Here is a 72,089-nt window from a genome sequence, read left to right as displayed (position 1 = left end):
TGCTAATCTTTCGGTTTTGCAAGAAGAACATCGACAGCCATTTGATTTTCCCTTTGATTTGTATTGGTCTTGGTTGTGATTGTTTATGTAGGGAGTGTTTATGCTTAGACCCTAGGGTTTTAGGAGCTCAGTTTGGGGGTTTACCTGTCTGTTATCGTCGGATCAGGGAAGCCCAATGTTAATAGTGGATAACTCAGTTTGGTTGTCGGACCAAAGTAAGAATGTGGTTCAGTTTAATTTGAGATCAATTAGTTTTCATCATAGTGATGCCTTATTTTTGGTGCTGGATTAGAGCACCAATGTTTGGCCGAGAAGCTTTGGGACCAATTGATTCTGCGGATATTCGTTCACCTTGATTGTTGTGGGGAAGTACATCTTAGTGGATAGCTCAATTTGGTTTTAGGAGCTCAGTTTGGGGGTTTACCTGTCTGTTATTGTCTGATCAGGGAAGCCCCAATGTTAATAGTGGATAGCTTAGTTTCGTTGTCGGACCAAAGTAAGAATGTGGTTCAGTTTAATTTGAGATCAATTAGTTTTCATCATAGTGATGCCTTATTTTTGGTGCGGGATTAGAGCACCAATGTTTGGCCGAGAAGCTTTGGGACCAATTGATTCTGCAGATATTCGTTCACCTTGATTGTTGTGGGGAAGTGCATCTTAGAGTAGAAGCGAGAGCTGATTTCGAGGATGAAATCTAATTTAAGTGGGGGAGAAGTGTAACATTCCATTTAAAATAAAATAAGAAAATAAATAAGATAAACAAGTAAATAAATAATAAACCCTAAAAACTCTGAGATGTATTTTATATGTTATTTTAGCCCTAAGCTGTATAAAATTAGCGGGGTGTACACATTGGGGTGTTAAAAGCTATATTTTTGGATAGTGAAGATTAAATTGAAACATATGGCCTTGGATTGAAAGGATTCTTGGAAGCAAGGGGCTATAGGGTAAATTAGGGACTTAATTTGAAAGCGTTTTGGGATGGAGGGACTGGAAGCGTCAAATGGCATGAAGTTTAAGTTGGGGAGAAGGACTTAAGCCCGTCACCCTCCTTGCATCTCACTCACCCAAAAAAACCTAACCCTACAACACACTCTTTCAGCCACCATCCTTATACCCCCCTCACTTCCAACCGTCGTCGTCACACTTATTTTCATCGCAAACCACTAAGAGAGCCGAACACTACCGTTGTTGTTGTCAATGATAGCGAAGATCGACAAAGTGTGGCCACCATGAACTCTTCCTCTCTGGTAATGGCATCATCCCTTCCAACTCCCAACGCTCTTCTGCTTCTTCATCCCGCCGTCGCCATCGCCGCTCCGACGGTTGTCCCGTTGCTAAATCCTTCTGTCAGTCGTATACCACCGTGAGTGAGTGGCTGCGTGGTGTTCACTTTTGCATGTTTGTGTGTGTGTGTGTTTATATTTTTCTACTATAAAACCCTCTTCTCTTCTCCACTTATTCTCTAAGATGCAACCATTCGTCGGACTGTCGCCCTAACGACCTCCGACCACCGCCTGTCATCGCGAGGGTGGCGGTGTTGTGTGTGTTTTTTGTGTGTGTTTCATTCTTGGTTGATGAGTGTGTGTGTGTGTGTGTGTGTGTTTCAGTTATGAGGTGTGTGTCTGAATTTTTGACTGGCCGGAAAAGGAGAAGAACCACCATGGCAGCCAACCATGGTGGTTGCCGCTGTGTTGCTATTTTTTTCCACCTTCTGCCGCCACCAGCCGCCGTGTTAGGTGGTTGTGTCCATGAGTTAATATGTGTACATGTGTGTTTTTGCATAAAGTAATTTATTGGGTGCTTGTTGTCGGATTTTGACTCGAAAACCACCATCACCGTCGTGAGGTGGTGGCTGCCGTCGTGGACCGCCGCCGACCACCACTGCTCAAGGTGGCAGTGGGTGGTGCCCGATTTATAAACACATATATATTTATTTAATTAACTAATTATGTAACTTAGGAGTTGGAAACCCTAATTAGGGTTTTGAAAACCCTAATGACAAGAAACCCTAGTCTTGGAGTTAGTCGGGGCCCGCATTAAAACTATTAATTAAACTTAAAATAATAATTAGTAATCCTCTACAATTAACTTAATGCAATATTGGAATGAATGGATTAAGTCATTAAAGGGTTAAGTGTGGAACACTAACCCTAGGTATCATTTTATGTGAAAAAACCCTAGAATCAGGAAGCTCTATTTTGGACAATGACCAGGCACGTATTTGGCCTATTGATTGGATTATTATTAAACCCGAGAATGACTAAGTCAAACCATAATCAGTCATACCCTTAACTGATTAAGTCCTTAATGGGTTATGTGTTCTCACTTAACCCTAGTCGTTATTTTATGTGAACCTCTAATTGTCATTTCATGTGAGGTGGTCACTATTGCAAGTGACTATGCCCTGTGATCGGGTATTGACTCAAGCATCTTCCTATAGTTAATTGGAAATGAGTCAAAGTTGGTAGAGTTATTTGTTGCTACAGTGATTATCTATGCGCATATCGAGGTGATTCTCCTCACTGTTCTATGGGTCGAAGGTACTAATGTCGGCCCTTTGGTTTTTTGTATTATAGGAAGACCAGGGGTGGCCCTTGGCAATCCGTATGCAAGGCCAGATTTTGAACTCTGGCAATTAATTGGTTGGTAATGGTAGAATTATATGCTAGTTGTCTTTATGATGCTTGCATGGAAGACCAAGAGGTGGCTCCTGGCACGTATCTATAAGACCTAGGGTTATGGCCTCGGGGCTAGCAAGGAAAACCACATGGCGGCTCGTGGCATAATGGTAAGACTATGGTTGGCACATAGCACTACAATTGATTATGTTTTGTGTGGTTTGTATGGCTCATAATTATATATGTTATGTAAGGCTCGTTTGATATGTATGGTATGTGGTATTTGGGGAACTCACTAAGCTTCGTGCTTACAAGTTGTGGTTTTCGTTTCAGGTATTTCCAGTTCGGAAGCGTAGCGTCCAGCACATACACCTGTGTTTTCTGCAATATGTGATTTTGGGATTTAACTCTGATAATTGTGTTACTTAGAAATGTTTTTAAATGTTTGGATCAGGTTAAATCTATGTTTTGAATATAATAAAAATGAAAATTTTTTATCCTTGATTTTTTGGATGTTACAGAATTATTCGTGATAAATTTCATGAAGTAATTCTCTAAGCGTGGGTTAATCCAATACTTTAATCTCCATTTCTAAGTACTCATGAACGTTGTAGCAACACTATTATTATATCTACAACTCCTTAGACAATCTACAATTCAATTCATGACAGTCTTAATTTACTACTTACTTCCAAAAGTATGAACGATTGTGGAGTTTTGAATAATCGAATTATTCGGGAAATAAAACATGCAAAAATGAAACACAAGAATAAACAATTGATAAAATTAGTAAACAAACTCATAAATAATTCTCTATTATTTAATCACCAAATTTCAATTACATTTACTTTGTTACAAGTTTCAAAATAATTGTCTAACTACTAAAACTAATAGCATCTCTCAGACCTATGCTTCTGGCATGCTAAATGTGTTTAGCCCTACCCAGACCCTTCGTGAGTGGATCTGCAGGATTCTCTTCTAATGATATTCTCTTTACAATAAGATGACCTTCTTCTACTCTATGTATGATGACATGGTACTTTATGTTGATATGTCATAATCTTCCATGATCTATTGGTTCCTTTGTCAAGGCAACCGCCCCCTCATTATCATTTAAAAGTTCCATCGACTCCTTAATGGTTGGAACAACTCCAAGATCTCCAATGAAGTTCTTCAACCAAATTGTTTTATTTGATGTTTCGCTTGCCGCTATGTACTCTAATTCACAGGTAGAATTAGCCATTGTCTCTTGCTTGGAACTTTTCTAAGTAATTACTCCTCCATTTAAGATAAACACCCAGCCAGATTGAGAACGAAAGTTTTCTATATTTGTTTGAAAGTTGGCATCACTATACCTAGTTACTCTCAACGTATCACTGCCACCAAGTACTAGGACCCAGTCCTTAGTCCTTCGTAGATACTTGAGAATATTCTTAACTACTATCCAATGAGCTTTACCTGAATTTCCCTAATAACAACTGACACATCAGGGTGACTACATGGCATAGCATACATGATAGATCCAACGACAGAGGCGTATGGAATCGTACTTATTTCTACTATTTCTACATTGGTACTTAGACTCTAAGTCTTACTCAGTTTGGTATTACTCTGAATGGGCAGTTCTCCTTTCTTGGATTTTCCACACTAAAACGTTTTAGCACCTTTTCCAAATATGTATTTTGACTAAGTCCAAGTAGTCTTTTACTTCTGTCTCTTACAATTCTTATCCCCAAAATATAGACAGCCTCACCTAGGTTATTCATAGCGAAACACTTTCCAAGCCAAGACATAACCTCTTGCAAAGTTGGAATGTCGTTTCCTATAAGAAGTATGTCATCAACATACAATACTAGGAAGGTAACTATGTTGGATTAGTGTCTAAGTCCATAACTATTTTGGTATGTACTTGGCCCGATTGTGCATGGTCCTTTTGGGTTGCCTTCACACTGGTGACTAGACAGGATGATTGTTGAGGAGAGAGGCTGGTTTATTGTTTAGAATAATAAATTAGGGTATAAATATGATTTGTTAATATATTATATGAATCATATATTAATTTGGAATCATATTATTAATTAGTATTTAATCAGGAATTAATTTAGAATTAATTTTGGGATTAAAGGAACTGACTGAAAGTGTAGGGGCTATTTTGTAATTATTCATTAGTTGAGGCTTTGGGCCATTGGATCACCTTTATTAAGGCTTGAACGAAAATCCTAGAAGGATCTAGGAGTTTTCGTCCAAGGGCTTAAGGAAAGGAGTCTATGGACTTGATTAGGCCCTAAGCTAAGGGATTAGGGTTTACACCTTGAAACCCTAGTTAGCCTTAAGTATAAATAGTACCCTAAGGCACTAAGATTTCGTCCAAGCCTTGGGAAACCCTAAAAGGGATGAAATCTAGGGCAAGATACCTTTTTCTCCTCTCTCCCATATTCATCCTTTCACCTAGTGTGTTTGTGAGCCATTAGAGGTACTACACTTGTGGTACTTGCTTAAGGAAATTCAAGGAACTAGTTGTTATTACTATATAACAACAAAAGGTATGTATTCTATTCTTCTATGTGGATTTCGAAAATAGTACTAGCATGCCAGGTTTCTTTTTGTGTTCATAAAGTTGTATAACTAATAGTGAAAACATAGATCCAACTCTAGGGTTGCATGCACACATAGGATTGTTTTGTATTAAACCCATCAGTGGTATCAGAGCCATTGGTTTTTGTTTTCAATTAGCTTTATTCAAATGTATGAACTTGGCATATTAGGGTTTATGGCTATTAAACCCTGGAGGCTTGATTTTCGAAATTAGGGTTTCTAAACCCTAGATTTCGAAATTTTTGGTAAGATTTCCTAAACCTTTTTTTCTTTGGCCCCAAGATTTCGATTTTAGGGTTGTCTAACCCTAGAATTTCGAAATTGCCACTTTCCCCATGATTAGATCCTAAATTTTAGGGATTTTGATATTGCCATATCTTGTAATTATCCTTTAAATGTTTAAATTTGGTAATTAAATATTTTGAATATCACATCCCATAATTTCGAATTCTAGGGGATTTAAGGGATTAGGTTAAATTAATTGTTTAATTTAAAAGATATCCTTACCAAAGTAAAAGATAATTGTCAAATTAATTAGATAATCATTTCCTTATGTGATAAACTTGATTTATTTGAATTATTTGATAGATTATCTTGCAAGAAATTGAATTAGGTCATATTTAGATAATTACTAATTAATTGGTTAATTATTATTATTTGTAATTTGATCTAGAATGTTCTTGCTTATGTTTTGAAAAGTTTCAAAACTTGCCCTCAAGTTTTGGAATTTAAATTGTTTGATTAAAATGTTTAATTTTGAAAAAAGTCTAAATTCTAAAACCCTAATTTTGAAAACTTCAAATTACACCCTTATGGTTTTATTAAATTAAATAAGTGTATAATTAAAAGAGAGTTAATAAATCCATAATGATATGGTTTATATTTAAGTAAATTAAAAGTGTAATTTATAAAATTAAACCACCTAGTATTTTAAAAGTGTAAAATACACCTTTATACTATGTATAACATTAAAAGCCTAATATTATATATGTATAACTTAAATGCTAGTCTTACCATTAGTAGGCCTCATTCACAAAGCCGATCTATAAGGCGGGTATAAGGTTATGGCCTATAAAATGGCCGTTTAATGGGTGTCCACTCTCACCCACCGCTTCCTTGATTGGTGGAGGGTCGTTAGCCGAACGGGTAGGATAGGGCAAACCCTTTCCATTAAAAGTATAATGAAGTATAAAGTAACTAAATGTTTTTACAAAATTCCCAATCTTAGTTACTTTAGGCAAAAGTGAATTGATGCAATTCCATGAAATTACACTTTGTGCCCTTGCAAAGACGTTAGTGGAGCGTGTGTGGTTAACAGGCACGCTAAATGGTTCTAAGCAAAGGTAGAAAAGGGTGACTCATTGTTTGTTATAGTTCGGTGGAGCGTGTGTGGTTAACCAGCACATCAAATAGGTGATTGTAACATTGAGGGCACCATGTAAGTTTGCATGCTTATTCACACCCTGTTTTGTGATCCTCGGCATCCCAGTCACAAATCGAGGGGCATATCAAGATTTAAACATGGCATTGAAAAGTTCAATGAATCTCAAAAGATCTAGGAATTTTCAATAGATTTAAAACTTAAATTTCTTTTTCGTTTTTCATGGTGGAAATTAGTGAATCGTCATTCACTTACCTTCAAATATTCGGCAACTAGAATACGGCATCCCTCTTCTAGTTTGTAGAGTATTGTGTTGGATCCTAGCCTCGATGTTTCATTTGGGTGTCACATCAAGAATTCTAATCAACTTAACTTGAATTTTCTCCCATTTTGTAGATGTCTAGTTATGACAATCATGGTCTTACAAAATCCCATGGAACAAGCTTTCCAAACAAAGATGATATTCCGTGATATGATCGAGGAACAAGAGATCATGCTTCACTTCCTCCACCTCCTCCAATTATTCTCCCTAACCCACAAGTTCGAAGCCTTGAAAAGTTCAAACTCACTCAAGCCCTTTTGGCAAGTAAACATGAAGATGGGAAACCTGTGTGTGCACACGTCTTAGAGATGAAGTCACACATCGATAGGTTAAGGATGTTGGGTGTCGAGATTTCAGGCAAGTTGACTGTTGATTGGGTTCTTCAGTCACTTCCTGAATCATATAGTGAGTTCGTTAGAGAGTACTATATGATGCATCACGACGTGACCCTCATTGATCTCACCTATTTGCTTATAGCTGCTAAATCAGCAATGATTTGGCATGCTGGTCAAGGAAATTTGTCTGGTGAGTCAAACTCCCAAACTGCAATGGGCACTGGCAACATCAGAAGTCTAGAAAGAACTAAGTCTATGATTGTTCGATGTGCTATGCCAAAGGAGTCCATTTTCTTTTATTGCCAAGAGAAGGGGCATTGGAGACGAAACTGCCCTAACTACCTGAGAGATCTAAGAGATGGGAGAGTCAAAACGTATGGCTCTAATTTAGGTAAAATCCATTAACTAACTCTTTTAAGTTCCTATTCTAGATTCTTGATACATGATGTGATAAGATTACATTTTGATGTTTTGTTGGATCGAAGAAAAGAAAGGAAGATTAAGGGAAGAAGAGAGCTGAATCTAATCGTGAAGAAATGGATTTAGATCGCATTGCTTGAAGATTAGATTCTTAAGCTACTACTTGGAGTTAGAATAAATTGCTAAGAAATATGTATTAACATAGTTTTTCAATTGAATTGCATTGTAAGGACAAATTTTTCCGCAATAAAATAAATTTTGATTTATATTATTTATTTATCCTTGCAATGGCGTGTATGAAAAATTGATGTTTGTAAGTTTCTATTATTAGCAATAATGGATTTAATTCTTAATTATGTTATTTGTGGAAAGGTCAAGAATTTACCAAATAGGGAAAGTTTCTCATCGTCCAAGTTTCAATTGGACAGAGACTTGGAATCATGCAACTTGATTGCATGATGAATGAGAAATTTTATATTTGGAAGTTAGACTAATTCGTTGACAAAGTGTCAAGTGAAGAACTAGGAGATCGAGTACATAAGGTTGTGTGTTGATCAAGTCCACCACAAGAGTAACAAAGATATTCATCATGATTTACTAAGGTTAAGTAAATTTGATTATACTTATAAGATTAAGTGTAATTCTCAGTTGATTGAAAGAGTTTCAATAAATAGCAGAACGAATAAGAATAATCAAGTAGGCAGAAAGATAAAAGTTTCTCTATTCTAAGAAGAAGGGAGAGTACCTTTTATTATGTTTTATGATAGGTCTTAATGATTAAGAACCATATCTCAATTGATCCTCTTAATGAGTCTTAGTACAATTGTATGTCTAAGAAGAGGAATCGAGAATTGTGGAAATGGTTAAATCAAGAAGTCAATCATACTTCGTTCCAATATCAAGTCTTAGAGTTATACTCCAAGATTGTGAATTGAGTAACAAAGAAGGTTTATAACACTCAAAAAATGTGGAATTTGGAAAAGTTTTCGTATTCTTGCACATTTGAAATTTGTATGTTGTGTTGTCTTGGATAAGACAAAGACCAACTAGGACCAATTATGTGAAGTGTTTTTTCTTGATAAAAACTACACTAACTCTTGAATATTTATTTTGTCAAGGAATGTTTCTTGACAAGAGAATCTTATATGTCAAGGAGTCAATGGGAGTCTTAATCAAGAATAAACCTTATCGATCATCACTAGCACACGACTTGAGGTTTACAACCTATCATGTTGACATTATTTTGTTTCTGTGCCATTCTAATTGAGTTAATTATGTATGTGAGTTCTATGAGTTCTCATTTGAATGCATAAAAGGCAAGCACCTTGATCAATGAAAAGTACATTGATAGGAAAGGATGAGCTGCTTAACTACTTGGAAGACATGGTGGGCACTCGTGTTACCATAAGGCAAAAAATCAAGATTGAGAAAGTTCAGTCCATATGAGTTTGGATTTGTCGCAAACTTTGGTTTTGACAAATTCTCATGGATAGGAACACATACACCATTAAAATCTAAGTGTCATAAGATTCCCTCCTACATGAAAATGAATGTGAGGAAATGCTTTCACTAAGAGAAATTTTAATAAGATAGTGATTGTGACAATTGTATTCTCGAATTCGATTATGGTTACGGTATCCCTTTCCATGATTCGAATTGTGAGATTTGGCAATTAGTCTGAATTGTTTGGACACACATATGAGCTATCTAAGGCAAAGGTGTATAAGTTTGAGAAGCTTAGATAAAGTATTATCAAAGCATTAGGTATTAGAATATGAACTTAAGAAATTCAATAGGCATTTTTTTCTCAAAGTTAAGCTGTTTTCTGAATACATGTCAAAGCTAGTGGGAGCATAAGTGTTATGCTTATATGATAATAATCATCATGATAGTGGGAGCATAAATGTTATGCTTGTATGATTATTTTGGCAACTATTGCAAGTTAGCAATATTAATTATAGAAAACAAGAGTTATACTTTGCAAAGTCGTAAGGGTTGAAAAGTTGTTTTGCTATAATTAAGGGAGAGAATATTATGCTTCATTTCAAATCTAAAGGCTTAGGTTGTGGAATGTTAAGAAATTTAGTCAAGAATACATAGTGTGTTCTTAAATTTCGATTATGATTACGGTATCCCTCTTCATAGTTCGAATTGTAAGAACGAAACACAAAAAATATTATGGCAGAAGATTGATAAAGTATCATATCTTTATGTAAGACATTATTCATCGTGTTCTATACGCTTCGGGTATAGGATTGATTGCCAGTGCTATTATATTTGACCATTCTAAAATTTTCCAAATGTCTAGCGCATTTAGAGGGAAAAAGGACAAGAATCGGTTTTCACTAAGATAATTAAACAACTATCAAAGGACGATCCATAGCTCGCTGAGGATTGGTCGCTTGTGAGTAGTTAGAAGTATGATATTGGATGGATCATATCGACATTATTATGAATAGATAAGATTATATTAAGAATGAGTTGTCGTATGGCAAATATGGAAATGTTTCCATATTGGGAGTTGGATATTGAGAGTCTATGTCTAGATTAGAAAATTTTATGCAAAAGGATGTTCAAAGGAATGTACTTTGAGTAAGAGACATCATATCTATAGAATTGTTTCTGATAGAGATTGGCCAAGTCTTGATGATTTTGAGCTATGACTTTACGAAAGGATCATTGCATAAAATGTTAGAATCTAGCATATTCTATAAGTGGCAAGAATTTGATATTCTTACACTTGTGATAAGGATTGGGAGTTGTGAAATGAGTATGATTGGAAATGTGTTCATTTGATCTATTTCACAAAGTAAGGACCATAAGTAAACATTGTGTGCACGCTAAGAGCATGGGACAAGTGTAGTAATAATTCAAGTAATAAGTTAATTAACCGAAACAACAAATAATGAGTAATCGATATGGTGATAAATAAAAGGTGTTTTATTTATACTCAAAGGTTTGGGACCATATAGGATTAGTAATATTCTTGTGTTTCACTTTGCGTGTTTTGACTTCCTGAATAATTAATTATTTCAGAATAATCAAATTATTCGAATGGTCCACAGTCGTTCATATGTTGGAAGTACGTATGAATGAAGACTGTCATGAATTGGTTTGTAGATTGTCTAAAGTGTATTAGACATAGCAAAGGTTTGCTGCAATGTTCGTGAGTGCTTATGAATATGATTTTAAGCATTGGATTAAACCCACGCTCACTTGGATCACTTCATGGATTTTATCACGAGTGATTGGTGAGACGATAGCATCTTATATTCTTGAAACCGAGATGTGTGAGTTGTATCTTGCGAGTCGGTTACACATTGATAATATGTAAACGCACCAGTAACTTGGTGTTATAAAACATATTGTTGTGTGTGATTCGGTAAGTGAGTGCAAGCAAGCATTGAATCAAAGTTTATCCGTTCCTTTTATCCAAAGTAGGATGAAAGCGATATATGTGGGCCCCTCGATGATTTAGTGATGACACCCTAAGCGCTTGGCCAAGCCGAGACTAATTTGATGTGTTCAATTGTAGTTTCTTGTCAGTCATCATAAATCGGAAATCGGGAAACAACATATAGACAGAGAGAATGATTTAAATCCATGTCTCATTCTATACGATATCTAGAATGGAGGATTATATGATCCCTTATCTAAAGGACATACTTCTGAAAAGATCAGAGTTAACAGCGGCTTTTGAAAGCTACAATTGCTAATCAGGATCTGAGGTTATACGCAGAATAGCTAATAGACTTATCCAAGTGGGAGACTATTGGATTAGTGTCTAAGTCCATAACTATTTTGGTATGTACTTGGCCCGATTGTGCATGGTCCTTTTGGGTTGCCTTCACACTGGTGACTAGACAGGATGATTGTTAAGGAAAGAGGCTAGTTTATTGTTAAGAATAATAAATTAGGGTATAAATATGATTTGTTAGTATATTATATGAATAATATATTAATTTGGAATCATATTATTAATTAGTATTTAATCAGGAATTAATTTAGAATTAATTTTGGGATTAAAGGAACTGACTGAAAGTGCAGGGGCTATTTTGTAATTATTCAATAGTTGAGGCTTTGGGCCATTGGATCACCTTTATTAAGGCTTGAACGAAAATCCTAGAAGTATCTAGGAGTCTTCGTCCAAGGGCTTAAGGAAAGGAGTCAATGGACTTGCTTAGGCCCTAAGCTAAGGGATTAGGGTTTACACCTTGAAACCCTAGTTAGCCTTAAGTATAAATAGCACCCTAAGGCACTAAGATTTCGTCCAAGCCTTGGGAAACCCTAAAAGGGATGAAATCTAGGGCAAGATATCCTTCTCTCCTCTCTCCCATATTCATCCTTTCACCTAGTGTGTTTGTGAGCCATTAGAGGTATTACACTTGTGGTACTTGCTTTCAAGAGCTAAGGAAATTCAAGGAACTAGTTGTTATTACTATATAACAACAAAAGGTATGTATTCTATTCTTCTATGTGGATTTCGAAAATAGTACTAGCATGCCAGGTTTCTTTTTGTGTTCATAAAGTTGTATAACTAATAGTGAAAACATAGATCCAACTCTAGGGTTGCATGTACACATAGGATTGTTTGTATTAAACCCATCAAACTATACTCCCACTAGTTTTAACATATACATAGGACTCATCTTCACTTCTATAGAAACCAGACTCCTTGACTTTCTTGTTGAAACAAAGATTCCATCTATGAGATGATTGTTTCAATCCATATATTGATTTCTCAAGCTTACACACTCTATTAGGAAAATTTGCATCAAAAAAACCCTCTGGCTAACTCATCTAATAGATTTTATCTTAGCCACTGGTGAAAAGATATCATGATAGTTAATCCATGGGGTTTGAGTAAAGCCTTTTGTAACCAGTCGTGATTTGAGTATGTACACATTACCATCCATGTCGGTCTTCTTCTTGAAGATCCATTGGCAACCAACTGTCTTCCAACCAGGTTGTTGATCAACCAAATTCCAAACTCGGTTATCATACATGGACTTGATCTCGCTCTCCATTACCTCTTTCCATTTGGCTACCTCAGGGCCTATCATTTCTTCCTTGTAGTTAGTAGGTTCATCCAAATATACCAGTGTACTATCAATGATAAATGTATCACCATTTGTAGTTATATGGAAACCATAAATCTGAGGCGGCACGCTAACTTTACTGGAACGTAGAATAGGTAATGAATTGTCAATTGATTCAACTAGAATCTCTTCCTCTAGTTGATTCTTAGCGTCTTCAGATGTTTCTTCATCAGTTGACTATTGAATCTCTTCAAGGTCAATGGTGCTCCTACTGTCCTCTTTGCATATGAACTCTCTCTCTCTCTCTCTCTCACTCACGAAAGTCTCCTCTTTGTGCTACAAAGACCACATTCCCACTAGGTCTGTAAAAAAAATATTTAAAGGAATTCTGTGGGTAGCCGATGAAAATACATCTCTCACTTCAAGGTTCAAGCTTGTCCTGAGTCTCTCATCTAATGAGAAATTCACAACCCCAAACGTTAATATGTGATAAAGAGGGAACTTTTCCTATCCACATCTCGTGAGGTTTTTTAGCAACCTTCTTAGTTGGGACAAGATTAAGAATATAGGTGACAGTCTCCAAGGCATACCCCAAGATTAAAATTGGAAGAGAAGCTCGAATCATCATGGAATAAACCATGTCCAACAAGGTTCGATTGCGCCTCTTATCTACACCATTAATTTGTGGTGTCCTAGGATGGGTCAATTGTGAATCTATTCCACATTCCTTTAGGTAGTCCTAGAACTCCATACTAAGATACTCTCCACCTCTATCCGATCGGAGCATCTTTATCATCATGCCCAATTGATTCTCGACTTCATGTTTAAACTCTTTGAACTTTTCAAAGGTTTTTGATTTATGCATGATTAGGTAAATATAGCATACCTACTATAATTATTTGTAAATGTTACTTAAAATCTATTTGCATCCCTTGTTGTGGATCTGAAGGGTCCACATACATCTGTGTGTATGAGGTCCAACAAACCTTCACCTTTTTCATAAGATCTAGTGAAAGGTGATTTTGTCATCTTACCTAAAAGATAAGATTTGCATGCATCATTTGACCTTAGTTCAAATTATTCCAAAACTCCATCCTTGTGGAGTTAGCAATGCATTTCTTGTTAATGTATCCAAGACGATAATGCCACAAGCATTCTTTGTCTATTCCATTAGACGGATCAATTTGAAATACACTATTGCCTAAATTTTCTACATACCATCACAAGGTGAACATTCAAAATAAAAAAACACCATTTTTATAAGCAGAAATAGAACCATTCGAATCACTAAATGAATATCTAAACCATTGTGTGAACAATGCATCAAAAGAGATAATATTTCTTGTCAATTCTGATGAGTGGAAACAATTTATTAAACCTAAACTAACACAATTACTAAGCACTAGACCAAAAACTCTAATCTTGGTAACAGGATACAATCGCCTATTTCCTTTGATCAGGTTCATTCTACTGTGCTCCACCTCCTCACTTCTTCTTATCCCCTGCAAATCATAACAAATGATAAATCCACATCCTGTATCAAGGGCCCAAATAACAATAAGATGATGAATTATTAGATGAAATAATGTATATAGCTATAGAAGTTGGCTTCACCTTGTCATCTTTGATATCTTGCAGATACTTCGAGCAGCTTCGTTTCCAACCCCCCTTGTCATTGCAGTAAAAATAGATAGCTTCTTTGAGATCAGAAGAGGGTGGATGATCAGAACTGGACTTTCCTTTGGGGCCACTACTGGATGACCCTGTATGAGACTTTCCTTTCTAGTTTTTTTGGGAGGACCTTTTCTCTTTTTACCATTTCCTTATCCAATGGCTAGGAAGGTAATACTAGTACGATTAGGTTTTGAGTTCTTACCCTTCATTCCTACATTAGCAGTCTGCAGTAGGTTTTGAAATTGAGCCAAGGTGGTCTCATTGTTGTTCAAATGATAGTTCAAGATGAATTGATCACAACAACTTGGTAAGGAGGTTAGGACTATGTCAATAGCCAACTCCTCATCAAAACTCACATTTATCCCAATAAGGCGATCCACGTATCGTTGCATTCTCTGCATCTGACTATTAACAGATTCTCCCTCTTTCATCTTCCTTGCTATGAGGGACTTGACCACTTCATACTTTTCTTGACAGGCTCACTTATGGTACTTTTCCATAAGGTCCTTGTTCATCTCATAAGGCCAATATTCCTCATAGAATCTTTGAAGATCAGGAGTCATGGTGGCTACCATGATGCAAGCAACTTTTTTTGCCTCATCGTAGTGCTTCTTGTAGGAGGCTCTTTCTTCAGGAGTGTCCTTCTCTTTGCCAATCTCGTTAAATTATTTTTTTAGAACATATTATGTGTTCTCAAATCAAAGGGCCATTTTGATATTTCTCATCCAATCACTGTAATTGGAACCATACAATATGACTTTTGAGCATATGAAAAGAAAGGAGAAGTTGTGGTGGTTAGAGGAGGAGGAGGAACCAAAAGCATCAGTTGGACTAGACATCTGTAAAAGGAAGATAGTTCAAATTAAATAAGAGTAATCCTTAAAATAATAACCCAAAGTAAAATATTAAATCTAGGGTCCAAGTATATAATTCACAACCTAGAAAAGTGATGTCGTAATCTAGTTGTAAAATTTATAAAGGTATGTAAATGACGATTTACCAATTCCACCAAAAGAAAACGAAATTTGAAAGAAATTAAGTTAAGTGTTCCTAGATCTTTGAGACTCATTGAAACTATTCAATGACATGTTTAATCTTAGATTATGCTCTTTTATTTGTGACTAGGATGTAGAGGATCACAAACAAGATGTGAATAACCATGCAAATATGCTTGGTAACCTCATTATCATTTATCACCTTAATTTATGTGTTGGTAAACAACACACGCTCCAACAACAATGATAATTTATGGGATATCCATTACAACTCTTTATTAGTCCCTATTAGTATGTTGGTTAACCACATACGCTCCACTAACGACTTATAAAGTGTAATGTGCAATTTCATGGGTTAGCATACAAATTCATATTTTTGTAAAGTAACTACGATTAGGATTTTTAGTAAAAGGTTTAGTTACTTTTAATAGAATTATACTTTTAATGAGAATTAATTTGTTCAGCTAACAACCCTCCACCATACAAGAGAGCGGTGGGTAAGAGTTTATACACAATGTCGGTCATTTTATAGGCCGCTTCCTTAAACTCCCCTTATAGTATGGCTTCGTGAATGAGGCGTACTAGCAATTTGACTTACTTATTCTCATATATAGTAATACTTAAGTTTTTAACTTTACATATGGTATAAGGTGTATTTTAAACTTTTCAAAATACTAGGGTTCATATTTTAAAATTTGAAATTAATATTTAATTAATTAAAATTAAAATTAATTAATAATGATTTAATTATTAACAATTAACTAAATTAAATCAATTAAGGATTGTCTAATTAAATTAATCAAATAATTTAATCCTAATCATTACCCTTTAAATTTTGAAAATTAGGGTAAAGGATTCCAATTTTATAATTATCCTTTTTAAACAAATTAAACTAACAATGATCAAATATGTAAACCCTATAAGCCTACCATTTTCGAAATTTCTTGAGGAGGAAGGCGAGAGTTTCAAAACCCTAACCCTTAATTTCGAAATCCAAGGGGGTGGAGGCTAGGACTTCCAAAACCCTATCCCTAGTTGAAATTTTGCCTTCTTAGGGTTTAATTTCAATAAACCCTAATTTGATCTATTTTTCTATTATAGTTATTCAACAGAAGACAAACCAAATGCTCTAATACCACTGATGAGTGTTATGCATAACAAACAAACTCAAAAACTCTTAAGTGTGCATGCAACCTAAAACAAGAACTATGTTTTCTTTATTGAACCTATAACTAAGAACATTAAAGAGAAACCTGCAAACCCTAGATAATTTTCAAAATTAACATTAGAAGGTTTTAGGATTACATACCTTTTAATTATTATAGTAAACAACTCTAGTTCTTCTTGAATATCTCTTGGAAGCAAGCACCACAAGTGTCGTGCCTCTAATGGAATCATACCCAAACTAGAAAGAGAATGAATTAGCAGAGAGAAGAGAATTTCATCCAAGGCTTGCGGAAGGAAGGCATGAGATGAAATCAAGGACAAGGAGGCTCCTTATATCGTTAAGGAAACTTGGTGACAAAGCTTGGGTTCAAAGAATTATCCATAGATCCTTTGCTTGGTGACCAAGTAGCCCAAAACCCCTTGTCCAAGGGATCTTGGACGAAATCTCCTAGGGTTTCCCTAGAGATTTTCGTCCATCTCTTCCTAGAAGTTCTAGAGCCTTCTTTTCTTAACTATTAATAAATAACAGAACATGTAACATCCCGGAGTATCAAGAGTAAAGTTGAAGGGCTAAAGGAGTAAATTGGGAAGGGGAACTCGGCGAGTCCATGGGGGGACTCGGCGAGTCAGTGAATGGACTCGGCGAGTAGGCGCTGAGTGGAGAAAACCCTAAATCCGGAGGATGAGCCCTATTAAAAGGACATTATACCCTCTCCCCATCCTCTTTACCCCCTGTAGATATCCAGAAAGCCCTGAGGCGTGATTGAGAGGGATTAGAGTGCAATTAAAGCTTGGAGAAGTGGTTGTTGAAGAAATCTTGAAGGAGAAGAGACTTGAATCAAAGGGCTTTGCAAGGATCCGGATTAATCTTCTCTTGGAGCTTCCTTTTGAGGTATTATTTCATTGTTTGAGCTACTATTATCTAGATTCATCATTCTTGGAGGTGTTAGAGATCATATCCTTTGGTGTATTGGAGTTTAGAGGTTAGATCTGAGGTTGCTACCTTAGATCTGGAATGGAGAAGGGTTAGAATGCATAAAAGTCCCTGTTTTTGAGTGATTGGTGGAGCTATCTTGTCCCAAGCCCAAACCCTAGAGTGAAAATGCCTAGATCTCCTTGGATTCACGTAACGTTTGCCACTTTACGTGATGGATGGCCTTAGGAAGGGTAGATCTATGGTTTGGATCATCTGCATGGCTTGGAAAGCCTCGGTATGGATTCAGACCCAGTGGTACTCGGCGAGTCACATGGGTAGACTCGGCGAGTTGCTTGAAGATAGGCTGGAACTCGGCGAGTTGGAAGAACAACTCGGTGAGTTGGATGAAGATGGCCTGGAACTCGGCGAGTTGGAATAACAACTCGACGAGTAGCTTGAAGATAGCCTTAGACTCGACGAGTCTGTTCTTGGACCCGGCGAGTCTTGTTGAAGAGTCCCAATCTTTTCTGGTTGAGCCGAGAATCGGTGAGTCAAGGGATGACTCGGTGAGTTGTGTGCAAGTGGACTCAGAGTTGTTGGACTCGGCGAGTCTCGGGGTGACTCGGCGAGTTGGGTCGTGGATTGAAGGAAAATTCTGAGCATGGGGACTTGGCGAGTCATTGGGTTGACTCGGCGAGTAGAGTCAGTCAGGGGTTGACTTTGACTCTGACCAAGGGTTGACCAGTTGCTTTCCAGGGGCATTCGTGAGATCCTGCATGATGAGGTTGCTGCGTTGTTCCGGTCCGGGTTGTCGGAACTGTTTGGGTCGATCAAGACCGCCATGGTTGAGTATTTTGATGAGCGCTATGCAGCTCTCACAGAGACGGCTGCCGCGGCGGCAACAGCGGTTGTAGCAGCGGCATGAGGAGGAGCTGGTCGGGGTTTTCAGTATCGGGACTTCGATAATACGAAGCCTCCCACCTTTGATGGAGTTCAGGACCCGATTGTTGCTATGAGATGGTTATCGGACGTGGAGGGGTGGTTCTTCATGTGTTCATGCCCTGCTGATCAGAGGGTGAGGTGTGCTCTGAACCTGTTGAGGCTCGGGGCAAAGGATTGGTGGAGATTGACCACAAGGTCATATTCGGATGCGCAGAGGGCTGCGGTTTCATGGGATCAGTTCAGAGAGATGTTCAGCACTCGTTATGTTCTGCAGGTTGAGAGGGAGAGATTGGCTCAGGAATTCCTTGAGCTAAAGCAGGATTCGGATTCGGTGACGGAGATCACCAGGATGTTCACTAAGAGGGCAATGTTCTGCCCTGAGTTCGCTTCGGAGCAGGCTCAGATGTCTCGATATCTGAGCATGCTCAAGAGGGATATCAGACAGTTTGTGTCTACGCAGAGGTGCGAGACCTTGTTGGAGTTGCAGGAGGCCGCCAGGCGGCGTGAGTTAGAGATTGAGTTGTAGTTACGTGAGCTGAGGCAGGATCCGGTGCAATCGCAGTCGGCGCCGAAACGGTCTAAGACCGTTGATTCTAGGGTGGGAGATCAAAGCAGCCACGCTTGTGGGAAGTGTGGGAGGAGTCACACCGGAGTTTGTAGGTCCGGTGGTGCATGTCACAAGTGCGGAAAGGAGAGGAACTATGCGAGGGATTGTCGGCAGTCAGCGTCGGTTTGGGATTTGAGGATTTGTTATCATTGTCATCAAGTTGGACATTTAAGGGTCAACTGTCCACAGCTCGCTGCAGGACCGGTGCAGGCTCCAGCACCGGCCAATTTAAGGATCACGGGTGGAGGTCAGGGTGGAGCGGAGCCCCCAAGGGCTCAGGGTCGTGCTTTTCAGCTTACAGCAGAGGAGGTCAGAGCAGTGTCGGATGCAGCTGTGGGTATGTTTCTTTTTTGATGTCTGGTTATCTTGTGTGTATTGTGGATTATTGTTTATCTACTGGTTTCATTGTGTGGTTTTCGGTGTGGTATTCGTTGTTCTTTGAGGGTTATAGTATGGTTATGGGTTAGTAATAAGAATTTCGTTGGTTATCATTCATGAGGGTTATTAGTAGAAATCTGGCCTTGGTCTAAATGTCGGGTAGCATCTGCTTTCTGAGGAGTGGTTAGCTGCAGATTGAGTTTCCTTCGAGCGGGATGATCAGTGTGGAAATGTGATTTTTGTGAAGGTTTCTAGTGCTAGTGGGAATCAGTCCGCGTGTAAGTGTTGGTTTTGTGTAGGGTTGTTTTGGGAGGTCGGTGATAGCGACCGGTGGTTGATAGTCAGTGCCCTAAGTGGGGGAGAATTGGAAAATTCTCCGGAAGATCGATGAGCATGTGAGGTTGTTTAGCTGTTTGGGATTCAGTAGTGTTCTGTCAGCCAAGAGCGTAGGCTGGTATGAGTAAGTGACAGGCATGCGGGGCGGAATACAGACCTAGGGCATTTGATTGTGGAGGGCCTGGGATTAGGCCGAGATTGAGTATGTATGATGGAGATAGAGTTCGGAACCCCTAGAGGGCTAGAACAGTATTCATGGGAGGGTTTCCCAGAGGGGTAACGCTGAATGATGAATGCTAGTTGAGCGGCCCGGATAGACTGAAGGCCGGTAGGCGTACCAGTCAGGCCGAAGGCTCGGAGAACGGTCCAGCCAGGCTGAAGGCCCTGGAGGGCGGTCCAGATTGGCTGAAGGCCTGGTAAGGCGGTCCAGTCATGCTGAAGACTCTGCAGGTATTGATAGATCGGTTTGAGGAAATGGATTGTGTATGTGCAGTGTGTTAGCATTGGAAGGTCTGGCCCCGGGTATTGATCTCGATTAGTGGAGATGGTGCATGGACTCGAGGGTCCTTGCGAGTAGATTCAGAGCATGTGTGTTGCATGGATAGCGGTTATGCTATAAGGGAGTGGTGTAGCATCGGGTGAGCACCGTGGCACTTTTCGTAGTGGCGAGGCGGCCAAGTAGATTTCCTTGGTAAGGAAAGAGAAGAGCAATGTAGTGCCGAGAGGGAGCGTAAGTTCACGGAAGTGAAAGCGACAGCGCAGAGATGTGATTGGAGTGATCCAATTAGGGTCTTTTGAGCAGCATGATTGCGGCAGGGGTATGAGATCACATCCGGATGGGATGTCTGCTGAGGTTGTGGAAGGATTTCCGCGGGGGTAGAGCCAAGAGGCTCAGAAGGGGTGCAGGGATGGGGTCTTAGATTCCCAGTTGGATTCTGATCAAAGAATTGTGTATGTAGTGGCGATTCATCCTGGGGGATGTTTGGAAGTGTCGTCAGTGTGACGGTTTTTCCTAACCCGAGGGTGTTAGAGCTAGTGCAACATGTGCATGCGGTTGTAAGAAGAGGACTCATGGGAGTTGCTCTGAGGCTTAGGAGTGTGTCTTCCTGTCAGCATGGAATGGATAGGGTTGGACTCGGATCGGGAATCCGGTGGTTCATGGTTATTTCTAGCTCATATGGTTCGAGCGATTGTTTTGATTTGGAGCAGTGATGCATGATGGATAGTACTCAGTTGTTAAGTGTGGTTATCAGAGGGTGAAGCCGGTGGTCGGCTTGAGACGGTGGTCAGGACACCGTAAGAAAGGAGAAAGTGAGTTCGAGTTTCGATGGTTGTGCCTTGAGGAACCTGGTCTGGTTAATGCCAGGTGGCGCGTTGCGGGAGTATTTCTAGAGTTGAGTTGTCGCAGGCTTCGAGGACGAAGCCTAATTTAAGTGGAAGAGAATTGTAACATCCCGGAATATCAAGAGTAAAGTTGAAGGGCTAAAGGAGTAAATTGGGAAGGGGAACTCGGCGAGTCCATGGGGGGGACTCGGCGAGTAGGGTCGCGACTTTGGTCACGTGTTAAGTGGCCGACTCGGCGAGTCAGCGGATGGACTCGGCGAGTAGGCGCTGAGTGAAGAAAACCCTAAATCCGGAGGATGAGCCCTATTAAAAGGACATTATACCCTCTCCCCAGCCTCTTTACCTCCTGTAGAAGTCCAGAAAGCCCTGAGGCGTGATTGTGAGGGATTAGAGTGCAATTGAAGTTTGGAGAAGTGGTTGTTGAAGAAATCTTGAAGGAGAAGAGACTTGAATCAAAGGGCTTTGCAAGGATCCGGATTAATCTTCTCTTGGAGCTTCCTTTTGAGGTATTATTTCATTGTTTGAGCTGCTATTATCTAGATTCATCATTCTTAGAGGTGTTAGAGATCATATACTTTGGTGTATTGGAGTTTAGAGGTTAGATCTGAGGTTGCTACCTCAGATCTGGAATGGAGAAGGGTTAGAATGCATAAAAGTCCCTGTTTTTGAGTGATTGGTGGAGCTATCTTGTCCCAAGCCCAAACCCTAGAGTGAAAATGCCTAGATCTCCTTGGATTCACGTAAAGTTTGCCACTTTACATGATGGATGGCCTTAGGAAGGGTAGATCTATGCTTTGGATCATCTGCATGGCTTGGAAAGCCTCGGTATGGATTCAGACCCGGTGGTACTCGGCGAGTCACATGGGTAGACTCGGCGAGTTGCTTGAAGATAGGCTGGAACTCGGCGAGTTGGATGAAGATGGCCTGGAACTCGGCGAGTTGGAAGAACAACTCGGCGAGTAGGTTGAAGATAGCCTTAGACTCGACGAGTATGTTCTTGGACTCGGCGAGTCTTGTTGAAGAGTCCCAATCTTTTCTGGTTGAGCCGAGAATCGGTGAGTCAAGGGATGACTCGGTGAGTTGTGTGCAAGTGGACTCAGAGTTGTTGGACTCGGCGAGTCTTGGGGTGACTCGGCGAGTTGGGTCGTGGATTGAAGGAAAATTCTGAGCATGGGGACTCGGCGAGTCATCGGGTTGACTCGGCGAGTAGAGTCAGTCAGGGGTTGACTTTGACTCTGACCAAGGGTTGACCAGTTGCTTTCCAGGGGCATTTTGGTAATTGTTGGATATTGTTTTGAGTTAAGTGCTTTGGTGGTTGTCCAGTGGAGGAGATCGTATAAGTGATCGGAGCAGCTTGGGTTATCTGTTCATTCGGCAGTTTCGAGGTGAGTTATCCTCACTATATCGACAGGGTCTAAGGCACCAAGGCCGGCCCTTTATTGGATTGAGATCCGGGTATTTGTTGTTATGTTATTGCTTTGATATGTTTGCATCCTGGTAGCTAGGATGATATATGTTAGAGACTTGGTTAGGGTTGGTTCCCCGATATGTAGAGTGATGCTATGCTAGTGACCGGTTAGGTCGGTATCCTGGTTAGGATGATGATATGTTATGCGATCTATTTGATCGGCTTGTTGACTGTGAATTCTTATATGATTGTATGTTTATGTGCACATGGTTGTTTGGACTGGAGTTGGGGTGAGGCGGGTCCTGCTTTGTGTTGTAGGCCAAGATACCTAGGGCGGACCGGTTGTCCCGAAGGCTCAGAGAGCGGTCCGGATAGGCTGTAGGCCCCAAGAGGGCGGACCAGACGTGTCGAGGCTCGGAGAGTGGACCAGGCCGACTGAAGGCCCGGTGCGGGCGGACCAGTCATACTGTAGACTCGGAGAGTGGACCAGGTGGATTGAAGGCCCGGTGCGGGCGGACCAATCACACTGCAGACTCGATGTATATGGCTAGATTCGGAGGGTGGACCAGGTGGACTGTTGGCCGGTGCGGCGGACCAGTCACCCAGTAGACCCGAAGTGCATGGTTGTTCTGTGATCGGATATAATATGGCATGTTATGCGTGTATGTATATGTGGTAGATATTTTAGGGATATCTCACTAAGCTCTCGGGCTTACAGTTGTGGTTTAATGTTTTTCAGGTTCTTCAGGAGACCGTGGCAAGGCGAAGGCGTGATCGTACCGCTCCTCATGTTTATGTTGTGATGTGATTCTAGGAATACTCTAAATAAATTGTATTGAAAACCTTTTTGTAATAATTTAATGAAATCAGGTTGTTTTTGAAAAATTTAAATTGGTTGGAATTTTTCGGTCGTTACAGAACAGTTCCTGTACTTTTAATTAATCCATTTAATCTCAAAATTACAATTAATTTCTAATTAATTATTAAATAAATAATATGATTTCTAATTAATATATTATTTTCATAACACATTAATAAACTATCTACTTAATTTATTATTCAGATGATAATTTAATCTATCTCTCTAGTATCATCCTGTCCAATTGCTAGGTTTGTGAGGGTAACTCAAAACGACTGTGCTACTATCAATTCAATAATATACCAATTTTAGTTATGGGCTTGGACACCCGATCCAATAGTTATGCACTCATGTTTGTGCATTTACTAAAACAACATTCAAAATAATTCATTATAATATTTCTCAAAGTACAATGTTGTAATAGGATGTGATACAAGAAATTGATATTAAAATTAGTCTCTTACCGAGTTATGCCTGGTTCTCGAAGTCTTTGCCAATTAAACTCATAAGTAGTTTTACGCTCATAATTTCAATGTGATTGTTCGAAACAAACTCATTCATACTCCAAAACTGAAAAAAAAAATAAACAAATTACATAAATATATACAAACAAAATAGAACGTTGATATTAAAATATATTCAAAACACTTACTGTTATTTCAAATTTATGTTAAATGGTCTAAAAAAAATAGAAGCATATGTTTAATAACAATAAAACCATATGCTCAAACTTTCTCTTTATTTGTTACACTCTATTAATTCACAATTAATTATTTCAAACACCATAAAATAAATTGATAAAAAAAACAGAAATATAGGCCATACCATTGCATGCATCCATGTTATTTATTTAAGGAAAATCATTCAATAATAGTGGCAAGGGGGTAGTTTTTGATATTACAAGAGTATATTAAAGAATCAAGAATATAGGCAATTCTGGTCTCACAACAAAGGATAAAAAGTGGCGATGTTTCCTACAAAACAAAAATTGTAAAACAATTAAGCAACTTTATGTTTAGTGTGTGTATGTATTTGTATGTATTATGGAAAAATATATATCTTACTCCTTTATATATGGTGCAAGAAAATATTATCTCTTTGCATGAAACAAAAATACTTCTTTGATGTGTTTTATCACGCACGCCTTATTTCTTTGGCACTCCATATCAATAATGTAGTTTGAATCAATGAAAACGCATTGGGAATTGTTCGGCACCCCATACAAAACATATTATAAAATGTTATTAAATTAAATGATATTGTAAAAAATTAACATAATAATAACAACTTACATTCCAACTCAACAAATTATGCTTATATCAAGCCATTCGTTTAAAATAGTTGTAAAACCGACACAAATGGGACTGCAAAATGAACCCTGTTTGGATACAACCCTTGAGGTGATCAAATTTGAATAAAAAAGTCATCCCAAAAGTATAGGGATATTTGATGAACAACGCTTTTATACTCAGTACCTTTATTCGTAACTAGTTTAATGACAATTCCACTTCTTGATCAATAAATTTGGGTTCAAAGTTGGGTTTGGGTACATGTACGGGTACGGGTTTGAGTTTGGGTACTCGTTCGGGGTTGATTTTGGGTTGAGGTTTGAAGTTATTGAAACGTCCAAAAAATACGCTCCAAAAATTTCGTTTTGGAACTTAATATAAAACCACAAATCATCCATACTCATAAAGAAAATCAAGTATCATGTATCTCAAAACATCATGTCAAGAACTGTATCGAAAACATATAAGAAAATATCAAAGTCTACAACAATCCCAGACTGAAATTGTAGTGTGTGCCATGCGATCATCCCGACCCCTTCCCCTTGATAGAGGAAGTACCTGAAACCAAAATTGAAAATTGTAAACAAGAAGCTTAGTAAATTCCCCCAAACTACCACATACCATACACATAACATATAACATATATTGGGCGCCGCCCGTGCTACATCGAGTCTAGTTCGGCGTCGGCTTTCCTGGCATCAGGCCCCGCCGGCATCAAACCCTATTTGGCATCGGGCCCCGCCTGACATCAAGCAGATCTCGGCATACATATGAACATATCAACTAATATATAAATAACACATATACTACCATGTAAACATTCCTCGGGCCTCGCCCGACATCGGACCAAGATCCGGAAGCATGTTACCATTCCCTGGGAACCGCCCCGACATCGGACCGGAGTCTAGAAACATACTATCATAGATACTAACTAAGCATTCCTCGGGCTTGCCTCGGCATCAGACTGGAGTCTGAAACTCCTAACACATAACAAATACATGCAAGAATCACGAAGACATCAAGCATACAGGCATACAAGCATTCCTCGGGACCTCTTCGACATCGGATCGAGATCCGGAAAAACATATAACTTTAAATCGGGCCACGTCCGACATCAGAGTATAATCTGGAACTAATACTAACTTAAACGGGTATGCCTTGGTGCCTTCGACCCATTCCTTCTAAAGGAAGACTCACCTTGCAAAGTTGTCTGTGAAATCTCGTGGCGAGGAAAATCTAATAGCTGCTCCAACGTCTCCAGGCTCAAAATCACAATAACACTTAATCAAAATCTGATAATCCTACTTAGGGTAAAATGACCATTTTACCCCTGGTCAAAGTCAAAGTCAAGGTCAACTCCCAGTCAACCCAACTCGTCGAGTTATCTCCCAACTCGACGAGTCCCTATAATGCTTAAACTTATGGTCGACTGAGTCAACTCGTCAAGTCCCTTTACAGACTCGTCGAGTTCTTTCTGTCATAATAGTCGGGACAGCACGCTTTAAGTCGTCGAGTCCTTCCCTGGACTCGCTGAGTTCCCCGTCTGATTAAGCCATCCCAATGGATTAAGCTCCTACCTTTCAAATCAATGCTCCAAAGTTCATCTACATACTGGGAAAACACTCTTAAGGGTAAAGTTTCCAACTTTACCCGTCCTTAGTCCTTCTTAATGGGTTTAACCCAAACCCTAACTTCATTAAGACATAATTCTTGGTCCACAAGCCATAACACCTTAAACCAAGGCACAATATACTAGATCTAGGCTCTTATCATCTGTTGGACACGTAAAATACCGAGCTTTCCTTTCGTGCATGGTCTTTTAGGGCTAAAAAGGCCATGTTCTTGCATACAAGCTTGCATGGGGCTTCCATGGTCATAAAGTTTGCACCTTTGTGCCATGGAAACCTTCCTAAACCCCAAATCTGAGATGTAAGTCATGTGGGACGTCCCAATTCCAAGGACCGAGGTTCTTACACCAAAACCTTCATAAAATGGACACAAATATATCTAAGAGAAGAATAATCAAGCTAGAGACTTGATTATGTAGCAAATGGAGTGTAGTTCTTGGATCTATTTCTTCCCATTTGAGCCTTCTATCTTGTTTTCTTTCACAAGCTTCAAAAGGCACAAATAACACTCAAAATGACAAGAAATAGATCAAAATCACTCAAGGTGGATTAGGGTTTCGAGATTAGGGTTTGGAGGTGATAAAGGCTAGGGTGGAGGCCAGATATGATGTTTAAATAGGGTGCAAACTCTAAAGATTAGGGTTTCCTCCTAATAGACCTACTCGTCGAGTCAATGCTTCGACTCGTCAAGTAGACCACTTAAACCCCGCGTCCAAGCTGACATCTACTCGACGAGTTAGGGCTACCAACTCGTCGATAGCTCTTACAAAATGAATAATTTAATAGATTAAATGCGTACCAGGAATGGGGCATTACAATTATCCCCCACTTATATGATACTTCGTCCTAGAAGTCTGCTACATCTGGAAAAAAAAAACTCTGGGTAGTGCTCCCCCATCTCCTCCTTGGGCTCCCATGTCTACTTTGAACCCTTACGGTGCTGCAACTGCACCTTCACTAACTCAACCCTCTTGTTCCTTAACTCCTTATCTTACGATCCAGAATCGCCACTGGTCTCTCAATGTAGTTCAGGTTGTTATCAACTAAATATCCTCAAGGGATACCACTGCTGAATCATCCACCAAGCACTTCCATAGCTGGGGAACATGGAAAGTGTTGTGGATCTTGCTGAGGTCAGCGGGAAGATCTAGTTTGTACGCTACCTTGCCCACCCGGGCTATGACTCGGAAGGGGCCGATGTACCTGGGGCCTAGCTTGCCCTGTTTCCGGAATCATATGACACCCTTCCAGGACGACAACTTCAGGAGAACCATGTCTCCCTCCCGAAACTACAAGTCTGAATGCTACTTGTCGGTGTAACTCTTCTGCCGACTCTGAGCAGTCTGGAGCCTGCTCTGAACCTGCTGGATCCGCTCGGTGGTCTTGAGTACTACCTTTGTACTCCCCAAGACCCTCTAACCGACCTCATCCCAACAAATTAGGGTCCTGCACTTCCTATCGTAGAGCATCTCGAAGGGAGGCCGGTCTATACTGGTGCGGTAACTATTGTTATACGAAAACTCTGCCAACGAAAGATACGTATCCCAACTGCCACCGAAATCCAAAACACATGCTCGAAGCATGTCCTCGAGAGTCTAAATCGTCCTCTCGCTTTGTCCGTCCATCTGGGGGTGGAAAGTGGTGCTGAAATGGAGACGAGTACCCATCTCGTCGTGGAACCGCTTCCAAAATCTGGAAGTAAAATAGACATCTCGGTCTGACACCACTAAGACAGACACTCCATGTCGTGCCACTACTTCTCGCACGTAAACCTCGACCAACTTCTCAGTTGAGATGCTCTCCTGGATTAGGATAAATTGAGCAATCTTTGTCAACCGATCCACTATGACCCATATTGAATCGACCCTACACTGCGGTCCTGGGAAGCTTAGTGATAAAATCCATAGTAATGTCCTCCCACTTCCACACGGGGATGTATAATGATTGCATCTTGCCGTGAGACCTCTGGTGCTCTGCCTTGACCTTCCTGCAGGTCAGGCATCTCTCCACGTTCCAAGCTACATCCCGCTTCATGAAGGGCCACCAGTAATTGGGTCGAAAATCTTTGTACATCTTCGTCACCCTGGGATGGATGCAGAACCTGGACTTGTGGGCCTCATCCATCAATATTTTTCATACTCCACCCTAGTACGGCACCCAAACCCTCCCATGCAGGGTCAATAATCCATAGTTGTCATAATCAAAGGAGGCCACCTGGCCTATGATCCGCTCGCACTTCCGGCGCTCCTCCTTCAGGCCCTCGACCTGTGCCTCACGGAACTGCTCCAGCAATGGAGTAATCACTGTCATCCTCAGACAAATGTCTCGGATTTGGGCCGTTACCGCCTTGCGGCTTTGAGCGTTGGCCACTACGTTGGCCTTGCCCAGGTGGTAAAGGATCTCACAATCATAGTCGTTCACCACATCTAACCACTAACCACTACTAGAAAAAAGGCCTTTTACGACGCTCATTGCGCGTCATAAAACGCTCAGACGACGCGCAAATGCGTGTCAAGGAAGGCCCTGTCATAAAGAGAGACGACGCGCTTTTGCGCGTCGTCTATAGACGACGCGCATTTACGACGCTCATTTACGACGCGCAATTACGACGCGCGTTTACGACACGCAATGCGTATCAAGGAAGGCCCTGTCATAAAGGAAGACGACACGCATTCGCGTGTCGTAACCTTACGACGCGCGTGTTAATGACACGCAATGCGTATCAAGAAAGCCCCTGTCAAGAAAGGCCATGTCATAAATGAAGATGACACACATTTTTGCGTATCGTAAATTTAAATGTTTAAAAAAAGTATATATTTATTAATTTTTATATTAAATTTGCATTTAATTTCTCGTAATAGAAATAAAATACTTTTTTGATAGATTTACTAATTTTCAAATTAAATAACACATTAAAAGTCTCATAATACAAAATAAAATACCATAAACAATAAAGATAATTCATTGCACTAAGGACCATTTTAACAAAAGAATATAACATTATATACCATAAGTACCCTCAAGTAATCAATCTCTTACAATGTTACTAAAAATACCCTCAAGTAATCAATGTCTTACAAAGTTAAGAGACTTAGATACTCAGTTGGTATGTAATATGGCACTAAGAAGCCCAAAAATTGTTTGTGTTTTTCCTGTTCCTGGTGGATCCTACATGGACAAAAGGTAAAGAAGCTGTTGCATCAAACCAATCAAGAAACAAAATATAGACCTTTTAGTTTATGTTTCTTGTTTACTTAACAAAAACAAGACTTAATCAAGAAAAAAAAATATAGACCTGTCCCTAACCTTCTGTGCTGTGGAAAAAGCTAATCCAACCAAACCTCTTATCCTACCAACCTCTTTCTCAACTGCATCCTTCAACTTAGCATCAACCTGAAACCAAACTCATTTTATACATTAACCAATTATAAAACACTTCATATTAATATCTGAAAATTTTAACTAATGACAAAAATAAGAGGTTATTGGAATCGGAATAGGTGATTCCATCTTTGTACTACTTTTGGAATTCACTTCATTTTGCTTTAAGATTCTTGATGTCTGAAACAAATTATAACCACACAATGCAAAAATATAAAAGTCAAAAGTCAAAAAAAGAAGACTTCACATAAAAAAAATACCCATAGACTATCATTGCAAAAAAGACGAGCTTCACATAAAAAAAATACCCATAGACTACCTTGATTTAAGAGGAAACAGAAATAAGTGGTTAATAATGTGTGGCCCAACAGAAGCTTCACGGTTTCTATCAGCAAAAAAGTACAGAAAATTATACAGTACTTATTAAACCAAAAAAAGAATACATACATGCTCATTGAAAACACCTCCAACTCCAGATAAACCAAGAAGAACATGAGGTTTGACCTTTTTGACCTGCAAAACACCATAAAATTGGCATCCCCATTTGCAAAGTATATAACTTTTTTTTTTCTTTTCAAAAAAGTTTTTCATATAATTAACTAAAAAAAACACAATTATTCCAAAAATAGATGTAACGTACCACTTCAAGATGATCAGATCCCTCATGGAGACCTAAACTTTCAACCTCTCCAATATCTTTGGCAAATGGTGCAGCTGCTGAGTCAATACAACCTCTCTCCTTTGTGATCAAACCTTGCATCCAAAAAAATTTTAAAACTTTATATTCATAATAGCAATGCACTTACGTTTCCCCTTTTTATTTTCTATTCAAACTATTAGTTCACTGAAAAATAATAGAAACAGAATAAGATGGTAAGTTGGACGAGGGCATTTTCGTAAAATCATACGTCTTTATCAAGTAGGAAAAATTGAGGTTTTGCTTCTGATCCTGCCATCCTTGCAGCCGCCTGATAGGCCACTTTAAGAACACCAAGCCCTGCACTGAAAACCATACAGAATGTAAGTTAAAGTTCATAATATATATATATATATATATATATATATATATATATATAAGGAGAAATGAGGGTGTGAAGTACCTTCCAGCACCAACAACGACAATTTTTTGGTTTGCAAAGTCTGATAAAGGGCGACCTTGTGCCCTAACAGTTCCAAGTAATCCAGCCAATGCAACACCAGCAGTTCCCTGCAAAGAAGAACAAGTGGAGGAATCACCCATTCCATTCCATCATTCCATCAGGCAAAACAAACATGAATTTTTTTTTTCGTTCCGGTGGAATGAACCATTCCATTCCTTCCTTGACTCCATCATACCAAACAATAACTTGATGTTTCAAATCAAGGAGCATAAGCATTAGACAGATTCTAACCTGTATGTCATCATTGAACATGCAGATCTTCTTCCGGTATCTTTCAAGAGTTTCAAAAGCCCACTTGAATTGAAAGTCTTCAAACTAATTTAACATGGACAATCATAAAAGATTTCATATAAATTCAACATACATAAAAAACCAAACATTTGAAAGCTTTTAAAAAAATGAACTTGGACAATAGCCTTTGGCCAACGTGCATGAAGAGCTTCCATTAATTCATCCACTATCGATATATATTCATCCCCTTCTAATCTAGGTTGCCGTAGTCCTATATCTGTCAAAGTAAATATAGTTAAAAAAGAAATCATTTAATTAAAATAATATTAACTTGTGGGTAAAGTTAAAGATGCTATACAATGAGTTTGTGTACACTTATCCACTTACAAAGGGGATTATCTAGTAGCTGTTGATTGTTAGTTCCAACATCAAGCATGATAGGAAGGATCTGCAATGCAGACCAAATGTATTAGTGAGAATGTACACCACGTTTTCGTTTGGTTCATAGAATATTATTTGAGGGGATGAATCCATTAAAAGGAATTGTAATTTGTCACATGTTTAGTTGACAAAAACTGGAATGGAATGGAATTCAATTTCATTCTTTTGCTTGGTTCATATATAAATGAAACTTTTTTTTTAATGTTTACTTACTGAAATATATATCAAATGAAAGAAATGGGATTGAATTCCATCCATTTGGCAACCAAAAAGTTCTCATAATGGAATCTTATATTCCTAATCTGTCCAATTTCATTCACAAACCAAACACTCCATTAAACATCTTATAATTTCTTTTCACACGGGAGTGTCAAAGGGAATGTGTTTGATCAAGTAGTATAGCATATAAATTGAAGTTGTGATTTAAAAAAAAAAAAGAAGCATACTCTTTGAGGATTGATACCAGCAGCAGCAACATACATATCGAGCTTTCCAATAGGTATGGCCATTCCCTGAACCCCAAGATCACCAAGCCCAAGAATACGGCTGCCATCTGTAAGAACTACCATGTCTACTTGAAATTTTTACAATAATTTACTTATATCTAAATTGGTTTATGAATAAAAATAATTAGAATGAAAATGCTTGATGTAACAAGTTATGACAGTTTAGCACATTCTTTGTATACAGAGAGCATATTGTGAAAAAACTTTATGTTTTAATTAATAATATAATAAGAGCCAATACCTACAAAATTCACACAAAGGGTTTTTGATTAATTCACAAAATTTGTTACAAGTTTGATTAATCAGTTTATTTTATTTTTAAAGTAACAAAAACAAATAAATAAATAAAACTCACCGAAACAGTCCATGATGATATAGCTGGAAAAAAAGATGTCCACCATTCACAAAGTCCAAACCGAGGTAAAGTCGATATTTTGTCTGAAGATTAAAAGAGTGAGCATAGACAGATACAAAAAGGGTAGTTTTGGAATTTAGAAAAAAAAAAGTACCTGGAAAGAGTAACGAAGCTGGACAATAAAGGGATGATCAATCTTTGTCAAGATATCTCTCTCTACTTTCATATACTCAACATGATTTTTCTCCACAATCTTATCTTTTCTCACAACTTTCATTGCATATATTTCCAAACTATCTCTCTTTCTCACTTGATACACTTTACCAAAAGCCCCTTGCCCCACAACTTTCATGACTTCAAAATCTTCAAGCCCTATGGTTTTCACCTTACAACCATTTTAGAATCTTCTTCTTCAATCTCTTTATCTATCACATCACTGAAATCCTCCATTGATTCATCCGTTTTACATATGGTTAACTTCCTTAGATTCAGCAAGTGGCTTACACATGGCGTGGGACCCACTAAAGAATGTGAACGGCTGTAAATGACCACAGGGTCATCGCTTGGAATTTCAGAATTGCCAGCTGGCAGTGGGAGAGGACCAAATGTATCAGAAAAGTCCAATTCAAGAGTATCTGATGTTTCATTGGGAGGGTTTTTTGGGAATTGGAAATAGTTCTTGGAGGATTTGAATGGCTTGTTTTCAATTAAAGCAGTTAATTGAGAAGAAACCATTGTGGAAATTGGAAAACAGAAAGGAGTGTTTTGTTTGCGTTTGTATTAGTATTACAGACTATGGATGGAAAGATACTAAGATTCGAGCTGATGAAAGGCTTCTACCAATGGCTTTAATTAGAAGGAAGTTCAAGTAAACAATTGGATTTTCAAAGAAATTTGAGAGAATGCTGATTTATGTGTGTGTTGGAATCACCAAAAAAGATTCATGGAAAGCATTAAATCTAAGAAAGAATACGACCTGTGAGGTTCAAGAAAACCCCATCCGTTTACCTTCAATCACCAAAGACCACCACTTGTTCATTCTTCTTCCTTCGATCTGTCCAAACCCCAAAGGTCCTCCGATTTCTACCGATGACGGAGTCTAAGAAGCCAAGGAAGGCTCACCGGGAACCAATAATTTCCTCCTCCTCCTCATGAATAGATCGATCATCCTGATCTACCAGCCATTACTTGTCCTACTCCATCGGACTAGTTGAGTCCCCTCCCTACATGTAATCTGCTGGCGACAAGGAAGAACAGCCAAGGAGACCACCGGAGCACCTCCCCCCCAAGCTGTGGCAGACAAGAGAAGCGTCGCTGCTTCTCCCTTCTCTTTTTGTCAAATCGATCCCGCACCAGAGGTGCTTCCCCTTTCTCGATTGATTTCCATCATCGACCACCATGGCTGCTTGCGTTCCCATCTTCCTTTCTCGATAGATGAACCACGACCACCGGACCAAAACTCCCGCTACCTTCGTCATTCTAATTCCCCTTTTTCTTTTTATCTGTGGGGAATAAGAAACAAACGAGAATTAATATTTGGATTCTAATATTGAGACTTGAGAGTATAATACTTAATTAGGGCTTTTTCTGAAAATTTCAACATCGAGTGGGGAATAAGAAAACTATTGGCGAGTATTCTCAATAACAGCAGAGAGATGAAGAAGGTGAAATTACAGGAACGATGAAGTAGATGAATGGAAATCAGAAGCCCTTTTTCTTGATTGAGATGATGAAGTCGAGAGATGGAGATGAAATCGTAACCTTCGATCTTTGATTGAGAAGTTGCACAACAGTGTGAGGAGAATGAAAGATGCGTGAAAATGCTTAGGGCAGGGAGGGTAGTGGGCTTTTCTAATTTTTTGGCTTTTCTTTTCCCGCTTGTAACTAAGGAACGCGCGTTCATTAAAATTATAAAGCGACACATATAGAGGGCGCACATTTAAGGTACAGCGCCCTCCGTGTTTTTAATTTTTTTTCTTTTGACACTAATTTAAAGGCACGCAATAATGCGTGACCTAAATCCTTAAATTTTCTGAAGAGATGACACTTTTTTAACGTCACTCTCCATTGCGTAACATAAATCAATGAGTGACGTGGTTTGCGCGTCGTAAAAGGCTATTTTTCTTGTAGTGAACGTTGCTTCATGTTCAAATTTGGTTGATCCATGAGGTACCTCAAACTCTTGTGGTATGTGTAAATGGTACAACGGACCCCATAGAGGTAGTGTCGCCAAATATTGAGGGCGAATATGACAACCCCTAACTCTAAATCGTGTGTCGGATAGTTAGCCTCGTGAGGCTTCGGCTGTCTTGAGGCATAAGCTATCACATGACCTCGCTGCATCAACACAACTCCCATGCCTGTGATCGAAGCATCATAGTAGACTATGAAGTCATATACACCCTCTGGCAAAGTGAGAATCGGTGTCTCGCATAACTGCTGCCTGAGCGTCTCAAAGGCTGCCTGCTGCTCAGGTCCATAGCGAAAAACCACCGACTTCTTGGTCAGTCGGGTCAACGGAACTGCAATATTGGAGAAGTCCTGAATAAATCTCCTGTAATACCCTGCCAGACCCAGGAAACTTCGAATCTCAGTTGGAGACCTCAGAATCTCCCACTACATCACAACCTCTATCATGGCCGGATCGACTAGAATACCCTTCTGGTTGACAAGATGCCCAACGAATTGCACCTCGCGCAACCAGAACTCATAGTTGGAGAACTTCGCATAAAGTATCTCCTTCCTCAGTGTCTCCAGTACCTCCCTCAGGTGCTCCTCATGCTTCTCCTGAGTCTTGGAGTAAACCAAGATGTCATCAATGAAAACTATTACAGACCGATCCAGCATTGGTCTGCACACTCGGTTCATGAGGTCCATGAACACGGCTGAAGCATTGGTGAGCCCAAACGACATCACCATGAACTCATAATGACCATAGCGAGTCCTAAAAGTTGTCTTCTGCACATCATCATCCCTAACTCGCATCTGGTGATACCCTGACCATAGATCAATCCTGGAGAACCAAGATGCTCCCTGAAGCTAGTCAAACAAATCGTCTATCCTCGGAAGTGGGTAACGGTTCTTCACTGTTACCTTGTTCAGCTCCCAGCAGTCTATGTACATGCGATGTGACCCGTCCTACTTCTTCACAAATAGGATCAGGGCTCCCCATGGCAAACTACTAGGTCTGATAAAACCCTTGTCTAGCAGCTCTTGCAGCTGCGTAGACAACTCATGTATCTCGGTAGGAGCCAAACGATATGGTGCCTTGGAGATCGGAGTCACACCAAGGACCAAGTCAATCCTAAACTCAACCTGTCTCTCTAGAGGTACCCCAGGAAAATCCTTAGGGAATACGTATGGGTACTCTCGCACTACCGGTACATCATCAACTGTTGCCTTACCCTTATCACGGGTATCCATGACATAGGCAACGTATCCGGCGCAACCCTGCTGAAGGTGGCGTCTCGCCCTCGCTGCTGAACAGAGAATCGTCCCGCGTTGTGGCCTCTCGCCCTGAATCACTAGCTCTCCCCCACTAGGAGTACGAACCATCACTAGATTCCACTCACAATCAATCACTGCCCCATTGGGGCTCAACCAATCCATACCCACTATAACCTTATTCCCACACAGGGGAATAGGAACCAGGTCTACTGAAAACTGCTGCTCGAATAGTTGTAGTGTGCATCCTATGTGAACCCTCATGACCCTGACAGTCTTGTCATCTGCTATCTCCATATCTAGTGGGCAACCCAGCTCCCCTGGAGCTCCTACAAATTGCTTGTTGAGCGCGAGCGACACAAAAGATCGGGTGACACCCAAATCAAACAGTACCAAAGCTAATATATCATTCACTGGGAACGATCCTATAATAAAACACATAAAACATGAGAGACAATCAAGATAAATAAAGAGATAAGGAGAGAATACATATCAGTCACAACATCGGGAGCCGCACGTGCCTCCTCAGTAGTCAGATGAAAAGCTCTGCTCCTTGTTGTGGGCGCCTTAGCCCTCAGTGTGGCAGGAGTAGGTACCACCACCTGTCCTGCTGCAGCTAAATTCGGGTACTAGGATCGCTTGTGTCCCCTCTGATTGCACTGAAAGCAAATCAGATATGATCATGTCGTAGTGGTAACAGCTGTACAATCGCTACTCATATGACCAGTCCGACCGCACTTAAAGCAGCCTGAACTCCCTGCCTTGCACACCCCCTCGTGCATCTTGTCTCATTTGCCACACCGGCTGCAGCCTTGCTGGCTCCTCGATCTATGATGTGACACCTTGCGCTTCTTGCCCGCACTCACTGTCTGCACCCCCTCGGGTTTCCTCTTCCTCTCCATCTCCAAACCTAGCTCCCTCTCCTGAGCTCTTGTAATCATGTCTTCCAGCGTCTTGCAGCTGGAACGGCTTACAAACTACCGAATGTCACTCCTTATCATCTCATGATATCATGCCTTCTTCATCTCCTCGTCCGCCATGTACTACGGAATAAGAAGGGTCTTCTCCCTAAACTTGGCGGTGATCTCAGTCACCATCTCAGTGGTCTACTGTAAATCCTGGAACTCTCTCGCTAGCTATTGCACCTCAATCACAGGTGAGAACTCGGCCCTGAACCTGGCTGAAAAGTCACTCCACCATCATATCTAAAGCTACATCATCACCAATGGCATGTCCGACCTCCTCCCACCAATCACGTTCTCTGTTATTCAGCAGACAGGAAGCAAGTCGAACCTTGTCCCCCTCGGGACATCTGCTCGTATGGAAAGCATTGGCGACATCATCCAACCATCTGCTGCTAGCAATGGGATCCTTAGCCCCATGGTAATCTAGAGCTCCACATGCTATGAACTCCCTGAAAGTCACCCTACGGGCCCCTAGCATTACCACCATCTCCGCACGGAAAGCACTCAACCTCTCCTCAAGAATATCCAAGATAACCTCCTTGACCATACCAAAGATCACAGGAATTTGGTCCAATATGTTGCGCGTGATATTGGAGGAGACGAACTCCCTAGTCTTCTTGTCTAGCTGCTCAGCTCCAGAGCCTAAGCCTGATCCCTCACTGGCACCTGAACTGCCAACTGCTGGTCTAAGGCATAAAACCACCACTCTGAAAAACACATCATAACAAACATCAGAATACTAAACATAACTTGAGGGATCACATACACTACAAGTTCCCTGGATTCATCTCAGCCTTCCTTGATTTGAGTACGGATCCTCTGCTTTCAATAGTACGGGCCTATACTACCTTCCACATCTATCTATACTTTCCTCAAGAATTGCATTGACTTCACCAAGTCCCTTCTACTACTAATGCTTCACGTGCTACTCTCATCCTAGGCTTGCCCTAGGGTAATCACCGTCCTACTCTCCGCCATCAGCTACATAAGAAGTTCATGTTATCTTCCCCGAACTAGCCTACGAATACTATTACATATCACTAAGACTAGATAATTCTTCGAATGAGAGGTCCTACCTTACAACGATTGGACTCAAACAAGAGCTGTCAAATAGAGCTAGACCTAACCTTCTGAAATTATTTATTCCTTGCAATTTGTAAATTAACATATTTGTCTACTAGTTAGCAAAAGATGGCTAGAACTCCTTAAAGCACAAAGCAAGTAGCATTCGGGAATTGAGTACACATAATCATGCATATACTACTCTGGCTATCATACTGACTGTTATGTACTAGTATGCATTTCTCATAAAGCTGATACACATATAACAGGCACATAAGACATCATCCCTAGATCCTTAGTCCTAATTTAGCATGTTGTCTTCATAAAGCTGATAAACATCACATAAACCTGTATGGGTAATTTGAGAGTACTTACTTGAGCTTGGTTGATTGCATGCACCACACCCTTTTCTCTTTTTCAACGTTCTTTTCTTCTTTCAAAATTCTTTTCTTTTTCTCAAAGTTCTTTTTATAAAAATGATTTTCTTTTGAAAATTTTCATACCAATTCCTTAGTTTGAGTTAAGACACACCCGAGAGTGTGCCCGAATCCCTCAAACCAAGGCTCTAATACCAACTTGAAACGTCCCAAAAATATGGTCCAACAATTTCGTTTTGAAACTTAATATAAAACCACAAATCATCCATAGTCATAAATAAAATCAAGTATCATGTATCTCACAACATCATGTCAAGAACTGTATCGAAAACATATCAGAAAATATCAGAGTCAAAAACAATCTCAGACTGAAACTATGGTGTGTGCCATGCGATCATCCCAGGCCCTTCCCTTGCTAGTGGAAGTACCTGAAACCAAAACTAAAAACTGTAAGCACGAAGCTCAGCGATTTCCCCCAAACTACCACATACCATACACATAACATATAACATATCTTGGGCCCAGACCCTGCTACATCAAGTCTAGCTCAGCATTGGCTTTCCCGACATCGGGCCCCGCCCGGCATCGTACCCTATTCGGCATCGGGCCCCGCCTGGCATCGAGCCCCACCCGACATCGAGCAGATCTCAACATACATATGAACATATCAACTAACATATAACATAACATATATACTACCATGTAAACATTCCTTGGGCCCCGCCCGACATCGGACCAAGATCCGGAAGCATGCTAACATTCCTAGGGGAACCTCCCCAGCATCGGACCAGAGTTCGAAAACATACTATCATACATACTAACTAAGCATTCCTCGGGCTTGCCTCGACATCAGACTGAAGTCTGGAACTCCTAATAGATAACAAAGACATGCAAGAATCACGAAGACATCAAGCATACAGGCATACAAGCATTCCTCGGGACCTCCCCGACATCGGATCGAGATCCGGAAAAACATATAACTTTACATCGGGCCACGTCCGACATCAGACTATAATCCGGAACTAATACTAACTTAAATGGGCTGGCCTTGGTGCCTTCGACCCATTCCTACTAAAGGAAGACTCACCTTGCAAAGCTGTCTATGAAATCTCTCGGTAAGGAAAATCTGATAACTGCTCCAACGTCTCTCGGCTATCAAAATCACAATAACACTTAATCAAAATCTGATAATCCTCCTTAGGGTAAAATGACCATTTTACCCCTGGTCAAAGTCAAAGTCAAGGTCAACTCCCAGTCAACCCATCTCGTCGAGTTATCTCCCAACCAGGCGAGTCCCTGTAATGCTTAAACTCGTGGTCGACTAAGTCAACTCGTCAAGTCCCTTTACAGACTCGTCGAGTTCTTTCTGTCATAATAATCGGGACAACGCGCTTTAAGTCGTCGAGTCCTTCCCTGAACTCGCCGAGTTCCCTTGTCCGATTAAGCCATCCCAATGGATTAAGCTCCTACCTTTCAGATCAATTCTCCAAAGTTCATTTACATACTGGGAAAACACTCTTAAGGGTAAAGTTTCTAACTCTACCCGTCCTTAGTCCTTCTTAATGGGTTTAACCCAAACCCTAACTTCATTAAGACATAATTCTTGGTCCACAAGCCATAACACCTTAAACCAAGGCACAATATACTAGATCTAGGCTCTTATCATTTGTTGGACACGTAAAATCCCAAGCTTTCCTTTCATGCATGGTCTTTTAGGGCTAAAAAGGCCATGTTCTTGCATACAAGCTTGCATGGGGCTTCCATGGTCATAAAGTTTGCACCTTTATGCCATGGAACCCTTCCTAAACCCCAGATCTGAGATATAAGTCACTTAGGACGTCCCAATCCTAAGGACCAATGTTCTTACACCGAAACCTTCATAAAATGGACAAAAATAGATCTAAGAGAAGAATGATCAAGTTAGAGACTTGATTATGTAGCAAATGGAGTGTAGTTCCTGGATCTACTTCTTCCCTTTTGATCCTTCTATCTTCTTCTTCCACAATTTTCAAAAGGCACAAATAACACTCAAAATGGCAAGAAATAACTCAAAATCACTCAATGTGGATTAGGGTTTAGAGGTGATAGAGGCTGGGGTGGAGGCCAGATATGATGTTTAAATAGGGTGCAAATCCTAAAGATTAGGGTTTCCTCCTGATGGACCTACTCGTCGAGTCAAGGCTTCAACTCGTCGAGTAGACCACTTAAACCCTGCGTCCAAGTTGGCATCTACTCAACGAGTTAGGGCTACCAACTCGTCGAGTAGCTCTTACAAAATGAATACTTTAATAGATCAAATGCATACTAGGAATGGGGCGTTACGGTTATGTATTGGTTTGGGTACATGTTCGGGGTTACTTTTGGGTTGAGGTATGGGGTTAGGTACGCATATGGGTTTGGGTACAAGTTTGAGTTACTTTTGGGTTGAGGTTCGGGGTAGCTTTTGGGTTGAGATTCGAGGTTGCTTTTGGGCTGAGGTTGATGGTTGCTTTTGGGTTGAGGTTCGGGGTTGCGTACGGGCATGGGTATAGGTATGAGTGAGGGTAGGGGTGAAGGTAAGGGTAAAGGTGAGTGCACGGGCGCATTTGTAGCAAAATGTGATGGAGTGAAACATAATAGCTAACAACAATCATAAAAAAACATTAATATTAGATATTATTATATGCGCACACGCATATATATATATATATATATATATATATATATATATATATATATATATATATATATAAAGATTTTGATGAGTAACAAAATTTGTAAAAACGCCTTGAAAATAGGGATTAAGTTCCATTTGAATTGGGCTTTCATTTTCATCAAACTAAAATAACAAACAAATTTTCATAACATTAAAAATCAAACTAAATTAACAAAAAAAAGTAAGAGTAATTGGGACGACTACCTTTGGACAACAATATGAAGTGGTCGCGATGGCTCTTTGTGGCGAGTAGGGAATCGAGTCCATTCTTGTGCGACTAGGTTATTTGCAGAGTATCTCTTTGTTTGCAAGATAAAATCATATCGTTATATTTAAATAAAAATATACTAAAATAAATTGTAATATGTAAATAAAAATATACATGAGGTGCATATCTTGGCCATTGAACGACGGAATGAATCATATCTTTAACAAACTGAACTTCATAAGTTTTTTGTTATAGTGTGGACATGCAAGTTCTCATATATTTCATTGATTTCATAAACTTGAACTTTAACACAACCATCCTTAATTGATTTCCCATGTATGATCGTTTTTGAGGTTAGTCATGTTGTACCAGAATCCACCATCAATTGCGATTCAACAACCTTGATAAGCAAATCACATGCGGTCCTGATCTACAACCAGACAACATAGATATAAATGAGATATGTATGTTTTAAAATTTCCACAGAATAGAAAATATAAAAAACTAAAAATCTAATATAGCTTTAGTATAATATATTACATGTATATGTAGATAGTAAATACACGGTCCACCAGACCCATAATTGGAGCCACGAAAGGTTGGGCTTGTGTCGACTAATGGTATTGAGCCTATACTATGATCAAGGTTCACATTTTTAAACATTCCACCGTGAACCATAGTAGGACATATAATCCCTTATAACTTAGTTCATGGTTCACATTTTCAAACATTCCACCGTATAACTTACCAAAAATTTGAAATCTTCAATGGCTCTCGCTGGAAGTTCATACAGCTTAGTTTCTTTATTTTAAATAGAACAACTCAACATATACATCCTAGAAAGGACACTTTTGTATACTTTTAAGAAATTTGTATTTTTTTCAAGTTGAGCCCCTATGATATTTTGCTTTTTATCGAAACCCTTCCAGCGACTTCGTCCTAAGTAGGGCTTGAATTTTCTCTTGGAATTGCTTATTTTTGCTTTCTCACTTTTTGACTTCACACAAACTTGTTATTAATCACTTGGTAACATATATATATATATATATATATATATATATATATATATATATATATATATATATATATGTATATATATATATATATATATATATATATATATATATATATATATATATATAATACTAATAATAACAATGGTCATACCAAAATTTAATTTCTAATTTTTGTAAAACGATGGTATTCCAATCACCAGGATCAATAAAAAAATATTTGCCACATGGATTCATGTACATTTTTACATATTTTTTTAACAAGCCTTGATCTAAAATTTATACCGATTTTGATAGCTCTCTTTCTTATATTTAATAGCTCTCTTTCTTATAAACTGTTCTGGAGCATCGCTCTTAATGTACCACATAATCTACAATTTAAAAAAGAATAAGTTAAACACAAAATTAATTAACAAATATTCCATGCGTATTTCTAATAATTAAGTTAAAATATACATACCTTGGATTCCAACCATAGTTTTTTAAAGTATTTATCATCAACTTTATGCATCTCGTTATGAACGTTTAACACCCACATTTATTTTTCTTTTTGACCCAAAATATAAAAATATTGTAAAATTGGTCCTTACGCCATGCGTACTTGGGGCGTAAGCATGTCGTAGCTCATTGAAAAGGGTCGTGTGTTCATGTGAGTATGTTGGGTGTACTCATGAGTATGCTTGGCGTACTTGGCAGGTTAGAAAACCCTAAATTTTAGAGTTAGAGCGCTATTTAAGCATCCTTATCCCTCAAAACCCTTTCCTTCATCAACCTCCATTTCCCAAAAACGTTCCTTGTAAACCCTAGTTCTTTGGTGTGTGATTTTGAGCTTGAAAAAAGTGTGTTCTTGTGCTTGTGAAGGAGTAATAACATAGTAGATCATCTTGGAAGCTCGAGGCAACTTAGATCCAGAAGTATCTCACCTCAAGCATCCCTTAAAGGTATAAAGCTTGGAACTTGATGAATGTTTTCCTTAGATCTTGACAGTTCTTAAGTTTTTATGCATTTTGGTCACATAATCTTGGTATTCATGAGTATGGCTTACTTTAAACCATAAGAGTTGTCCTTTCAGATGTTTTTGAGTGCTAGGAATCATAAAAATGTTGTCTTGGTCCAGTTCTTCCCTCCATGCAAGAGTTATGGTGCTTGGGTTTGTGTTTTAAGTTAGTGTTTTGGTTTTTGGACCACTACTAGCCATGGAAAGTCATAAAGCTGGAAACTTTATGACATATAATGATATTTGGGACTAGATCTAAGCTTTGGATGTGATATCTTAATGTAATAACCACTTAATGATGAAAAGTAGGATCAGGTTGAGTATGTTGGGCGTACCTGGTGGTAGGTTGCGTGTATTGGGATAAGGCCCCGTATTTTGGCCAAGGATCTACTACGCCAAACATAGTGACTGAGTACGCTGGGTGTACTCAGTCTGGGTTGACTACTTTTGACTAGGAATTTGACCAAGTTTAACTTAGGGGTATTTTGGGTAATTTGAGCAGTACCTTTAGATTAGGTCACTGTTTGTGGTATAGGTGACCCGTAGAGTCAACAGTTAGAGTAGTGATCTTTTCAGCTACATTTCAGACTGTGAGGTGAGTTTTCCTCATTGTACTTGTGGGTCGAAGGTACCAATACCAGCCCACTGGATTATGTATCTTGGTATATTAGATTGATGTTATGCTAGCTTTATGATAGACTGGTGAGTTTTTCTTATTGTACTTGTAGGGTAGGATGTACCTGAAGTAGAGTAACACAACTCGACTTTACTATCTCTAAGATTTCTTAGGTATTTTGGGCAGCTTCGGAACCAATGTCCCTTCAATTGGCAATAGAAACAAATGGAATCTTTAGGGTTAACACATGAAACTATCTCAGAATTAGCATTTCTCTTTACCATACTATCAAACTGTTTGACCTTGGCCAACCCCTTTCCATTAGGAAAAGAAATATTTTATGTACCACCATTGTCACCATTGTCAATGTCCATAGAAACTTTGGAATCGAACCTTTTAAGCACCTTTTCTTTAGATGTGCTCTTAAGCATTTTTGCTTTAGTAATAATCAGATCAATTAGGGTCGTGTCAATGTTCATCATGCGAAAGTTCTCAATGAACTATTCATATGACTTTGGAAGCGAAAGAATAACCAAATCAATGGTCTGCTCCCTTGGGAAAATGCCACCTATTATATCCAACTTGTTAGTGTACGATTTCATTTCCATAGCATATGCATACATAGAATTTCCATCTTGATGTCTACATGCCAATAGGTCTTGAGTAGTTTCGTATCTTTCAACTCGAGGAAAATGCGATGATGGGAGACTCAATGGAGGAGGAGATGGAAGAGTTGAAGAAGCATGATGTCCAGTTCCACCATTGAAGAAGAGAAAACACTTTCACCTTGATTAGAAAGTGGAAGATCATTTTTAGAAAGAAGAGGAAAAGTATTTCCAAACGAACGAGGAAGATCATTATTGTCTTGATTTGACATCTATAATGGGAGAAAAGAGAATTCAAGTCAGTTAACTTTAATCCTTAATTATTAACCCATAAATTTTAAATTAAGGCTAGGATCCATATTTTCGATTCGAACTTTGAAGAAAGAAGTCGTAGTCAAATTCGAATCTATTTTACGTGGGTAAGGCTTTTACCAATTTCAATCTTATGAAACTCCAAGATATTTTGAGATTCATTGATTCTTATCAATGTCATGCTTAATCTCAGATTATGCTCTCACTTTTGTGACTGGGAAATCGAGGATTACAAACGAAATGTGAATAACCATACAAACCCACTTGACAACCTTGATATATTTTACAATCTCACATTGATGTACCAGTCACCACACATGCTCCATAAAAAATGATATTTTTCAAGATGTCCATCATAACTCTTTATAGTCCCTATTATTGTGTCAGTTAACCACACACGCTCCCCTAACGACATATAAATCATAATGTGCGATTTAATGCATTAGCATGCATTTTACATTTTCCTAAAGTAACTAGACTAGGATTTTAAAAACAGTTTAGTTACTTTATATCATTGTACTTATTAATGAGATTATGTCCCGTCGAACCCGTTCTGCAAACGACCCTCCACCAAACAAGGGAGCGGTGGGTGACAGTGGACACCCATTTAACAACCATTTTATAAGTCGTTTCCTTATAACCCTCTTATAGTTCAGCTTCATGAATGAGGCATACTAGCGATTCAATCGACTTGTCTTATGCATGTAGTAATTTATCTTATAACACACACACACACACAAATATATATATATATATATATATATATATATATATATATATATATATATATATATATAAGGGTGTATTTTAAAACATTTCAAAATACAAGGTTTAATCTTTTAATTACACCAATTAAACTTTTTAAATTAATTAAATTTAAATCAATTTATGGATTTAACATTTATCTTTTAATTAAACATTTAATTAGATCAATAATAAGATCCATAAGGATAATATTAACTAGTAATCCTCTAATTATTCATTATCAAGTCTACGGATATCTCCTAACATTTAGGATTTTAATTAATTATCTAATACATATGCAAAAATAGGATTATGGCATATATTGATATAGATAATTACTGATTAACAACCACATAAATCATATTAGGCAAGAAAATCCGAAAAACTAGATCTGCCAGATCTCACGTCGTGAGAAACAAATGCTCAGGACGTGAGAAACAGTTTTTCTCAAAAAAACGATTTTGATTAGTTAATATAATTTACAGACAACGTTAGACACACTGAGGCTTTGATACCAATGATGAGTTTTATAGATTATAATAAATATGTGCTTGCAGAATTTCACTTAACAATTAAGGGAACATGCAACCTAAAGGATCTATGTCTTTAACACTTTGAATGTAACATTCCATGAACAACAAAAATCTAGAACCCTAATGACTTCCTAGTGTAACCAAATTAGAAGAATTAAGGTTACATACCTTTAAATTGTTGTAGTAAACAAATCACTTCAAAATCCTTAATGAAACCTTGGAAGCAAGCACCCAAAATCTCGCGCCTCTAATGGCTCACACCCAAAACCTAGAAATCCCATAATGAAGAGGAGAGAGAGAAGAGAGGTATAATTTTCGTTCGTATGTCTTATGGGAAGAGAATCAACGAAATTGAGGTTATAAGGGACCCAATTTACAGTTTAAGTAACTTAGGGACAGAGCAAGATTTAAATAATTAAATAATAGATTTAATCCATATTTAAATCCTTTTCTTATATGCATCCAGGAGGCTTCTAGAAACCCTAAGGAGGCTCCCAAAACCGTCCACCCCTTGGATGATTCTAGAATTGCTTCCTTTTGTTCAACTATTGAACAATTACAATTCACCCCTTGCACCTTTAATTAATTCCAATTAATCTCAAATTAATTCCAGATTAATTCTGATTAATAATTAATTAATAGGTTAATGTCACTATATCACAATAAACTTATATGTTTTGTCTGACTTGATCAATTATGTTTTTTCTCGTGCAATAGATCATCAAAGTTTTACTATACATGTTAATTAAGCCATTATCGTTAGTTTTTAACCATTCATCCGTTAACTAGTTATCTAAATTACACGAATGGCCCCTATTATTTAAATTTCTTTCATGGTAGGTCCCTTACCATCTATGGTTTTAAATTACACGACCAAAATTGCCATATTTATGAAACTCTGGGGACCAAAGTGTAACATTCTCATCATCTTCCTCTAATCCTTTTATTCTATAGTTCTTGAATATCTTCAGTGGTTCAAGGTTTGGGAGCTCTCGTAGTAGGAGTGGTGCTATTAAAAATTTGCAATCCGATGGTACAAGTAGTTCTTCTGATTCTGATGGAACCAATTCTCTTCAATTTACTCTTTCCTTTTCAATTCAAATTAAATAATAAAATAATCAAAATTCCATAGTTTCTACATCCAGTTCAAATGGTACTTTTTATGGATCTAGAAGTGCAAATAGTGAAGCAATGACAGTGAATAATGATCCGCTAATTGCTCCAAATCAAACACGAACTGGAGGTGTTCGTGATAATGTTGAATCCATGAAGATGAATTAGAAAACGATTAGGACTCCTCCATCTCAATCTGTTTCAAATTAGACAATTAAGGTACTTTAATGGCAAAAGAAGCTTTGAACTCATATCAAGAGACCTTATCTATGTTACAAGATCAACAACAAAAATTGAGGTACGATGTTAAATTAGGGCACCAGAGATTCGATCAAGCTAAACAAAAACTCAAATCAATCAAAGAGAAATATTATCTGGAATCCAATCTAGAACAAGAACAAGAACTGGAAATCAGAAATGTATCAAATAAAAGTTTGGAAGATGTATCGAAGAATCCACAAATAATTACAGAATTAGTAGATACGATTGATACGCTTTTGAACATGGTGATTACTTTAGAATCCTCGATTTCATCCCATATTATTCTTTGCAGACATGTTAAGAAAAGAAGCAGATGATCTTCAAATATAGATTCGAAAAATGAAAGACGATATGCAAACACGAGTTCAAAAATTTGAAGACAATCTACAAGGACACTAAAAAGAAATTGAGTGAAGAACAAAAAAATAAACCAAGGATTAAAACAGAAGTTGAGACTTGTTCAAGAAAACATACCTTGTAAAGATGACACCACCATTGATGAAGAAGCTCAAGTTTTTTGTTTTTTTCTTTGCAATGGATAAGATTCTTGATGAGAATGTTAAACTTTGGTCCCCAGGGTTTCTTAAATGTCAGTTTTGGTTGTGTAATTTAAATCATAGCTAGTAAGGGATCCACCACAAAAGAAATTAAATTATAGGGGCCATTTATGTAATTTAGATAACTAGTTAATAGATGAATGGTTAAAAAAACTAATGATAACGGCTTAATTGACATGTATAATGAAAGTTAGATGACCTATTGCACAAGAAAAAACATAATTGGTCAAGTCTGACAAAACAAATAAGTTTATTGTGCTATAGTGACATTTTCCCTAAATTAATTCTAATCAATTTCTTATTAATTTATTAATATATAAATTAACAAATCAATTATATAACAATTGATCACATGTTAATTTATTAATTACATAATAAATTAGCATATCAATTATCTATTTCCAATTAATATATTAATCACATAATATATTAACAAATTATTTATCTCTTTTTCTCCTGATATCATTTCTAGCTATTTTTGGTTATGAGGGCAACCCCAAAGGAACTTTGTTAATAATGGAAGATTATATTGATTTAGTTATTGACTTAGACACTTAATCCAACAATCCAGGTCAACGAGCGCCTGAACTACATTGAAAGGCCGATAGCTATTCTTGATCAGAAGACAAAGGCCTTGCGCAACAAGGTGGTTCTATTGGTTAAGGTGCAGTGGCAACATCGGAAGGGCTTCGAGTGGACTTAGGAACCGGAGTCAAAGTGTAACACTCCGAATTCAGAAGGCCTAGAAAGGAAAGAAAAACCTCAAAATCAGAAGGCGACTTATCGAGTGGGTGGGATGACTTGATGAGTAGGAGCATAATTTGGGTCACGGGTTAAGAGACCTACTCGACGAGTTGGGGGACCAACTCGGCGAGTTGGTCAGGGTTTAGGAAACCCTAAATTCAGGACTTGGTACCCTATTTAAGCATCTTATTCTCATCATCTTGGTTCCATTCCCAGTCCCCATTGTCCAAAGCTTACCCCATGAAACCCTAGAGCATTTTGTGAGTGTGTGAGCTATTATTGAGTGCTTTATGTGTTCTTGGAGACTTGAGGAAGAAGAAGGAGCTTGAAGGTTCAAGAAGAAGTTTGTAGATCCAGAAACACCATCTCATTTCCATCATTTTCTGGTAATCAAGTCTTCATCTTGACTTATAGTTTCTTAGATCTCTTGATGACCATTTTATGAGAGTTTTGGTCCATGGAGCTTGATCTATGGGACAAGGACGTCCCAAGCAAAGATCCTTTCAAACCTGGAGTCCCTAAGAGTGGTTAAGGCATAAAGGTGCAAGCTTTATGCCATTAGAAACCCCCGTGCAAGCTTTAAGGAGTGGTTATGGTCTTTTAAGCCTCAAAATTCCATGCATGGAAGAAAAGGAAGAAACTTTTCGTGTTCTTTTGGTGTATAAGGCATAGATCTATATTATTATGCGTTGGACTGGAGTAATGAAGGTTTTTGGATATAGATTTATGTCTTAAGGAGCTAGGGTTTTTTCTAAACCCATTAAGAAGGATTAGGAGTGGGTAAAGTTGGAAACTTTACCCTTAAGAAGTCATTTCGAGTGTGTAGACGAAGTTTGGCGTTTTAGATCTGAAGTGTAGGGACTTAATCTGTTAAGATGGCCCAAATAGACTGGGGACTCGGCGAGTCCATGTAGGGAATCGACGAGTCGAAGAAAGTTGTCTCGTTTCTATTCATACGAGAACTCGGCGAGTTTGAGGACTGACTCGACGAGTTGATGTGATAAATCACAACCACGAGAAACCAAGGAACTCGACGATTCAGGGGCTGACTCGACGAGTTGGATCGTGGTTTCAGGTTTTCTGAGTGTTAGAACTCGGCGAGTTGATGGAGCAACTCAGCGAGTTGAGTCAACTCGGGTGTCGACTTTGACTTTGACCAAGTGTTGACTTCAGCTTTGACAAGGGGTAAAATGGTCATTTACCCTAAGAAGGATTATCAATTCTTGAATAATTGTTATGTTGGTAATGATAACTCGGGGAGTCGAGTGATCAGCAGTTCAAGGATCTGCCAACTAGCAGTGAGGGGTTATTCGCAGGATTCTACAGTCAGCTTGTGAGGTGAGTATTCTCCATTAAGAATGCGTCTAAGGCACCAATGTCGGCCTGTTTATGTATGTTAGTGTATACCGGATTTAGATACGATTTCGGGGTTAGCCTGATGCAGTTTATATGTTCTGGATTTCGGTCCGATGCCGGGAGAGGCCCGAAGAAGGATTATATGTAGGTTCCGAGCTACAGTTCGATGTCGGGTGGTACCCGAGGCAGTAGTATATGTTTATTTATACTTGTTGTCTTTGTGATACTTATATGTACCTGGTAGGGAGATGAGTGTGGGCACGGGGGGGGGGGGGGGGGGCAGTATCTCATCACTAGCTAAGTGTGGACGGGGTTCCTTATCTCATTAGTAGCAGAGTAGGGGGCGGGGCCCTTGATAGCAGGGCCTTGAGATTAGTAGTTATAGTATAACGATTGTTTGTTATGTATTAACATGATTATATGTTATTGTTTGTATGTGTAAAGCGGACGGGGCCCGAAGACAGGCGGGGCCTAGTAGAAGCAGATCTGTATATCGAGCGGGCTTCGATGCGAGGCGGGGCTTGATGTCGGATTCGTCTGAAGTCGGGCGGGGCCCGATGTAGCGGGCTAGGCCCAATGTTTGTAGTATGTGTTATGTGTATGGTATGTGGTAGATTGGGGAACTCACTAAGGTTCGTGCTTCCAGTAGTGGATGGAAGAGCTCGGGATGACTGTATGGCACACACCAGGAAGTTTTAGCCTGAGATGTTTACTCTAATAAAAAGAACATGTTTTGAGATAATATTGTGATTTGATATAACGATTTTTGTTTATGAATGAAATGGTTGATAATTATGGTTTTTTTTTAATGATTTAAAACGGAATTTTCGGACCTTATTTTTGGAATGTTTCACAGAGATGATGGAGCATTAAATGGAGTTGTTCACTTCAGCAGACTTCGAGGACGAAGTCTAATCCAAGTGGGGGAGAATTATTACACTCAAATCCTGTTAAATTTCCTTCCAACCCTTTAATTTGTGACTTTTGGCAACTTTGGCCCTTACGGGGGACGTACCTAGATGGTATGTTGGGCGTAAGGGGGATTTAGCAGAACACCATCATTTGATGGAGTACGTTGGGCATACTCCGAGTACATTGGGCGTACTACGAGTATGTATGGTATACTTCGCCAGGACTCAAACCCTAATCTTTAGGATTTGGTTCCTATATATTGCACCTTAAGTCCCATTTTCTCATCCCATTTCCAGCCTCCATCACTTGAAACATTTCCCCATACAAACCCTAGCCCCATTTCTTCATTTTGAAGCTTGAGAGTGTGTTTTGTTTGTTTCAAATGGAGAAGAAGGTGGTGGTGAAGCTTGGAAGCTAGAAGCAAGCTTGGATCAGGAAGTCTTGTATTATCCTTAACCTGCAGAAGGTATAAAGTTCATACCTTGGTTATTAAGTTGATAAATCTTGTTGTATGTTGATATTATGAACTTTTGTCCCCAGATATGGCCTTCTTGTGTATGCCATACTATAGAGCAAACGGGCTGTCCTTTTGGATGTTTTTCTAGGCTTACAATGATAAAAATGTGTTCTTGACCCTTAATTCTCCCCCATACAAGAGTTTGGTTGTCTTGATGGCTTAAGATCTTGGGATTTTTAGTGTTAAGCACATTAGGGCTATGCAAGACCATAAAGTTGGAAACTTTATGGTCAAGGACAACATTTAAGACCTGGATATGTAGTTTGGTCGAAAAAGGCTTATGCATTAAGCCCTTAATGAGTTAAGAACATTCAACTGTGTATGCTAGGCGTACCAGGAGGTACATTGTGTGTACGCGGTCAGGCCCCCGTCTGTTTTGGTCGCAACCAAGAATGCCCCACGTACTGGAGTGAGTCAACTCGGCTGAGTTGACTTAGTTGGGTTAACTCGACTGATTTATTGAGTTTGACCAATGTTGACATAAGGGTATTTTGGATAATTTAGTATTAATTAAGCTTGTACTATCAATTGAATAATAGGTGACTGGTAGAGCCGATATTTGGGGTCGAGACTTATTTCAGCTTGTGTTCGGTTTGTAAGGTGCGTTCTCCCACTATGCCAATGGGTCTAAGGCACCAAGTCGACCCATTTATTGAGTTTATGTATCCTAAGTTGTAGGACTGCTATGATAGTTTTATGTGTTATTTATTTGTGTATATATCGACATATGTGTGGTTGGGTTGAGGCCACGTGCCAACAAACCCGGTATGGTTGGGTTAAGACTGGATGTCAACAAACCCAATAAGGTTAGGTTGAGGTTACCTGCCAACAAACCTGGATTGTTGGGTTGAGGCCACGTGCCAACAAACCCTGTACGGTTGGGTTGATGTTTTACTGCTTTGTGATGTAAACCAACAAACCCGGTATGGTTGGGTTGAAACCCTGTATGCATGCTTGTATTGTATTTGTATTTGTTTGTGGTGTGGGGTATTTTAGGAAGCTCACTAAGCTTTGACTTACAATTTGGATTTCAGTGTTTTAGGTACTTTTGATGAGCGGGGAAAGGCGAAGACGTGATTATACACATCATCCCACAATTTATGTTATCGATACTTGATTTGATGTTTTGACTTATTATGATTTGTAAACAATGCTTTGGTAACTTTTAGGCTTGTTGATTGTGTTTTTAAAATGAAAAATTTTACTCTGATTTTTGGGCCGTTACAGATCGTTAGATATCCTAGAAAGATAATAAATTAGGATTTATAAAATATATCCTAATAAGATAATAAGATTGTATTGTTAGATATCCTACAAGATAATAAGATATGATCGTTAGAAATCCTAAAAGACAGTAAGCTAGGGTTGATAGAATACTTTAGGAAAGGTTTTTCTGAAAGAAAAATGATTCTTAAACTAATATAACCAAATAAAAGCCGAAAACTCTAAAAACTTATGCATTCACCAACATTATGTTATATTGATGTTTTCAAAAATATATATATTCTTAGGAAGATGAGTGAGAAAGAGAATAGTCGTGTCAAGGAGGAGGATGCTAGTCGTGTCAAGAAGGAGGAAGTCTACAAAGAAGCTGCTGGAGTTTAAGCATTGTTTGTTTATTGTCTTAGTTCTGTTTAGGAAATGTGTTTGTCTTTTAAAAAGTAATATAACCCCAGAATAATTTATAATAAATAAAAAATGTTTGCGATAAACCTTGTGTTATGTTTTATATATATATATATATATATATATATATATATATATATATATATATATATATATATATATATATATATATGTCTCAGTTCAATTTCCCCACGTTCGCACTGCCCAACGTTTCCGCCATCGGCCAGATGTGTGACAGATCTGCAATTTTTAATTATCAAAGTAGTGTATTTAAAAAAAGATATTTATCAAAATGGTATGATTTTAAAAATATTTACCATTTAAGTTAAATTTAGGAGCTAAATAAAAAAGAAGACAAATTGAATTATCAGGGTAATTATCTTTTTGTTTTGTTCATATTTTGGTAACTTCGTTTTTTGTATATATATAAATAACAAACTTGTTGAAAGTGTTCAAACATGATCATTATGACCATCTATAACTTGTTATATCTGATCATAATTGTCATATATAAACACTTATATCAAATTCGTTACCTAAATGCGTAAAAAAACAAAATTAGCTGGACATAAACCAAATAAAATTACATGATAAGTGAACTTAAAAAAAAAAAAAAAAATGGTCTCTAAAACATGGCTAAAACTGTTAACCCCGTCAAACTGATGTGGTCGGTCCCTTGGCACGCGCGTTCAGCAGTAATAGACCGGCCGGACGGATGTAGGCATGAGAAAGACGCACGTTGAGAATCTATTACACGCAACCATCACACTCTCTGTTAATCTATATCACCCCTCCATGTTAAACTAACAAATCCCTAAATGAATTTCATCCCTAACTAATTGTTCATGCGAATTCGATTAGGCAAGTCTTCTTGTTCCCATTTTCCGTAATTGGAATACCCTGTTCACGTTGTTAGGCTCCTTCCCCATACACGCTCCTTCGTAACGTTCATCAGAGAGAAGAGCTGCGACCCTTCTTCACCTCCGGTCCAGACTTCCTATCGCTGGCGCCGGCTATTGCCCCTTTATATGGTAAGTCCGACTTTCTTTATCCGGTTACACCTCCTCGATTGATACATGATGTTTGATTTCTGGAATCGATGAAGCATATAACTTTCTTGTTCGATTTTGTATCTAGAGCTTAATTCTTGTTCCTAATTTGAGTAAAATTTCTGGTTTGGAATTCCACTTTCTTTTTCTGGTTCTGTACACCTCGTGATAAGCTGATGATTATTTTTAATCAATAAAGCACTTATATTTTAAGCACATGAATTTTTTTGAATCAATGAAGCTTATAATCTGATTTGATTTTGTTGATTTAGTTTGGTGATTATCTGGTTACATGTTAAGTTGTTAACAGTAAGCACTTATGTTTGGTGTTATAATCTGATTTTGTTGATATAGTTTGGGCTTTTGTTTTAAAAATCACTTGATAAACCTCCTAATCATCCATACATCTGATCCAGTTAGATAAAAGAATTATGTACATCTGTTTTTTTAATTAGATTTGAATGGGCCAAAAGAAAAAGATATATATTACCACAGTCCCAAAAGAAAAAACGTTTCTTAGTACCAAATGTAAGACTTATTTAAAAGTAACAAACAAATCATCAGGAATGGTCAACATAACTAGATATCATTGTAAGTGAAGTACATTGTTTTCCAATTTATAAGCCACGTGTCCATTTAAGATACAAGAAAATGTGGTTAACATGTTAAGCCATGTAAATTTACATGTAATACAAGAAAGTGGTTTTGAATTATGGAAACTATACATACAGATACATGAGTGGATCCAAAAGTTTGACAGAGTTATATTATTAGTAACTGCATTGTCTTGATAGGTTTATTTTGAAAGTATAATGCTAAAAAAGTTTTCATCTTTAAAATACCGTGTCTCTTAATAGAAAAAAAAAACTATACTAAAATCATTAAAGTTTAGATTTCTAAATATGTAAGAATGTCCTTTTTGGTCATTTTACATGTATAAGTCAATAATCACTTTTGTTTCAGAATCAAATGACTTTACAGGGAGGGCATTATTTAAGTGGCCTTATGGAAACAAGCAAATGCTACACTAATAATTTTCCATCAACACTGATAAGACCAAGTTGCTTGCCTCGAATGTGGACTAGTTTTGATTTGTTTTACAAACAAAAATCACAAATCAAAATTAGGTGTTCACTTTCGAGAGAGAAAGAGGCCCTATCTCCACTTGAATTCGAAGATTCGGATTCTTTGGAAGGAGAAGAATTTAGCCATGTTATCAAGTTTAAATTTTCTGATTTTAAGATCAGTGATCGCGTTAGCATTGGCTTGGGTGGACGGGTATGCAAATATATTAATTCTATCTATCTATCATTCTATCTGTCTGTATGTCTGTCTGTCTGTTGGATTGGACGTGATATTTGTGGTGATTGATTGTAGGGAGATGAGGTTGTATTTGAAGCGATAATCAATGACACTGATAGGTAGCTATTACATAATACCCCAACCCCAATAGCTTAAGTTACTCATAACTCATAACGTATGAAAATGCAGCCCATTGCATAATACGAGAGTGGTGCTTCGGCGACTCACTAGTGCTCAAGCACAACGCAGAGGGAAACGCGCTATGCAGGTGGCTGCTTACTAGTTATGTTCATTATCAAATTCATAATATTTATTGCATCATCATCATCATCATCATCATCATCATCATGTATGTATGTATGTATGTATCATTGTTTGGATTTGGAATTTGGAGTGTAGGTGTTAAAGAAGCTTTGTCGCCGTAAAATGATGTACCATTCATATTCAATGCAAGTACATGGTTACGTCTTCTCCCCAGAAACAACAACGGAGGATGAGGGCTCTTTTACCCTTGTTCATGGGGTAGGTCCTATTAACTTTTTATTAAATGAATTTAATTGCTTCCTTCCATTTTCTCAATTTTCATTCCACCATAAAAACTAACCGATTTTCATTTATGTAAACTTTTTATGATTTTAGTTAAAAATTAACTTTTTTTTTTTTTTATTTTCTTAAATACAAAAGTGATTATTTATAATTTTACGTATATAATATAATTGAAGATGAACATGATGCGTGCAGTATCATGGTGGTTTGTCTTTGAGGCACTGGCTTCGACAGACAGACTGGCTCCCAACATTAGAAGCTACGCTTGCTTTAGACGAAGAATCTGCGGTGAGGAGGGCGGGTGATGATACCGTAGGCGGCCCTGCGGTCTCTCGCCAACTACGTGTTACTCGAATTCTCATGAGAGATCTACTCATTGGAGTACGTTGCTTAATAAATAGTTAAATACTCTATGTCCCATATTTATTGTCCACTTTTGACTTTTGAAGTCTTTATTCTTCAACTTTGACCTTAAATATTTTTATTTGTGTTATAAATCACTTGATGAAACTTATAACGATGAAAAGACATTTAAAACACAATCCATTCATATATTTTGCATCAAGTATTATATATCAAAAACAAAAATATTTAAGGTCAAAGTTGAAGAATAAAGACTTCAAAAGTCAAAAATATTCGCCTTCATGTTGATGTTGATTTTGATTTTGTTGTACCTCACTCAGGTAAACTATTTACATAGTCATGGACTTGCCCATACAGAGTTGAGATTGGAGAATGTTCATATAAGTCCAGTCGATAGACATATTAAAGTGAGTATTCTTATTTCTTAAGCCACACCAATCGTATGTATTCATATTTCTTTGCTTCTACATATGTTAAAATCACAACTTTGATTAAATTATTTTTATTATTCTCAAAAATAGATAAAGATATATTTATTTTTCTTCGTATTTTGAGATTTCATGGTATTCACTTTATTTGTAAACAAGTATTTCAAAGTGTTGAATAGTTATTTTTTACTATTGGAAATACACATGGTATATTTCAATTTTCAAACAAACATAAAAACACGCTTATATGTAAGTTATTTAGTGTTCATTTGAGTAATGTTTAATTTATAAATTTATATTTATCGATTTTAGTTTTACTCAGGATTCCGGTTAAATTCCTTCAAGCCAATCAAACATAATAATGGTATAATAATGGCTCATTCTGTGGACCTTTGTGATTCCATTTCATGATACCAAAAAGACAACAGGGAGTGCTTGGTTTGCAGTATGTTATTTTGATGTGTTAGAAAAAATGAGAGGGTATTTTCGTCTTTTGATAGAAAAGGAAGAATGGAATCGAACAAATTGAATTGCATCCATTTCAATTAACAACCAACAAACCAAACACTTACTTAGGATGCAAGATTTATATTTTTCCTTTCTTATAGCTCTTTGACTTTTTATAACAGGTAGGAATATTGGGGAATGCTGCTGACTTTTTTGAAAACAACATGGACAGACAACAAATGATGATTGCATTTGATATGAGGTATGCAGTCAACAAAGAGATACGTGTTGTGTTGAATTAAACAAAAATTGTTAGGGTTACTCTTGCAAAACATGTAATTTACAAAAGTAGTAGCCTAAAGGAAGAAGGAAATTATGTATGTTTATGATAAGGGAGATGATCATTCTAATCTTATAATATATTAAATTAGATGTCTTGGATTCATCATGGCAAAAATGGTATTACGGGAACTTATGGATCCAGTTATCTTCACAAAGTTCAAAGCATTCCTCAACAAGGTAAACATATTTCTTATGTTTCTCTTTATTAAAAGGACTGGTTTTTAATGTCTATACTATATCATATATTCATGTTTAAAAACCCTAAATTCAATCAGAATCCTAAAAAACTAAACCAATGTAATATCCACTTATTCTCATTATCTGTTCAGGGAAATGATCCTTCTTGCTTGCGTGAGTTCCTCCTACCAACTCTAAACATGAATTCATCACATGGAAATATTGGTCTGCAAGTAAGTACACATCTATTCAATGTGTGTATATATATATATATATATATATATATATATATATATATATATATATATATATATTCTAATTATGAATAAAGAAATGTATGGATATTTGATTGCAGATGTTAGATAGGAACTGGGGTGCAGGATGGCATCTGCTATCAGTGCTTCTTGCAGCTAAACCTGTTGATAGAATAAGGTAACCACTAACTGACTACACACACACACACACACACACACACATATATATATATATATATATATATATATATATATATAAGATTAGAGGATCAAAAGTTGGACTCCATTCTATAAAATAGTTTGGGTATTACATTAGTGAAATGATATAATAACTAATTTTTGTTTGAAAAGGTTGTAATTTAGATTTGTTACAGATGTTTAGATGCTCTAAGACATCCATTTCTATGTGGGCCAAGATGGCGTGTGAATCCATCAATGGATGTAATCAGATGGAGTTTGGGATCAACTGCAGTTAGAATTACTGAGGAATACATATATGGCCACCAACAGGTACCTTTTCTTTCTCTCTATTTTCTCATATTATTATTATTATTATTATTATTATTTTTTCATATTATTATTATTATTATTGTTTTCAGCGCATCAGGCTTGCTCATTTCCTTGAGTTAATGGAGATGTTGAATCCTTCAAAGCCCAAGGTTAATAACACATCATTCCTGATTCCCCTCTCTTGATATTTTATAATTCCAAGTTCGGTTCACTTTGTTATATTGTATGAGACACGCTTTCTATGTCTTTCCTTTACGATGAGGGAGGGTAAGGGTATTTACGTCTTTTTCACATACGAGAGATAAAAAATAAATCTCTTGTTGCTGTCCCACCGCCGTTACCCTTCTATGTGGAACACAAAATTATAACTTTTTGTCTTTTTGTTCCATACAACAAATAGAGTAAATCACACAAATGGTCCCTATGGTTTAGGGTAATTTGCACGTTTTATTTTTTTAACTCGGAAGGTCCCTACTGTTTGTTTTTGTTACGCGCTTGGTCCCTATCTTACCTAAAAAGACTATTATTCAAATAGGGAAAAATGGTAGGGTAGGGTAGGGTAGGGTAGGTAAGATAGGGAGACAGGACCAAGCGCGTAACAAAAACAAACAGTAGGGACCTTCCAAGTAAAAAAATTAACTTAGAGACCAAACGCGCAAATTACCCTAAACCATAGGGACCATTTGTGTAATTTACTCCAACAAATATATATACAGAGCTGGCGGGGGTTGCTACCAGGAAGATGGAGATTGGTGTACTGCAGCGGGCGGCACATAGGTTTAACCACCCGTGAACCACCTTCTCGTGCCCTCATCGGAGATGTCAACCTCACAATAACTCCACCATCATCCAAACTATTCTCATTCACCTCAGACATCACATTCACAGTCTTGACCGGAAAAGACTGGCCACACCACAAGGTGGGAGTCGCCGGAAAACTTCAAATAACCTCCGATTTCCGGCTAACCGCCGGAAAAAGACTTTACCTGAAACAAGAAAATGGAACCGAAAATCTCCCGTCTGTAATCAAGAAAGTCTCGGGTAACAAGTGGAGAAAAGCATTAAGACATAAAGAATTACCATCGAGTCTTGCAGTTGCCAAATTGGTGTCGGTGTCTGGGGACATTGAGGTGACTATGACATTGAATGACCCGTTGTCTAAAGACATTCGGGTTGGGGAGCTTGTGGTTAATGAGGTTCGCATGCAAATTCCACCTGAAATGTTTGATTTGTCAAAGATTGTTTGTGGGACGTATGTAGATTCGAGGATGATGATTCTTCGTAGTGTCAATGGATCCGCACTTTTGTTTAGTAGGATCGGATCTTGATGTTGATGTTGATGTTGTGATAGTTTGTATATATTTAGAGATTATTGTTGTATGCATACATTTTTCCTGTACAAAATTTTATATCTTAAAACACAATGTTGATAAATGTAATTGGAAAAACAGGAAGATATGATACAAATTGGATTGGATGTTGATCTCTTTCACAAGATGAACATGAAGTGGTCCAATAGCTTACCTTTTGTAAGTATGAAAATCACAATTGTATATCCCAAGGTATATCTTGGAGTATAAGACAAATTTGGCTAATGCTTGAACTTTTTCCAAAAGTTAGCCAAAAAAGTAAGATTTACCAAAATAGCCACAAAATGAAAACCCCTTCCCAAATTGTACAAGTTTATTCCAAAGCATGGACTTTTTAGATGTTGATGGTGATCGTATATTTATGATATAAAAAACTACCACATGGTGGATATAAAGGAATCAAAATCTATCAGTTTTAGTTCACATGTGAAGCTAGAAATAGGCTGCCAAAATATGTCATAGGACGTGAAATGGGCCTCATGATCCGGTTGGTCGTTTGGTGCTCGAGTATACAATGGGATGAATTTTTTTATCTTGTTATTGTTGTATAGATCTATAAGTTTGCTAAATTTGGCGTTTCCGTGTATATTTGGAATTTCAACATGTGAAATGTGGAACTAGTATTTTGCATTTCACACCTAATAAAATATCAGTTCCACATGTGAAATCCTTGGTTTCAAAGATAAAAACTAGTGTTTTCGAAGGTGTCATCTACGAAAATACAAATATTTTATGTAATGAGGATTTTTGTAGGTGGGACTAGTATTTTCGCAAATGTGGCCTGAAAAAAAAAATACCAACTCCACATGCGGGATCCTCATCTTCGAAGGTAGAAACCAATAAAAACCTCTACCTTTTATATATCATACCTACTGCTAACTCCATTGTCTATTCTTTAATTTAACTTATAAATAGAGATTGTAGTGGGCAAATAAAGGTAAAAGAAACTGCTAGTAATGATCGACACATGACTTTCTACTAGGTGCACATCGAGGACTATTTGATATCACATCTTTTAGATAATGTTTGGATGTACCTTTAACAATGTTGAGGGACTCATTGCTTATCATGGATTAATGCTTCATGGAGTCCTTCCGAATGAAGAATTCATCGTCCCACAATGTTTGTCATTTTTTGTTTAGGACTGTCACTTGGGTCGCTCAAGTTTAGATTTGAGTTTGTTCCAAACTTAAAAAGAGAATTGAAGATCATTCTTCCAACATTCCCAAAACATGAGTTACTAAACATATCATACACCTCATTAGTATTACATGATTTGAATCACCTAATACTAATAAGGATATACATATCATATTCGATGACGATGCATGGAGAGCTTCCTTGCTTCATACGATATGTGATGGATTTCTAGGACGGGAAAAAAAATGAGAATTTCATGCGTCAATGGCTTTCACTCGTCGAACTTGAACATGTATGTCATTTCCATTTTTTTACTATTATAATTAACGTATGCTTCAATGGCTTTCACTGAGATTATTAGTATACCTGCTTAACTTTTCCACAACAAAAGTAATGTCAGGCCTGGTACTTGTCATGAAATACATCAAGCAACTAATAGCCTTAAAGTACTCTAATTGAGAAATAGGAATGCCAATGTTTGACATTAATTTCACACTTGAATCCATAGGAGTGCTCATAGGAGAACATTCACTAAAATTGAACAATGTGAGAATTTTCTCAACATAATGAATTTGAGTCATTACTGTGCCCTTTTTTTCACCCTCTTGATCCTTACACATCAGCCTCTCCCAAGTCTTTCATGGAAAATTTAGATGACAATAATTTCTTTGTTTCATCTATTGGATTTTGGTTAGTACCAAAAATAAGCATGTCATCTGCATACAAGCAAATGATCACTCTTACATCAGTAGCATCATTAAATCTACTATAAAATCATTTGTCATGTTAGTTTAACTTTAAACAAAAGGACAAAATAAACTCATCAAACTTTTGATGCTATTTTTTGGGTGCTTGTTTCAACCCATATAAAGATTTTACAAATTTACATACTATATGCTCGTTACGAGGCATAACGAAACCTTCTGTTTACCAGGCATAACGAAACGGTCTGGTTGTTTCATGTAAACCTCTTCATCAAGTTCACTATTTTAAGAGCATGTTGTAACATCCTTGATGGATAATCAGATTGTGAATACTTGCTAAGGAAAGTAACAATCTAATAGTAGATATACATGCAACCATAGCATACGTATCAAAATAGCCAACATTGAGTTTTTGCTTAAAACCTTGAATGAAAAATTAGACTTTTTATTTATCAATAGTCCCATTAACATTCATTTTCCTTTTGAAAATCCATTTGCATCTAAGTGGTTTAGAACCTAGAGGCAAATCAGGTAACACCCAAGAACTAGTCTCAAGAATTGACGATATTTCATCATCAATTGCTTCCTTCCAAAAGACAACATCTTGACATTCTATGGCCTCTTGAAATGTCTTTGGATCATCATCAACACCATAACAATAGGAGTATTGAAGACTAATTTCATCCCTTGAACCATGCACTAAATACAGTTGGAAGTCGGAATCGAAATCTTTCGTAATTCGACCTCTTTTTCTTCTCCAAAACTCTTGTGTTTCTGGTACATCAAGACCATCTTGACTTTCTAGATTTTTCACTTCATTAGTGTCAAAAGTCAGATCCTTAGACCTTTAAATCAATGAAAAATGCATCTCATCAAAAATTACATATTGTGACTCCATAATGATGGTAATCGAAACTGAATCATTAGATTTTATTACACATAACCTATATTCCTTGGAATGTTCATCATATCCAATGAATATAAAATATATTCCACATTATTCCAAAGTTTATCTTTTTGGGCTTGGTAAGTTTTACAGCCGCGTGACATCCCTAAACCCAAAAATAACTTAATTCGGCTTTTTCTTGAACCAAAATTCATATAAAACTTTGTTGTTTCTTTTTAATTTGGAACCCTATTCATCAAATAGCATGCCGTTAACATGGCCTCTCCATAGAATCCCTCACCCAATCCCAAGTAAAAAAACATCAATTTTACTATTTCTTTTTGTAACGCTCTAAAAATTCAAACCAATTTAAACTTTTCAAAAACAACCCATTTTCATTAATTCATTACAAAAAGGTTTTCAATTCATTCATTATCAGAGTATTTCCCAGAATCACATCATAAGTACATAAAACATGAGGAGCGGTACGATCACGCCTTCGCCTTGCCACGATCTCCTGATGTACCTGAAACAATACACCAAAAACTGTAAGCCCGAAAGCTTAGTGAGTTACCCCCAAAATACCAACCACAATACCATACACATATCATATCATAGACACATAACAGAACAACCATGCACTTCGGGTCTACTGTGTGACTGGTCCGCCGCACCAGGCCTACAGTCCCGCTAGTCCACCCTTCGGGTCTAGCGATATACATCGAGTCTACAGTGTGATTGGTCCACCCGCACCGGGCCTTCAATCCACCTGGTCCACTCTTTGAGTCTACAGTATGACTGGTCCGCCCGCACCGGGCCTTCAGTCGGCCTGGTCCACTCTCTGAGCCTCGGTATGTCTGGTCCACCCTCTTGGGGCCTATAGCCTATCCGGACCGCTCGATGGGCCTTCGGGATAACCGGTCCGCCCTGGGTATGTTGGCCTACAACACAAAGCAGGACCCGCCTCAACCCAACCCCAGTCTAACAGCCATGTGCACATAAACATATAATCATATAGCAATTCAAAGTTAATCAATCAATCTAGCAGATCACATTCATAGCACATCCCTACCAGGATACCGACCTAACCGGTCACTAGCATAACATCATCCTATAACCCAGGATACCGACCCTAACCAGGTCTCTAACATATACCATCCTAACTACCAGGATGCAAACATAGCAAAGCAATAACATAAACAATAACTACCCGGATTTCCATCCGATAAAGGGTCGGCCTTGGTGCCATAGTCCCTGTCGATATAGTGAGGATAACTCACCTCACAATTGCTGACTGAAGAGATAAGATCACTCTGCTCCAACCTCCGACACGAATTCCACCACTGGACAACACCAAATTACTGAACTCAGTAAATATCAACAATTACCAAAATACCCCTGGAAGTCAACTGGTCAACTCTTGGTCAAAGTCAAAGTCCTCAGTCAAAGTCAACTTCCTGATTGACTCTACTCGCCGAGTCAACCCTCTGACTCGTCGAGTCCCCATGCTCTGAAAACTCCCATATCGCGACTCAACTCGCCAAGTCGCCCCACGACTCGCCGAGTCCAACGAACTCTGAGTCCCTTCATGTTCAACTCACCGAGTCGTCCCTCGACTCACCGATTCACGACTTAACCAGAAAAGGTTAGGACTCCTCGACCAGACTCGCCGAGTCCAAGAACAGACTTGCCGAGTCCAAGGCAATATTCAACAGACTTGCCGAGTTGTTCTTCCAGCTTGTCGAGTTCGTGCCTGTCTTCATCCAACTCTCAGAGTCCACCCATGCGACTCGCCGAGTATCTCCAGCTCTTAACCCATGCAGTGGCTTTCTAAGCCATGTCGGGGCTCAAATCCATAGGTCTATCCTTCTACAAGCTGGTCCTCATGTAAAGTTACAAACTTTATGTGATACCAAGGAGATATAAACTCAAAACACACTAGGGCTTGGGTTTTAGACAAAAGGGGCTTCACCAACAATTCTTGGGCATAAACTTTATGGCTTCCAGGATCATTACAAACCTAGATTTGAGGTAGCAACCTCAGATCTCACTCCAAACTCGAGATGGACCTTACTTATGCTCCAAAACCCCACAATTGATAGATCTATGTACACAAAAGCTTCAAGAATAGATTATTACCTCCAATACAAGCTTCCACTGGTATAGGTCTCGGATCTATGCCCCTTCCTTACTTGCTCTACAAGTTCCCTTTTCAAGATTTCCCTTTCATAGCTCCAATTTCTCTATCAATGGTGTTCCACTCGGATTCTAGGGTTTGTAGGCTCTCAAGGGTGGTAAGGGGGCTGAAGAAGGGATGTTATGATCTTTATATAGGGCAAAATCCTCGGGATTAGGGTTTTCTCCATTCAGCGACAACTCGCCGAGTCCCATCTATCGACTCACCGAGTTGGTCGCTTAACATGTGACCCGAATCGCGACTCGAATCGCCGAGTCTATCCATCGACTCGCCGATTCGACCTTCTTATTTACACTTTAGCCCTTCAACTATACTTCTGAATTTCCGGGATGTTACACTTTTAAAACTCGATTCTTGCTTTCGACAATTCCGTTTTGTTGGGGTTAGTAAGGTGTTATAGTTTCATGTATCATGCCTACTTTTTGGAAGTAAATAGTTCCATATATTCACCTCCCTATCAATCCTAATACATTGAACTAGATTTCCCAATTGCAATTCCACCATGGTTTTGTACATTTTGAACTTTTCCAATGTTTCCTTTTTAGCATTAAGCAAATACACGTAGAAGAACCGAGCACATTCATCAATAAATGTGACCATATACTTTTATTTCCCAAGGAAGGAGTAGAATGGACATCACATAGGCCACTGTGTACAAGTTCCAAAATAGTTGAATTTCTAGTAACACTAATGACTGTTTTGTAACCTTTGTAAGCATGTAAGTTTTATATTTTTTCAGATTCATATGAAAGGATGGAATAAGACCATCTTTTGACATTTCATGTATCCTTATAAAATTGACATGACCCAATCTAGCATTCCAAAGCTTAGACTCATCAAATTTAGAAGATGATGTTATTCAAATATCCAAAAGCAATAAGAATCCACCTTAAGATAGGATATACCTATCCGATTCATAAACTTGTTTAAAACCAGAAGAATGCAAACAACTACCACTAACAATATTGTTTCTAATCTTTGGAACAAACAAACCATCAAATAATCTAATAATCTTCCCAAAAGTAAATTCAAGATTAACGACATCGACACCATAAATAGGTCTACAAGAATAGTCTCCCATATGTAACACTGATCAATCTTCAAACGATGTTATTGTTTCAAACAACTATTTATCCTTGCATACATGGTTCATTGCATTAGAGTCGATCCACCAAGGAACATCATCATCATATGTATAGAATGATTCAATAATAAGTGAAGCATAATAAACATAACTATGTTCAGAATTATCAGAGTTAGTAAAATACGACCTCCTTTAACAGGAGCCTTAGATCCACTTCCACTTCCATTTTCACCATTGTTAACACTACCATTGTTGCCAAGATTCACACAACAATCATGCTTTCAATGTCCCTCCTTGAAGCACCTCCAACAAAATAGTAATTTTTTTTCTTTCTGTTGGAGTTATTTGGGACATATTCTTGCTTGTGTTTGCCATGTACTTTGTTGTTCGGATTCTTTAGTTTGTTTTCAACCACATGAACCGAGGGTTATCCAGATTCAACCTTTCCTTTACTTTTGTCAGTTTCTTCAGCACGAAGAGATTATTCAATACGCGTTAAACCATGGATAGTTCCTCATTTTGATGTTTCAAGTTATGTTTGAAGTCTTTCCATGATGGTGGGAGTTTGTCAATCACACTTGACACATTAATGGATTTTTCCATATTCATTTTGTGTAGTTTGAATTGACCCAAAATGCAAAGGAGTTCATTGTATTGTTCCATGACATTGATGGGTTTTACATGCAATAACACAGATAAATCCTTAACACTTAAGGGTATATGCAACCAATTAGATATATGGCATATCACTATTGAAGTAACATTCTATTGAACAAAAAGAACCCTATGAACCCTAGGTATTTTCGAAATTGACAAACAAAGTAGAAATTACATACTTTTTGATTGTTGTAGTAAACAATCAAAAAGCCTTTCTTCTTTGATTTTGGAAGCCAACACCACAAGTGTCGTGCCTCTAATGGTTCACACTCAAACTCTTGCAACCAAGTAAACTTGAAGAGAGAGGATAGAAGAGACAAATTTCGGCTATATTCTTGAGGAGTCAAGTGGCTAAAATGTAGAGGCTATGAGACCCTATTTATAGCTGACCAAGAAATCCTAGATAACCCTTACTTGATTAAAGTAATAATATTTTAAATCAGGTAATCATCTGGTTTCCTAATTATCTCCAAGGGATATTTTAGAAACCCTAGAATCACTCCAAAAACCGTCCACCTCTCATGGGGAAGGTTTTGGAACCCTTTTGTTCAACTATTGAAAAATTACAACTTAGGTCCTTATAATTTTAATTAATCCAATTAACCCAAAAATTAATCTAATTAATTTCTGGTTAATTCTTAATTAAATAATACTCTTTCTAATTAATATATTATTCTCATAATATATTAACAAATAATTTATTTTGATTTCTAATTAGTTTATTAATCATATAGTAAATTAATAAATAAGTTTTTCTCTCTCTCTCTCTCTCTCTCTCTCTCTCTCTAAAAGTTATCTTATTCAATTACTAGGTTTAAGGGCAACTCAAAATGACTGTGCTACCATCAATTCAAGTATATGTCAATTATAGTAATGGACTTAGACACCTAATCCAACAGACATATCATGAATCAACATGTAACATTGTGATTTTTAACCCAAAAAATTTCTTTTATTTTTAACCATTTTTATATTAGAAAATATTAACGGAAGTCTTATTTAAAGTTTAAAGAAAAACATCACCAATGGTATGTTTACTTTCAAAAAATGTCATTCAAAATCAAGTATTGTAATTTAAAACCATAACACTCCAAACCAATTAGTGTGAAAACATCACACGAGTCACCAAATGGTATCATCTAAAACATGCATCTAATAATAACTACCCCAAAGATTCCTATCCTCACCAAGCCATCAAATATCATGCTACATGTACCAATGCAGCCATATAAACAACCAAGAACAAGTGTTAGCATCAGTATAGTGAGTCACCTCAAGCACACGGATAAGAAAGCAACATACATCATACATCATATTCATTCATATAAACAATCCATGCCAAAAAACATCAAACATCGATAGAATTATTAATATATTAATTATATATTAATATGGAAATTATTTCATCGCAATAACTTTATTATTTCCATTGTTATAATTACTATTAATGTCCCTCGCTAAATGGGTCTACCCACCGCTAACTTCCCCCTACAGTAAGATCTCGTTCACTACTAACGTGACCTGGCGACCCAATGTACCAACTGGGGTGCGACTCCCACCTGTAAAACTGTCCCTGGTTATCTGTGTTCACTACTCCAACTTTGCACCGACGTAACCAATGTGTTGCAATTCGAGGGTGGTAACACCTCCACGAGCATGTCTACACCCAAACATGATGTTTATACATGACATTCAAGATCACCGAAATCACTCTAGTCCCGTGCACCTTAGTGCACTCAAACCATGCCTCGAAATGGTTGTCTAGAAAAACACTTGTCGTCTTCTTGGCTTAAGCTCTTTCTCTTCGATATCCTTCCGCTGTGATATCCCAAAAAGGCATACACCTAAAACTAGGTTTCTACCCTTGTATCATGCACACTTGTGTTCCCATTATTATTAATTAATTTATAATTAATTACTTCACTCACATGGGCAAGACACACCTCACCATTATCTTGTAATTATGCATGTAGATTAAAGTGTATTATCTAAGGCATATCACAACTACAACTCATCACAACAATCAAGGCATTTTCTCAACATTTAACATATATCAACAAAATATAGAATTACATCTTTTAGCAGTCAACTTTCTAGCATTCAATACTTAGTTTCATTCAAATGTCAAAACAATAGAAAGTAGCATACCAATATCATTTTTCAAACCAACATGCACACACTCACCACTAGCATGAACCTAAACTCACAAATTAGCATCATTTAATTCATATAACAATTTCTAGCATACCAAGAGTCCTACATTCACTACTACTACACATGCATCACATGCTTACACTTGCATAAATATCATACAAAGTAATTCATATAATCAAACATTCAACACATCAACCAAACAAGTGTACACGCATGCTACCCCTTAAACAAGTACTAATTAACCACAAGAATTGACTCACCTTTATAAAAAATGTGTCATCTCTACACTTAAAATCATGTAGGGATTGAGGTTTCAAACCTTCCCCTAGTATAACACAAATAAATGGATTACTAGAAGTTTAAATGAAAAAATAATGGCAATTTTCTACCGGAACATGCAAATTGGTTATTAGGTCAAATTCTTAGATTTTAACTTGAAACAACAGTCTGTTGAAGGCCACTTTAGCCCTACTTATACTTGAATAAGTTGCAATCATTTTTCATATTTAATTAGATTATACTTGTAGCTTTTTAGAAAGTGATTGAACAACTTTTCTAGAAATTTCTATGAATTTTACAAGGCAACATATCCGTGTAGCTAACTTCTGACCAGTAAGTGAAAAATATGATTTTCACCTTGGTTACGATCAATATTATCTACTGGGAAAAATCGTGGACAAACTATACTCAAAATTAAAACTTTGAGACTTTACGGATCCTCAATCTGACTTCTGATTATTTTTTTAGTTTTTTTTTCAAATTATGGTAATTTTTCTGAATTTCCTAGCGTTGCATTTTAATGGTTAATTGACAATTTAACCCATTAAACTATAACCAAAATCAACTATAAAGATCGAAATTAAACTCTTAACAGTAGCAACATTTCAAGAAGTTAGAATAACAATTTCAACCGCAAGCCATGATTCAAAGTATATTGCTATTATGGGAAAAACAAAGTTCATTTCTAAAAGAGAAAACACAACTAGGGCTTGCATTTCCTCCATCATTAAGCCTCATATTAAGATATTTAGGGACAGTTTTGAAGGATTTTTGGATGGTTCAAAACATGGTTGTTTTTACAGAAAATTATGCTCTTGAATCAAGATAGCAATAACATGAATTTTAAAAATCAACAAAGAAGACCATGTCCCCAAAACTTGGTGTAATTCAAGGACATGAACAATGGCATTCTTGAGAGTGTTCATAACAAACTTTTAACAACAACAAACCATCAAAATACACCCAATAAAACTAGAATTTGATCATATTACCATTCAAAGATTGTGAGGAGAAAGAAGATATGATCAATAACACTAAAAAGGAAGAATTTAACAATGCTATCAACCAACTCTCAACAATTGGTGAGTGAATTTCATGAGAAGGAAATCAAAGGCTCAACAAGAATGATTCCTAGCCCTGAATTAAGTCACAAATCGCAGTCCTTCCTCCTCCTAGACCTCGGTTCCGACTCCGTCCCAAAATCCTCCTCACTTTGTTGCCTTGCTCGCTACCCACGTCTGCTCCCTCATTTTTTCTTTTTTTCCTTGCTCCTACTAATGATCAACACACAATATGGATGAACCCAATGACAAATTGACTCCAAAGTAATGCACCTACAATCCAAGAGAAAGAAACAAACGATTTTGATTTAACCCATCGATTTTTATGCCATGAGAGGTTATAATCAATTTTCACTCATTGGCCCCTCAAATTTAGACTTTTCCAACAATTAATGCTTTGTATTAGTTTTTGATATTTTGTATGACTTTTTTGCATCTTGATGGCGTTGTTTAAAAAAAATTGTATTAGTAATGACACTTTTAATGGCGACAAAGGAATTAGTGGCGACAAACATATTAGCGACGATAGTCATATTAGTGCCAACAAACATATTGGCGGCGACAACTTAAGCAATAGACACAAAGTTATAGCGGCGACTTGTCGCCGCTATTACTTTTACCTACTGACTCTTGGATTTATTGCTCCTCTTTTTTTTAGTGTGCAAAAAAGAGTAATTAAGGTATGTATGATTTTGCTATGAAATTCAAGTTTCGGTTTCCTTTACAAATTTGGTAGTTATTTACTTATTTAGCTTTAAATATTAAATTCGAAAAATAACTGGCGTTGCTTGTCTTTTTTTGGTTACTATGTAAATTTTATTCTGGTTCTGCTTTGCGTATCTAGGTATACTTCTAGACTTGTTTAGATATTGTTTTATATTCTATGACTAGTTTATAACTTGTGAGAATCACAGTTACAAAATTAATTAAATTTTCATAGTGAAAATTCATAATTTTTGATCAATTATTTTAAATAAAATATTAATTAAGAGATATACCAAAATTTTAAAGTAATTATAATTTAAAATTTAACATATAATTAGAAAAAAAGTAAATTTGAATTTTGAAGTAATTTGTCTAATATATCTTGATGACACGTGACATAATATTAATAGCGAATTGTATTGGAGTGAAACATGACAGGAGAGATTAAAGCTATTCTTTTATTAGAATAGAGAAATTTTGTAACTTTGATAATTGTTGGTGTTTCTTTTACAATGAACTAGGTGATAACCCATGGAAGCCACAGTTAATAAATTAAAATAATATTTGATATTTTAAAAGTATAATCATTAATCAATAATTTTCAAACAGAAATTAATTTACAAAGTTTGATGATTCGTCTGTGATTTTATAATAGTCGAAACAAATTATAACATATGGAAATAGTTACTGAAAATATTAACAAAATACAAAATGATATTTTCAAATAACGTATGATTGGATTAAATATAAAAAAGTAAGTACATTAAGAAGTTACAACAATAATATTGAAAATGAAAAACACAGTTATAATTCATAACTCTACAAAGACTATTTTATATACTACATTGCTATAACCAGTGGGCTTAAAAACTAAAAACTGTTGGAAGAATTAGGGTTTATGTCGGAGATCTGGATACCCCTTCGATCGTATGAATATTTTCCGAACTGATATTTCTACCCTATGCCTGGGTTACAAGAAATTCACCCTAAGATAATCCAACAAGACACTTATGACTCTAGGCATAGAAATCGTAAGCCAAATTGCTAGAAGGATTCTGTGTTCGTTTGAAGAAAAAAAGATATAATAATTTTCGTGTGTCTTCATAAAGAGAAGAGTCGTTTATATATAATAAACAAGATTAGATTTTTCCTTTTAGGGTTGGCCGTCATGGGTTGCTTTGGAAGCAAGTCAGGAAATCCAAAATTTTATGAGGATTTAGGGTTTGCAAAACTAACGAATTTTGTTAGTTTTACCTTAATCATCCTCAAGGATTCGGTTTTCCCACTATGTTCCCATATGTAAAATTCGGAGAGTTTTTGGGGCGTTGCCCCAAACCTCGTGTGTCTTCTCAGTGAGACCCCAACCAAGGGCTCTACCCATTTGACCTCGCTAAGGGTGCTTCCCCTAGACCCCGCCAAAGCGGCGTTACCCCTTTGGAAACCCTGG

The 72,089-nt window shown here is 37.7% G+C and overlaps 2 protein-coding genes and 1 long non-coding RNA gene across 4 annotated transcripts; 1 reads left to right on the top strand and 2 right to left on the bottom strand.

The window, feature by feature from the left end:
* Positions 1 to 30,490: 30,490 nt before the first annotated feature.
* LOC145051366 (NAD-dependent malic enzyme 59 kDa isoform, mitochondrial-like) lies at positions 30,491 to 31,180 on the bottom strand. The gene is made up of 3 exons (XM_078999390.1): positions 31,029 to 31,180; positions 30,738 to 30,844; positions 30,491 to 30,639 (listed from the first exon to the last, which is right to left on the bottom strand). Exons 1-3 carry the CDS (start codon positions 31,047 to 31,049, stop codon positions 30,540 to 30,542), a joined length of 228 nt encoding a protein of 75 aa, XP_078855516.1. The 5' UTR covers positions 31,050 to 31,180; the 3' UTR covers positions 30,491 to 30,539.
* Positions 31,181 to 31,291: 111 nt separating this feature from the next.
* LOC145051365 (uncharacterized) lies at positions 31,292 to 32,044 on the bottom strand. The gene is made up of 3 exons (XR_013683573.1): positions 31,916 to 32,044; positions 31,416 to 31,476; positions 31,292 to 31,305 (listed from the first exon to the last, which is right to left on the bottom strand). It is a non-coding gene; the product is annotated as an uncharacterized LOC145051365 (long non-coding RNA).
* Positions 32,045 to 53,682: 21,638 nt separating this feature from the next.
* ORG1 (OBP3-responsive protein 1) lies at positions 53,683 to 59,900 on the top strand. 2 transcript variants are annotated; one of them, XM_079001407.1, is made up of 14 exons: positions 53,683 to 54,018; positions 55,018 to 55,314; positions 55,414 to 55,457; positions 55,528 to 55,606; positions 55,738 to 55,860; positions 56,080 to 56,265; positions 56,568 to 56,654; positions 57,305 to 57,384; positions 57,554 to 57,641; positions 57,794 to 57,874; positions 57,997 to 58,073; positions 58,270 to 58,405; positions 58,495 to 58,554; positions 59,122 to 59,900. In XM_079001407.1, the coding sequence occupies exons 1-14, from the start codon at positions 54,016 to 54,018 to the stop codon at positions 59,731 to 59,733; spliced, it is 1,953 nt and encodes a 650-aa protein (XP_078857533.1). In that variant the 5' UTR covers positions 53,683 to 54,015; the 3' UTR covers positions 59,734 to 59,900. The 2 variants fall into 2 exon arrangements, with proteins under 2 accessions (XP_078857533.1, XP_078857532.1); XM_079001406.1 differs by having other exon boundaries at positions 55,000 to 55,314.
* Positions 59,901 to 72,089: the final 12,189 nt, after the last annotated feature.

The sequence above is a fragment of the Lactuca serriola genome, chromosome 5 (assembly GCF_051521515.1).
Source record: "Lactuca serriola cultivar US96UC23 chromosome 5, Lser_US96UC23_V15, whole genome shotgun sequence".
NCBI classification, from domain to species: Eukaryota; Viridiplantae; Streptophyta; class Magnoliopsida; order Asterales; family Asteraceae; genus Lactuca; species Lactuca serriola.
The sequence above is the reverse complement of the archived record's forward strand: the minus strand, read 5'-3'. Positions and strand labels throughout refer to the sequence as shown.

Coding starts and splice junctions, on each gene's coding strand:
- ORG1 (XM_079001406.1), top strand. Junction 56,655..57,304: donor CAGTCGATAGACATATTAAA/GTGAGTATTCTT, acceptor TTTTTATAACAG/GTAGGAATATTGGGGAATGC. Junction 57,875..57,996: donor ATGGAAATATTGGTCTGCAA/GTAAGTACACAT, acceptor ATTTGATTGCAG/ATGTTAGATAGGAACTGGGG.
- LOC145051366 (XM_078999390.1), bottom strand. CDS start 31,049: ATGTTCAATGATGACATACAG. Junction 30,845..31,028: donor TGTTCAATGATGACATACAG/GTTAGAATCTGT, acceptor TCTTCTTTGCAG/GGAACTGCTGGTGTTGCATT. Junction 30,640..30,737: donor GTCGTTGTTGGTGCTGGAAG/GTACTTCACACC, acceptor TATGGTTTTCAG/TGCAGGGCTTGGTGTTCTTA.